The following is a 52,304-nucleotide window of genomic DNA, read 5'->3' as shown; positions in this document are numbered from 1 at the left end:
ATCATGGAAAGGATCCCTACAGAGAGAGACCTGGAAGATCCTTTTGGTTTAACCACAAACAGCACACACACCAGACTACATTCACTAAAACAGGGATTTTAGAACATAAGAGTTGGTGGTTAGGTTAGTTATCGGTTAGTTTGAATGTGTGCAGGGTCTTAAATATAGTCACTTACTGACTATAACTACATGGTAGTTTTGAAATGTAATCTAATTTGAATACTTTTTACCTCAAAATCGACAATATTGCATCTTGTACTAAAAGAAAAAAGCCACAAGTATTCCTACAAAGTTTGACGACTGCACCACCTCTAAAATCAGGAAATTCACTTTTTACACAAACCAAACCATTTTAATTCAAAGTCCAGATGTGTAAAACGTTTGTAAATCAGTGTCCGTGTCTTTTGGTCGTTATCTGCTTTGAAACATGCATAAGGAGGCCAAAACCAGGCTGCGTGGAAACGGTCACCAGCATGGACACCAAACTCTTCTAAATGATAAATAATAACGTACAGGACGCCACCCAAACCCTGCAACATGAATTCAGTCACAGAAAACAAACCTGGAGATCGAGACCTACAAAAAAAACTCCAAATTGAGTAGATAAAAGGACTTTTTTATTCCTCCAGTGCAGGTTTTATTGTATTTATTTGACTTTATTCTCTCGTTATTCTGTCTCGCTGTGATCTAACGTGTCTTATTAGGATTATGTTGTTTTTACTGTGGCTTTTAAGGTGTTTTATGATTAATTTATCCCTGTGTGTTAAAAGAGTCCATCTGAATGTTTAGGTTTAAAGTTTTTACATTTTCAACAGCACGCTGACATTTAGCACGGGGAGGTCTGCTGGAGGAAGCCGGGAGTGAGGTTTCAAACAAAAGAGCTGACGCTGTGAGGAGAGAAAACTGGAGAGAGAGCAAATCAGTGTATAATGGTCAATGAGTGCGTCTTCTCCATTTATTATTTAGAGGGCAGGAAGTATTGCATTACACCAACAGTCGCTCCCCATCTGCTGCCAGAGGAGGAAATGCTGTTCAGGAGGAAGCTCATAAAAAAAAGAGAAAATATCAAAATAAAAGTACAATATCAAAAACTTAAATCATTTAAATTCTCGCTGCTGATGTTCAGAGCGTGTTTCTGTCCACATAGTAAGAGGGAGAAAATGTCCCAGAACAATCTGTTTTCTGTTGTTTGGGACTGTCGCCCACTCACACATACAGTAGACTTCATTCATGACATTCCTGCTGAGTGGACACCACATCAGACTGACCAGCATTATTCTGACAATCCTAAAAACTACACACACATATCACTTATGAACCTTATTTAGAGGGATTACCACTGAAGTTCACCTTATTCTTCCTCCTTCTTTTCAAGCTTGAACTCTTCCACACACTTGCTGGCGCATGAAATATTCCCAGTAATCAGAATATCAGAATATTCCCACACTAATTTTGCGCAAAAGCCGAACTCCGTTAAGTTAACCTACTAATTAAGAGGTCTCCTGAGAGGATCGTGCACCTGCAGCCTCCGGATGCCTCGTCCTTCCTCTAAAAGGAGTGATGATGACTCCGGGTGCGGTTCGGCGCAGGTTTCTGGACTCACCTGATGTCTCCTCACGGCCCGGAAGACGATTTAGGAGGAGAAGTGATGTGTTGGCACATCCGAGCATCCGCAGAGAAACCGTCCATCCGCAGCAGTGTCTGGTAACATCATCTCTCCTATTCCTCTCCTCACTCTCTCTCTCTCCCTCCCTCACTCACTCACTCGCGCTCTCTGTCCTCCTCTCCTCGGCTGTGCGCGTGCTCGCGTGCGCGGTCACCGGTCTGATTGGCAGGTCAGGTGTGATTTAATGATGCGTTTACTGCAAATGATCTTGAGTAAATGTACTTCTCCAGGGATTACTTTCACTTACTACAATATTGAGATACTTCTTAAATATTTCCTTTTCATGCCATTTCTACTGTGAGAGAAATATTTTTACTTTTTAATTTCATTATATGTATTTGACACTTTTTACTTTTTACATTAAAAAAGAAAAGGTTGTCTATCATATGATGCAGTATCAGCCTAAAGTTACTGATCCAGTTAGACTTTTAACATTTTTACAATCAGTTGGAAATAAAATCCAAACTTTTTTTAATGTTGTTTCAATTTGTTTAGTCAGTAGTAGTAAGTCGGTATCAGTCTATAAAGAAGCGTCCTCTGATTGGTCGGTATCAGTCTGTATAAAGAAGCGTCCTCTGATTGGTCGGTATCAGTCTGTAAAGAAGCGTCCTCTGATTGGTCGGTATCAGTCTGTAAAGAAGCGTCCTCTGATTGGTCGGTATCAGTCTGTATAAAGAAGCGTCCTCTGATTGGTCGGTATCAGTCTGTAAAGAAGCGTCCTCTGATTGGTCGGTATCAGTCCGTATAAAGAAGCGTCCTCTGATTGGTCGGTATCAGTCTGTATAAAGAAGCGTCCTCTGATTGGTCGGTATCAGTCTGTATAAAGAAGCGTCCTCTGATTGGTCGGTATCAGTCCGTATAAAGAAGCGTCCTCTGATTGGTCAGTATCAGTCTGTATAAAGAAGCGTCCTCTGATTGGTCGGTATCAGTCTGTAAAGAAGCGTCCTCTGATTGGTCGGTATCAGTCTAAGCTCCTCCCACATGACCACGGGCGTTTACATGTTTCATACGTGTGCAGGACTGTGATCTTGATGCTGTTATTTCACAATCATCGTCTGGTTTTCTTTGCTAACCTGTGAAGCCCTTTGACATGATAAACTGTGACTGAGGCGCTAACGTTAGCTAACGTTAGCTAACATTAGCTAACATTAGCTACATAAAACATGAATCTTTGGCTACAGTTAGCAGGAGGCTAAACTATTAGCACCATCCAACATGGCCGCTCCTCTCCTTCTTTAATGTTAAGTCTTCGTGTCACAAGCGAACAAACTGCTGCAGCACATTTAGATGTTACAGCAGCTTCATTATGATTATGATCCTGATGTTACATAACGTTACATAAACAGTAACCTGAATCAGCTGCAGCCTTTAGCTAACGTTAGCAGGAGGCTAAACTGTTAGCACCATCCAACATGGCCGCTTCCAACACGCTGGAACAGAAACTTTTCCTGCAGGACTTTCCTCCAGTGAATCAGACGTTTGTAGAGCAGCCAATAGGAAGTTTGTCTTTATTATTATTTTATGTTATTTTAGTGAGTTTCATATTGAAGCTGCTTCAGATTAATGCCACTGATGGTCTTAAATCGCTCGTATGTGCCCTTAAAGAACGAATCTGTTGGTGCGAGTGGTTCTTCATGAGGCTCTTTGCTGGTAATATTTGTTTTAAAGAGCCGTTCCACGTGTCCGTTAACGAGCTGTTTCTGGATCTGCTGAAGTCTCGCCATCTTTCACGTCCACAGATGATTAATTGGATTTCCCGTGTGTGTGTGTGTGTGTGTGTGTGATGGCGGCCTGGCCTGAGCAGCCACAGCCTGCAGCAAATTTCATCGACAGGCGCAGAGCACTGATGGTGGCGGTGGGCCAGAGCTGGTTCAACCGCCGCACTGCGACCACGATGAAATAATCAGGTCATCCTGACCTGAACCTGAGGGGGGGTGGGGGGGGCTGAGAGGTCAGCAGAGGGTCTGAGGACGTCCCTCCATGTTCACACTGACTGTATTTGGCTGCCCTCCCCCAGAGGCTGAGGGGGGCCTCAGCGACTCGCTCGAGGGCACTCGGTCAGAATCGACTGTTTTGGCAGCTCAGTTTCTAACCTGTGACCCCCCCAGCCAGACGGTTGACGGGCTGAAAAAGGCTTCCAGTCTGCATGTTTCACCTTTTACATCAGCCATCATGGAAAGGATCCCTACAGAGAGAGACCTGGAAGATCCTTTTGGTTTAACCACAAACAGCACACACACCAGACTACATTCACTAAAACAGGGATTTTAGAGAACAGGACACAGGAGCTGCTGCTCTGCTGCTGCCTCCATCAGTCAGTGTGTCTGTGTTATTATGTGACTTTGGTGTTTTTAAGGGTCAGTTTTGTTCCAACACAATATTTGTGTAACACACAACAAGCCAAACAAACTTGTTGAACTCCTGTGTTCTGTGAGGTAAAATTACTATTTTTGTCAATGGAGTCTGGTAGCTTTGAATTGAGCGATATAACGGCTGTTTGTAGTTAAACCAAAAGGATCTTCCAGGTCTCTCTCTGTAGGGATCCTTTCCATGATGCTGTCACACACTTAGAATAACACTCTGAGCCTGTCAGTGGATCAAACAAGCTCTTTTAAAACAGTATTGAGCAGTATTCTGCTGCTGCCTCGGTTCGTTTCTTTGTGCTAAATGTTGCTTTAATGGTAACCATACATGCTTTTATGTCTTATGTTTTTTCTGTCATTATGATTTAATGGTCTAGTTGGACAAAATTGTAAATGTGCTTTTCTTTTTGTGGCTTTTTTTTCTTTAAGTTTAATTTTTAATTCTAATAGCTCTTTATTTCTCTCCATCAGTTAGTTAGTTTGTGATATTATGGCATTAATAACATGATATCATGCAACAATGGCAGGAAATACATCACCTTTTTTTAGTATTCAGTTTATTTTGAATTCTTTATTTGCAGAATTATTTTTTCAGTGCTAAACAGTAATATTCTGTCTTTTTAAAGACTTTTTGATTCATCTTGAGCGTGAGGGGAAATGTTCAATATAGATTTATAATAAAATAAATTACTTCAAGTAAACTTTACTTACAGTTGAAGTCGTCTCTATTTAAAGTTCTCAGGTAAAATTTACCAACAGTTTTATTCACTATTCTGTAATGAATTTTACTGAAACTGTCTTTGAATCTCACCTACAAAGCTCCTTTTCGCTTTTTACTGTATTTTTTTTTTTTTACCTCCTTTTCTTTATTAAATACTAAAGTAATTACACAGGATTGGATTTGTGGTATTTTGGGCTTCTTTTTATTCAGTAAAACTGCCCAAACATGAAGCTTTTACAAAATAAAACCTTTCATGCACGAGTTATGATCCTTACCTCAGTCAGAAGTGTTTTTATTCATCTTTATTCATGAAAAACAAGATTTGAACCTTTTTTTTTCCACACATATCTTATAAAGATATATTTACATGTCTAGTAGTTGAACTCTAGCTACTGAAGCATGATGTACACTTCAGTGGACATGTGATTAATCATAATTTCCTCCCAATATAAAATCAATACTTGGAAAATTTAGCAATTGCATGACTCCTTAGATGTTTTTTTTTTTCACTGTTTGTTTTTATCTGTGTCTTGTACGGTGTCCTTGGGTGTTCTGAAAGGCGCCTATAAATAAAATGTATTATTATTATTATTATTATGTTACTTGATGTCCCCATGTGTTTCTTACCTGCAAGAGTCTCTTTTTCTAGAAGGTTTGAACAGAAAAAAAAGAGCACCTTGGTGTTTCTGGCTGTCTGTCGGCCATCTTGGCTTCACTCTGACTGGATGAGATGATGCAGCAGCTTCCACTGACTTTAGACTTTAGACTTTGTCTTTATTGATCCCCCACAGGGGGAAATTCACATGTTACAGCAGCAACAATAGAAAAAAAAGAGTAAAGAAAACAACAGTAGAAAGTAAATATATGTTGTAATGATAAATAAATATTTACACTAGTGGTGTAGTAGTTTCTGATGACAGCCTGTTTGCCATCAAAACTTATGTAGATACAGGAAAACAGCTTTTGAACACACTGCAGAGACCTCTGTGCCTGAAAGGGTTAATCTGTGGCTCCAAAAAGCCAGTTTGAAAATGATCATCTGATCCTTTTTGTCTCAGAGTTGAAACCATTACTACTAAAAACTATTCACCTCCTTTTTTAAAGGACCTTTAGTCTGAGTGTGACCCACGCTGTCGGCTGTATTAACTTGATTTGACCCCTTGGTGGAGCCAAATGTGTGTTTTTATTCAGCCTGCATGCAGAAATTGATCAGAAAGGTTTCAGTCTTTTGCAGCTTTTTCATGATGTCGGCCTCCTTAGTGGTCTGATTCACCTGCAGGAGAAGTGTTCTTGTCATCGTCTCCTGGTTCTTGCTCATGTGGAGACTTTTAAAATCCTTTTTAAGATTAGTTAAAGAGTTTGGTCTGAGCTGCTCTTCATGGGAAGTGTCTTAAGATAACGTTTGTTATTAATTAGCTATATAAATTGATTGATAGACAAAAGATTTTTCTCCATTAGACAGAACTTTGTTGTCTGTTTGTTTCCTCCAGTCTTTTATTCTTGATTCTTGGGGATTCTTGAATCCTTAATGTTGAATTCCTGAATCGTTTGGTCTCTGAATGAAAGAGTTTGGTCTGAGCTGCTCTTCATGTAAAGTGTGTTGAGATAACGCTGTTATGAATTGGTGCTATATAAATAAAGATTGATCGACTGAATGTTTTATCCTCCCCTCCTGTTTCTCTTCATGCAGGTTGATCCTGGGGGATTAACACTTCAGGACCAGTCCAGCCGCTCTGTGACGCTTCATACCAAAGGGATCATTCACTGCTGCCTCAACAGGTCTGTAACTTTTTCATACATTACAGGATAACTTTTTAAACTGGGACTAAGTTTACATATTTTGGGTTCAGAATGATACAAAAAGTGCTGAAATTGGTCCAGTTGATCACCTGATCACAGCAGGTCCACTAAAAGTGCTTGTTTTAGCCACTGGCAGGCTCAGACCACACACCAGACTCCATTCACAAAAACAGGGATTTTAGCTCACAGGACACAGGAGCCGTTGCTCTGCTGCTGCCTCCATCAGTTAAGTTTGTTCTCTATTAATGTGTGATTTTGGTGTTTTTAAAGTTAAAACTTGAAACTTTTTTTGATCCAAACTTGTTCTTTAAAACACCAGAGTCACACAAAGTACCGTGTTCTGCAAAGAAAAATGATTGTTTTTGTCAATGGAGTCTGGTGGTTTTGTCAGACACCAAAATATTTTACCTCACAGAACAGAGGAGTTGTTGGTCTGCTGCTGCTGCTGCCTCCATCACTTAGTGTGATTTTAACTTCATAATATAACATAATAACACATCAGAACAGGCAACTACAAAGCTCCTAAATTAATAAGGTGAAAACCATGAAACCTCCCCAGCTGATTGTTTAAATTATAATATAAGAGTTATTTCTATTACGTCTTCAAAACTTTACACTTACAAATGAGAGATTATCTAATTAAAGTAGCACCAATTTCCAGAACAGAAATCTGATCATTAGATAATCCAGAATCAAAATTCTTAGTTCGTGTTGTTGATACATTACAGCCAAAAGTTTCACAGAGGAAATGTTTAATATATTTTAATATATTATTATTTATTAAGATCAATAAATCAGGAAATCTTGTCAGCAGCCATAAAAAAAACCCCCAATTTTCACCATGTTTTTATTTTTCTGAGCTGCGTTCGTGTCCGTCCACCCTGAAAAACCCTAAATATAAGTGTTTTTTTTCTATCTTTGTGATAAATATTTGTATAGATAATATTTAACAATTAGATTTTGTCATATTTCACCCTTTTTGTGCAGTTTATAGTCCTCAGCCACACTTGTAATGAATTTAAAATGTAGGAAAACAGGAGATTTGACTGAAAAATTAGTATAAATATCACATTTATTGAGTTATTTACATGTTGGTGTGATATTCCTTTAAATCCTTTAATTACCAGCTCCACTGTTGGAGGAAATCCATGAGCTGCAGTAGAAAGCTGGTCATAATAAGGCTCAGCTCAGGGAAACACTCAACAAACCCACAGAGTCGCTCAGTAACTTTAAACATTCTTTTATTAACTCTCTTTTAAACACCACTAATTCATTTAGAAACGGTTCCTCTGCTCCATCGTAACAGTCCAAATACAAACGGATGAACACGGGAAAAAAGAAACACGGTTTGTACACAATGAACCACAACAGCACTCGTTCAGACGTCAGTCAAAAACATTTAACTTCATCCTCTGAGCCGGCGCCTCGGAAATACGCCTCATACAAACTTGTATAAAAAATAATAGTTAATATCTGCAGACTACTTAAGCATGTTATGTACCTCGTACAAAATTAAATAACAATAAAATAATAGTAAATATTGGCGAGAGGACATAATGTGACTACACACAGACTCATAAATAAAGCAAATATGGAAGAAACTTTACTTTAAATGTGAAAAATAAAAGGTAAAAAGGACATTTAGCGTGTTTTTAAACAGGAATCAGTTCACATTATTCACACACACCACAGTCATTCACTCTTCTGAGCAGCAGGGGGCAGCACAGCCACACAGAGCGAGGAGAGAGCGTCGGCCGAACGCCGATCATTCAGAGGAAACACGCCGCTCGCTCGCCGCCAAAGGCCTCCGTGTGCTTCCGGCTAAGTGCTCGTCAGGAGCTGCTGACCGGCTAAAGTCTCACTGGTCGATTAATCGCAGGCGTTTTATTCACGAGGAGAAACAAACTAACAAAAAAAGGCCTTTTTAATCCACGACACCGTGTCCTAACAGCAAAGCGTGCGTCCGACCGTCTGTCAGTCTGCACTGATGCTGCCGTCACCATGGAAACAAACCCTGTAGTGATGAAACCGCTCCAGTAAAAGATGTTCAGACCCTCGTTTGTCCTTTTTTAAACTGAAAACTGTGAACTGTGACCTCCCTGCAGCCACAGCAGCAGCTTCTTCAGGTTTCTGTGCTGAGACGAGGAGCTATCGGACAGAAAACTCTCTCATCTCAGCTCCACTGAGAAGCTTTAAGGCCTCAGAAACAGAAACCAGACGTCAGACTAAAGTTGAGCTCAGAGCGGCGCCCAGTTAGGACGGACCGGCCCGTTTTGTCGCCTGCTGTTGGGACACGATGTTTCACCGCCTGCTTCAGGAGCACGTTCTCCTTTAGCCGACTACAACCCCACTCGCCCGACGGCGTCTCAAACCACAGTTCCCAGGTGAAGGTGTCTGAGGAGGAGGGTTTCAGATGCTGCTCGGCCTCATGGGAAACGCTTTGAACGGACGCGTTCACCTGAAACCCCAGCGGGCTCGTCTGTGAGCTCCCGCTGGGATTCGGCCTTCTAACTCGCTTGAAGCACACGGAGGCCGTGAGGAGGAATAAGCGACGGGGAAGTGTTGCTTCCTGCTGAGGAAAGTCACCAAACTTTATACAACACAAACAAACAAAACGTCTTTAATCTGCAGCCAGTGCATCTTTGTGTTCTTCTCACGTCACAAGTCACTAAATCTGCAGAAACATGAAGTGAGACAGACGAAACCAAACTACAGACGAAGGGCCGGTTCATGGTTTCTGTCCCGTTAGCCGACCAGCAGCTAACTCTGTAGCATCAGTGGGAGAAACCAGCAGGGTGGGGGGGCCGGCGGGGTCAGGTGGGGTGGGGGGGGCAAACAACCCCATTAACGCTCACAGAAAAAGCCCCTCAGCTAACTGAAGGTGTCATTTCTTGTTTCTTTATAAAAAGACTACAAAGTCATACAAAGATGGAGAGAAAACGGCCGTCCTGAAATATTCAGCACGAAGAGCAGGAGGAGCAGAGCTTCATACAGAGCTGGAGGGGGGGGGCACAGAGCTGGAGGGGGGGGGGGGGGCACAAAAGATCCTCGCCAGCCGAAGTAGAGATTGTCGTTTCCCTTCCAACATGGGGATACTTCGTTTGGACGGCGGCGCCGTCGTCGGGTTCGTCTTCGCTCTGGAGGGTTAGACCCTGCTTAGCAGAGTGGATCTGTGGGGGGGGGGGGACAGGAATGTTTAAATACAACCTGCTGATTTAACGACCAATAACAAGACATGTTCGATGAGAAAACTACAACTGTGTGATTTATTAGTTCATCTGATGGAGATCTAATTCAGGAGCTTTGTAGTTTGAACTTTTTAATCTCTGAATTTCTAAAATTAAATTAGAAAACTTGAGAAAAAAAACAAAAAATTGAGAAAAAAAATTCAAATCTTCAGAGACTTTCCTCAGAATATTAGTGTTGTTCTACAGCTGCGTGTTAAAGATATTATATTAACTCTTAAACTCTTTCAGTGTTCAGACAGAATCTAACAACAAAGAATCTTTAGGTGGGAAAAAAAAAAGTTAACTCATTAAAGCAAACAAATGATTGATTATGATTTAAACTGTAAGTGTTTTATTAAATCAGGTTTATCATGAAGTTCTGTTTGTTTAAAAGCTCTTAAGACAAGAAGTTTGGTCTGAACTCACATTTAGAGTTTAACATCACAGTAAACGTCTGTAGTAATAATAATAATAATAATAATTATTGTTATTGTCATCATCATCATCATCATCAATATTATTAATAATATTATTATTATTATTTGGCCCCTTTCTTGTCATTTCGAAGGTTTTCCATCACATCCTCATTCACACATCATTCATTCAGGAGGAATCTAAGCTGTGTTTCAGTGTGTTATGTCCTGACTCATAACCGGGAATCGAACCACCGACTGAGGGACGACCTGCTGTGGCTCAGAGGCAGTGTTTCAGTCTCTCACTCTAATTATCTTTACTGGGACTAAAATCATTCAGGTTTGTAAGATTTGTCTTTCTTAAAATATTACTTCTAATTTTATTTATTATGTGGTGAATTAGTTTTTTATGTATCTGCTTTAAGGGGCTTTAAACCTTTAAGATGTTGGACTCTAATCGTTTTGACTTTTAAATGGAAGCGCTGCAGCTGACGGACAGACGAGGCGTTCGGTCGCTGTGGGAAAAACCAAACGCCCCTCAGTCAGTTTGTGTCAATGAAACTTCAGCGTGTGATGCTGAAGCAGAAGGAAAGATCCCTCCGTCAGCTCTCTGGGGCTTTCTGCTGCGAGTCAGAGCCGCCTGAACAAAGACCGCTTTCTCCCATCCATCTTCACACACACACACACACACACACACACACACACACACACACACACACACACACACACACACACACACACACACACACACACACACACACACACACACACACACACACACACACTCTCTGGACGTGTGTGTGTTTAATGCGTTTATTACATAGCGTGCAGGTCAGCATCAGTGTGTGACCTACATCCCTCTGCCTGGTCAGCGGAGCGCCAGCAGGGGACGAGAGGTGACAGCCGTGATTGAAAGACTCCAAACCCCCCGAGGGAAGGAGAGTGTGTGTGAGTGTGTGTGTGTGTGTGTGTGTGTGTGTGTGTGTGTCAGAGTGTGTGTGTGTGTGTGTGTGTTCATCATACACACCTCAGAGACTTCCATCTGTCCTTCTCCATGTTGTTCTCAGGCCCTTCGCTCTCGTATGACGCCAGGTAGAGCGCTGCAATCACAGCATTAAAGGAACATTACACACTTTTCTTTCTTTTTCTTTCTGTGCAGAAGTTCTGATCTGACTTCCAGTTAAGTCTCATTATTCAGGACTCTTTTTGGTTTTTTTCTTCCCACTTTCTATAACTGGAAACTGTTTTTGCTACAGGAAGTACATTTTTAACGGGCAGGGATTAGAATAAAAGATCAGAGCAGGTTAAAGTGGTTTCCAGCTGACAGCTCTGACTGAAATCTCTCCAGATGACTTCTACATTTTATTGATTTGAAAGTATTGTGGAAGACGGAGGAGCTGAAACTGAAAACATGCTATTTTTACACATTTATTACAGAGAATCTGGTCTGTGAGGTGAAGTTTTAGTGAAGAAGAAGAAGAAGAAGAAGAAGAAGCTCTAACCACATTCCTACTGTTTTTACTTTCTTATTTTTATCATCAGCCCGTCTGTCTGCTGCAGAGACCTGACTAGTAACTGAGTCAGAGCCATAAAAAGAAGAGCAACAATCATGATAAAAGATTTTAAAATTCAGACTCGCTCCATTTCAGCATAGTAACATTTACATTTTTACTTCTCCTGATCTAAAATCAGCCTTCAGTCAGCAGAAGAGAGAGAGTTTGCCCCCCCCCTGAGCGTCCTGCACCAACACTCAGTAATAATAATACTTATTATAGGTTTTATTTCTAAAGGCCTTTCAGGACACCTTACAAATCCAGATAAGAAGTCAGAACATGATAGAAGAAGCCAGTGGAGACCACAGAGGAAGAAGAAAAGGCCTCCAGTAGATTCTCTGATGTTACGGCTTCATACTCTGATAATCAGAGCGCCGACTGTTCGCTTTAAAGTCTGTTTAGGCAGGAGGATGTTCACTGGGGGTGGTGGGGGGGTCGGCTCACAGCTGATTGGTCAGTTCGGATGGAGCACTTCAATGTCTGGAGGACTTTACAGACCTCCGATAACACGGAGATAAGAAGTGGAGACGGTGACACACGACTGATGTGGATTAAAGGAGACGGTGATAACAAGGAGTGTGTGTGTGTGTGTGCTATAATAATTAGGTTAATAATGTTAGGATCTACTGCCTTGTAAATAAAAACATGTGATCCAGGTTGGAAAAGTGAAATAAAAGCTGATTTTAGACCGAAGCTCAGTGTGTCATCAATAAATATTTAAATATTATTACTGTGTAACTTTAAAGGGTTCGAAACATCCCACAACCTGAACGGGTCACATTTTAAACAGATATACGGTGAATTAGAGGAGCTGATCATGCTAACGTCAATGCTAATTAGCATAGAGAGGTTAGCGTGGTACCAATCTGAGGCCTGGAATTTCTGGAAAGTCTTGGAATTAGGAAAAGTCTCTAATAAAGTCTAAGAAATCATCAAAGAATTTTATGCTTATAACACCAAACCCATATTCTCTGTAATGTTTGTAACTTTTTGGTTGTTGACGTGAAACTTTAGTGCCCATTTCTCCTCCTCAGCCAGAAGGTTGCTAACGTTAGCGTTAGCTGAGCCAAAGTCAGTAGACGTGTCAGGAAAGTGGGAACTTCAGGAGCGTTTGTCACAGAATGAGAATCAAAAGGACGAGAAGACGACAGAAGTCTGAGATCTCTGATCTGAACTGGGTTTTAGTTCTGGAAAAGTCAGGGAATTTTACACTTAACTTAAAGAAGGAACTCTGGAATAAGCTTATTTTCCAAAATGTCCCCCTGTAACAGTCTCGGATCGTAGTTTTGTCCCCGATCACTCGCTGATGAACTCACTGATGAACTTACCGTCCTCGGTGAACGCCGGAGCCGTCAGCAGGTACTGCAGGATCTTGCGGTCCTTCTCAAACGGACACTCCACTTTCTTCCAGGTCATGAACTCGCTCACTTGTTTGGCGAGTTCCCAGAATTTCTGTAATAAAACCAAAAGCAGGAACAGGTTCATGTTTGAGGACGGACGGACTGTGTGTGTAATGTTCCTGCCTTTTGTGTCTTCATATCTTAAACCAAACCAACCTGCCTCTGCAAAATGAAACTGAAATACATAAGTTTCTTCGGTTTACTAATAAAAGTGTGACACAGTGAATTTGAGCCCTGTGGGAAAGTCCTGCAGCTAAACCAACACCAGCCGTCTGGTTATTTGCACCTGATTGCAAACAGACACTCAGATTAAAACATCACTGTCACGCAGCCTTTGGTCCGAGTGACCTGTGACCTAAACCAGCGTCATGACAGGACAGAGGGAATCCTTAAAATAGAGGCTGAGTCAGCGCGAGTGTGACCAAAGTGCAGTGGAAACACGTCTGAGTCTCTGGTCAGCGTTTGGAAACTCGCTCCAGGCCGACTTCTGCATCTCCGAGGGAGAGGAAGAGGAAGTGAGCGGCACCAGATCTGTCGCCGTGTGTCAGAAATACAGTAAGGTGTTTATGTAACTGTGGTGTCATCTGTTGCCGGGGAAACTCCCTGCGAGGGGATCTAAAATCCGGTTTACCTCAAAGTTGACGTGTCCGTTCTGGAGCCGGTTGGCGCAGCCCTCGTTCAGGAAGTAGATGTCTTTTATGAGCAGGCTGAAGAAAGGGATGACGATCTGCAAGACAACAGAAAGAGAAAGGGATTTAATATCAGAAGGGGGGGGGGGAGAAGTGACGGGGATTTCCAGGTGTGTGATCTGTTTGTACAGACTTATTACAACTGACAAAGAGGATCTCTTCTAGATTTGGTATCAGGGAAAGAACAGGACCCTTTTCTGGGTAAACCCACTGACTTCCCCTCCTCTCAGGCAGCACGAAGCCTATAAATACAATCTGTAACAACCTAAAAAGAAAATTCACACAGGACAAACTTCTCCGACCACAAATGGAGAAGTGAGACACGACCAGAGGGGACGCTTTCCACAGAGGAAGAATTCCCCTTTAAAGTCCCCTTAAATAATTCATCGCCACCCGTGTACGGTGATTCAGGTCACTGCACGTCTGGGCGCCGACACAACACATAGACGCTGATGGAGAGCGATGTGGAGGAGCCCCGGCACCAGACTCCATTCAAATAATGCTACATTTTAAACTGGCTGGACTTTTTTCTTTCTTCTCTGGCACAGAATCAACCATCAAAACATCTGACTGGCTGCTCCGTTAAACCCGGCGTTCATCGGTTGCTATGGCTGATGCATAAACACCAAACTGTTTTGTTCCCGAGCATCAAGAGATGCTGCAATCTGGGACAGTGACCTATAAAAACACACACCTCTTTCCTGACACGCCCCAGATTATCAAACATTCATGGAGGCGGAGGCAGCAGCAGCAGCAGACTGGGCACTCTGTCAACGTTTTACATTTTAGCTGCTTCGTCTCTCATAGACACAATAACATAAAGCCATCAGAGCCTTAAAGAGAAAAGCAATAATCAGGATAAAATATTTTAAAGTTCTGTGCTGTTCTTGTCTCCATTTGTTGGAGATGATTGAACTCGTCTGCTCGTGGATTTAATTTTGTGTGACATCGCTCCATGTCAGCGTAGAAACATTTACATTATTACCCCCCCTTAAAGTTGCTTTTTCATTTATTTCCCTGCAATAAAACACTAAAATTGGTCTTTGAGTTTCTTTTGCTGGTGTTTTTTTGCTCACACACCTTTTCTTTATTAGCTGTTTTTCTCTTTAACGTGCCGGTTAAATCGCTGAACTCTGAGGGGGCGTCGTTAACGAGGGAGGGGGGGGCAGGCGGCAGCTTATGTGCACGAGCTGCAGACTGTTTGTTATGTCATGCATGCACACGCATGTTGGGTGGCTGCAGGAGCAGAGAGGATGTGGGGGGGGGGGCACCAGGCACCAGACTCCATCCACCAACCAAACCAAAGAGATGCTGCAATCATGGCAGCTGCCTGCGAGCGTGTCGTCCTTTGGAAGATCAGCGGTTCGATCCCTGATCATCATGTGATGTTTGAAAAACAGGAAACAGGGACCACCTGAGTCCTGATGAGTCCTGATGAGTCCTGATGAGTCCTGATGAGTCCTGATGAGTCCTGATGTGTCCTGATGTGTCCTGATACGCCTCAGATCAGCTGTTTTGTTTTGAATCTTCCTCCTCCATCATCATCCCGCTGCTAAATGTTGGCTGAGTTGCTCCTCTGACAGAGTCAACAGCTCTGTGGACGCCTCGAGGAGACCATAAACAACCCCCCCCCCTCCCTGAGAGGAGAGGTCACAAGGGCGAGAACATACCAGACTCCTTGGGAACTTTCCGTTTCATGACCTCGGCTTCTTGTCTGGCTAAAAAAGAAGAAACATCCCTCCCAGAGCTCAGGGAGGGGGGACACATATCGACGGTACACTGAGTCTCCATGGAGAACACACTTGTCCATCATGGGATGCACGAGGGGGGGGGGGGGGGCATGACGCCGGGCTGAGCGCTGGTTCAGCTTCGGTCAGCTCCAGAGAACACTATGTGATCTGGCAGGCGGCCATGTTTTCTCTTCCCTCCCTCCTTGAAGGAGAACAGCATGTTTGATGAAGAGGAAACCAAAGTCCTTCCTCGTATCCTCTGCGTCCCCCCCCCCCCCCCGCCCCCCCCCCCCGTTACGTAACCTCCGTCCCACTGCCCCGTGCTCATGTTTACAGCTCAGCTCGACGGGAACACAACACGCTCCGAGACGACAACAAGCGCGGCGGCTGATTGCTCTTATGTAAAACTCTGAGATGGTTATCACTTCTGTGGTGTGGCAGAGCCGAACGGGTGAAACCTAAACCACAGACGTCTGGAGAGCAGATGTTCAGACTTCAGGGTTTATATAAGCGGCTACTGGACGTGTCGGCACTGGCAAACATAGCTGCTGTTGTTTAATTTAATCTAAAGAGGAGGGGGGGGGGGCATGCACTGATAGGTGATGTCAATGTGCCAGATTCAGCCATGTAGGCTGAGGGAATAAACTGATGTGAGAACATTAAAAAGCTCTAATTTCAGCTCTGCTAAAGGCACCTGCTGCCCCCTGCCCCCCCCCACAGACAGCAGGTCTTAAAGCTGTGGGCATAGTTCCTGAAGTACTGAAGTCAAGCTACAGACGGAGGCCTCACCTTCTCCCTGCTGCTGTTGGCGGTGATGGATCTCTGCGTGGCTCCTCTCAGAGCCGTCCTGTAGTTGTAGAAGTTGCTGGAAGGATCCATCTGGTGCTGCGGAGAGAAAACGTCCAGCGTCAGTCTGAGCTCAAGACAAACCGCAGCGAAACACAGACGGAGAAGCACCTGAAGCAAATCTCAAACTTTTGACTGATGGATCAGATCTGTCCTGATCTCTGAGAAGCTTCGTCATCGCTTCAGATTCTTTACTTGAATCATTATTACAGGAAATGTAAAACAAAAAAAAGCAGTAATCCCTGTTTGCATAATAAAAAGTAAAGTTTGTCGCAGGCTGACTTCAGCCCCGCTGGAGAATCACAGCTCAGTCGGGCTCTCAGGGACCCAACGGGGATAAAAGGAAATCCTCAAACGAGCGCCGAGGCGAGGAGCTGCTCTGTCAGTCAAACAGGAGGAAGACGTGAGGGGAACCTGAGGAACCGACGGAGGCTCCCAACCCGACCGCCTCCGCCTCAGATCTCCGCTCTGACTGACGGCCCGCCGGGCGTCTCGGCGCCTCCCTGCAGTAAATCTGGGGTTTCCTTCGCCGCTTCAGCGCTTTGTGTGTTTGTTAGATCTCCGTGTTTGTTGCTTCACTCTGGACTCAGAGCAGCAATAATCCAACACTGTTTAGTTCACTTGTTCCATTATTTAACTACATTTTACTGAGGAAAACAACATGTTGTGCAAGAATGACACGTCTTCTTGTCTAATCCTCACTTTTCCTTTACGTATGCACAGAGGAAGGAGGGAGGAGAAGGAATATCTTTGGCTTTTTTGGTCCCTTTTTTAAAATTGTCTTTGGAAAAACTGAAAACTCAGTAAAACTAATCCTCACAAACACTGAGACGACGTCTGTTTGGGCTGAAAGTAAACCTGCTTGTCATAAGTTTTCTGTAAAGTAAAATAAAATGCTTGGGTACATCCTTGTTTCTTGTTTCCTGATCATGTGTAGTTACCAGCCGGAGGACACAACGCTGATTTGAGTTGTTTCTCTGTGTTACACTTCATCTCTGCTCTCCCACTCAGATAAACACAGTCGTGCTGAACATGGATCTGTCTTTGTGCACTTAACCAAACATCTCAGTGACAAAAGCAGCAGCTCCCCCACACACACACCCACGGCGCAGTTAGTCATCGGTGTCGAACTCAACACAACAGAGCTGCTGACGTGTGTGGGCACACGGGAAAACAAACTGTCAGCGCTGGAGTTAAAACTACAGAGGAAAACACAGGAAATGTTCAATACTGCAGATTTGAAGTCTCTTTTTTTCCCTTTAGCAGAGGGATTTAACATGTCCATAAATATTTAAAGGGAAACTCCAAATTCACACAGTAGCACAAACTAACTAACTGTGTTCTGGGAGCTTAAAATCATTGTTTTAGTGAATGTAGTCTGGTGTGTGTGCAGAAAGCGATATAACGGCTGTTTGTGGTTAAACCAAAAGGATCTTCCAGGTCTCTCTCTGTAGGGATCCTTTCCATGATGCTGTCACACACTTAGAATAACACTCTGAGCCTGTCAGTGGATCAAACATACAAAAAAACCCTCTTTTAAAAGTCACCAGACTCCATTGACAAAAACAGTAATTTTAACTCACGGAACACAGGAGCTGCTGGTCTGCTGCTGCCTCCATCAGTTAGTTTGTTTGTGTTATTGTGTGACTTTGGTAATTTAAAGGGTTAGTTTGGATCCAACATAATATTTGTGTAACACTCAGTAACACAAACACACTAACTGATGGAGGCAGCAGCAGACCAGCAGCTCCTGTGTCCTGTTCTCTAAAATCCCTGTTTTAGTGAATGGAGTCTGGTGTGTGTGCAGAGAGCGAACAAAACTCTGCATCCAGCTTCACGACAGCATGAGAGTCCAGTTATTTCCAGACAAACTTACTTCTAAGATGTCGAACTTGGCCGTTTTGACTTTACTCCAGGTCTTCTTGAGCCGGGACACGGGACTCATGTTCATCCCAGCTGCAAGACGGACACAACGACAAGAAAGGAGACAATGAGAGAGAGATATCACACCTCCAGGAAAACACCCAAACGTGATCGCATTAACACATGGCATTTTCCCCATTCATCCAGACAGACCCACCCCCTCCCCCCCGACAAACTCCCCTTTTCTTTCTGCTTCTTCTGAAGCAGCGAAGCAAAAGGCCACAGGAACAATGGAGTTAACACACGCCTCGTTTCCCCTCCCAGCGCTCTGCTTCCCATATGGTAATCTGTGTGTGTGTGTGTATGTGTGTGTGTGTGTGTGTGTGTTTGGGCAGCGAGGGTCACCGTCAGAGCTGAACAACAACACAAAACAACCTTCCTGGTAAACAAAAGAGCTTCTTCACAGACAGAAACTCATAATTTCCCTCCTGGACTCGCTGCGTGTCCCTGGAGACGGTTTCACTTCAACACAACACCCAACGGCGACCACGGCGGTGTGTGACAGTAGTGTGTGTCTCCGCCCACTCATAAAGACACCTGTGTGTGTGTGTGTGTGTGTGTGTGTGTGTGTGTGTGTGAGGACAGGTGCTGGCTGTGGAGGTCGCCCCGCTGGGACACACTCTCCCCTTTATGAGGGCATTAAGACATTGTTCAGGTCTTCAGGAGAAAACACAGAAAACCGCAGATTTTAAGTGTTTTTTCTTTAGCAGAGGGATTTAATCTGTTCATGAGTCTTTAAAGAGCAACTCCAAATTCACAGAGTAACACAAACTAACTGATGGAGGCAGCAGCAGCTTAAATCCCTGTTTTTCTGAATGGAGTCTGGTGTGTGTGCAGAGAGCGATAGAACGGCTGTTTGTGGTTTCAACCAAAAAGAGGAATTTACATGAATTTGGTGTTTTAAAATGTTGGTAATAACAGAAACAAGCTGATTGTTGACCAGCAGCTCCCCAGAAAACAAGGAGGAGACGCCGACATGTTTTAAAGGGTCAGTGCACCCAAATTTCACCAACACATTAAAAAAAACTCCCCGTTCTAAAAGGGCTCCAGAACCATCAGCTCAGGTTTGAGAGGCTTCATCATTTCAACTTCAACACGTTCTGAGTTTGTTCGATCTGTTTGTTTTAGGTCATTTTCAAAAACAATAAAGGTGTTCCCTTGTTCCCCGTCTGGTTCTTCAGACTGGTGTCACTACTGCAGGGCGTCTTCACGTAGCAGCAATTTGAATTTAATTCTTTTTGACGGCACCATTTAATCACATTTAAGGCCGATAAAATGAACCTCAAATGTGAAAATAAAGTACGTCACAATGACAACTGGTTCAGTTAAAGAACATTTTGTCCAAATACGTTTTTTAATGTGAAGACAAATCACAGACAATCTAAATGTCCTTAATAATTAATCAATGATTAATCAGTGTCCTGAGTCGCTGATGTTCAACGTAGCTGAACTTTAACAGGATGACGGACGGCTGAGGTCGACTCTGAGCTACATGAATCAAACACTGGATGTTCAGACCAAATATTTGAGTCGTTCCAAAACAGAATTCAGACTGTTTCAGACTTGTCATGCCTCTGTGTCCCCCCCCCCGCCGCTGGCTGTAGACGCAGAAAGGTGAATAAGGAAATTAGCTCTTTCTAATTTGGGTAAACTAATGAGTGACTCGCTGTGAGCCCCCCCAGAGGCTCCCTGGAGACGGGGCTGGTGGATGAGGGGGGGGTTGCCTGTGGCGTTGTGTCTTTCTCAGGGGAGAACGACAGAGAACAGCTGGCACTCCAATATCCTCTCTATCCTCCGCTCAGCCCGACCCCCTCGTCCTCCCATCATCCTCCTCCCCCTCCTCCCTCGTGTGCTCTCACTCTCTCTGGTCAGAGCTGACCATCTGCCTGGATGTGCCCCCCCCCCCCCCCCACCCTGCTCCACCCCCTCAGGCCTGTGAGGATGACCAGATGCCCTCTCCTCTTAACACAGGGACGTCTCTGGGGCCTCTGCGGCTGGACGGCCAGCGAGGTCTCTAAAGTGTCGGAGGGGGGGTTTGGGGGCTCTAAGAGCATCTCCGACTCATTTCTCCTCATTTTAAGAACGTTTTCACCTCCAACATGCTTCAGACGACCTACTGAGCAGCTCCACCGGAGCCCTCTGGGGTCAAGTGGCTCGAGGTTAAAGGTGAAATGAGAAGGAAGAAAGATTCTTTCAGGTTTTGAATCAGCGAACTTCCTCCCAGAAGTCTACGGCTGTAATCTTCAGACCCCCCCTGCTGCACCGCTGGCGCCAGAATAAGTCCAACATAGTCAAAAGAAAGGCTCCGCACACTTTAGTCCAAGTAGTTAAAGGGGAACTTCAGTGGTTTTACACTTTTAGCAGCATGAAACTCTCACTGATCTGATTCACTGATGACCAAAGAAGACACTCTGTGCAGGAGGGCAGATCGGAGGTGAGAAACAGAGTCCAGGTGAGAAAATCTAATAAAATCAGACACCAGTCGGTGCGAAACATGTCGTGGTTGAGTCTCATCTTAAAACCACCTACTTATAAACCAATTCCACTTTAATAAAGTCCCATAAAACAACAGAACAAGAGCAGAAATCACTTGTTATCTCAGAGGGACAGAAGAAGAAACTCACATATGATGGCCATGAGGGAGTTAAAGTTCCCGATGTTGAAGCATTCGCGCGCGACGTCGATGAAGAACTCGATGACTCGAGCTCGGTGCTTCTTCTTCACGGGCTGTTTGAAAAAACAGAGAGGATTAGAGGAGCCGTCGTTAAAGCAGAGCGACTCTCTTCTCTTCACCTGATGGATGATGGAGACTTTAAACTTAACCAACCACATTTTATTTACTTCCCACTGCAGGACTCAGACGCTTCACCTGCTCAAACATTCATTAAGTCATTTAACAAGCAGCATCCATCAGCTCCATGTAGCTGGTAGTGACGCTGAATTTGTTTCTCCATCTTGAATTGAACATGTTTGTGTCTCAGAGTTTCTAATCAAACAGAACCTTGAGCTCTGGGAACTTATCGTGGACATTTCCTGATGTTTTCTAGACTCAAAAATCATTTTAGATGATGAAAGTATTCAGCGGCTGCAGCCTGACCTCCTTTGCCCCCCCCCCCCCATCCTGCTAAGCACCACGGGCTCTTCTCCGATGGCCGTTACTCACCATGCAGATTTCTGTTGCCACCAGATAACTGAGTCTGTTGAACCATTCGACGTAAGCCTCCAGGTTGGTGGCCTTCTTGTGATCACTGAAGCAGCTCTGCAACAACGACAACAACGACACCACACTCTCAATTAGCATCGGAGCTAATGGCAAAGCAAAAATAGTGCTGAACTGGAAAAATAAAGCTGATATGTTGGGTTTTTTTTCCTTCTTCCTCCAGTTAAATGCACCACTGAGCAGAAAAGATAAACTGTTGGCTGAGCAGCCAATCAGCTTCTCTCTGCTCCTATAAGCTCAATAGAGTCAATGTTATTCACAATATGCACACTGCTGCTTTGTGTGGATCCCTCTTGATCTGATTCCACACATTCCTTTGGCCTTACGCCACTCGGCCCCCCCTGTAGGATTTCCCGCCGGTGGACACGTCGCTTTTTAGCATGCAAACACACACACACACACACACACACACACACACACATACACACACTCACTCAGAGAGTTGGCTCGTTGGGGTACGAGGCGGGCAGGCCTGAGGCACAAAGGCAGCCTTAACCCCCCCATCACCTCGCTTCTATAAAAGGGGCTGTTGCCTAGCAGCAGAACGCCACACAAGAGAGCCTACCGACACACACACACACACACTCAGACACACACACACACATTCCCTAAACAAACCCCTGGCAGCAGCGGTTGCTAGGAGATGAGGTGCGTGCATGTCCATCTCATCCAGACACTGGGATGATTTGAGGAAATTGTCGGTGAGGTGTGTCTGAGTGTGTGTGTGTGTGTGTGTGTGTGTTGCTGCTACCGTCACCTGCCCTCCCTCTGACCTCCGTGTTGTGTAAACTGAACATCCGTCTGGAGCAGAAACTACACCGTCTGACTTCTGACCCACAACAGACTGAGACGAATCAGCCGAATAATAATAATAATAAAAAAAAACACACAGATTGCAGAACTGACTGAGTTTCTCTTTTCTGGATGTTTATTCTCACGCAGGAATGCAGACGTTACCTTATCGTTGTCCAGAGGGTCTTTCTGGACGAAGGCCTGGACGAATTCTTCAGGTCCGATGTAACTCAGTCTCTCCTGAGGGGGGGGGGGACAAGAGGGAAATCAGCTGCCTGTAACCACCTCAGCAGCACGACAACGACAACAGCAGCACTTTAAAATACTGTTTGAGGAGCCAACAGGGGTCTTATGGTCTTATGGTCGTGATGGGAGTTTAGACGGATTCCCCTCAGAGTGACACCAAGTTTTACAAGAAAATAAGACAGACAGTCTCTCTCTTTGAAATTAAATCACAACTTTACTCATTTCAGTCCAGTCAGCCACGTTAGCATTAGCATTAGCATCAGCTACAGTTACTGAAGTACAGAAGTTAATGTGAGCTGATGCTACTTCATGGATCCTTTTCTGTGGTTGAACCAGTGATTAAAATGCTGCAAAACTGTTTCTGCAAAATAAAACGTAAAGTCATTTGTTTAAATACGTTCAACTGGATGGGAGGAGATTTTTATAATTAATTAAATGTCGTTCCTGCGTCATGTGACTGGACAGATTTCATGCTGTGGTTCAACAGACTTTATTTTCAGCTGCAGCAGGACATGAATCCTTCGACTATATTAGAGGAAGCAGAATATTTTAACTTTTCACTGTATGAACGAAGTAAAAATGTACATTAAAACATGTTAATGGGACTTTAGCTTCTGGATCTGGACAGAAACCCCAGATTAACCTCTGCTTTTTTCCCGATTGACTGATTTTTTTGTTTTTTCCAAACAGCAACCTGACATGTAATGAATATAAAGCTGCGCTCGAACGACGCCGTGTGGAATCGATGCTGTGGTAGGTCGGACGTGGGAGGAGCCGCGGCACCTCCACCACCGGACGGACTTCTAATCCATCATACGTGTCAGCTCGCCCCCCCCCCTCACACCGCTCTCTACTCTGACATCGATTCGGTCGTGTCCCCTTTGGCTCACGAGTGGAGCTCATAGGCAGGATTTCTGATTGTTCTTTGGAAGGAAACATTTACATCTTAATTGGAATCGACACGTCTGAATGAATGATTGATACAGTGGGGTGATTTAAGGTTTTTTTTCTTAAGAGGAGACATGAAAATTAGCCCTCTGCTCAAGTCTGGCTGGATTTCAGGCGTCTGTAGAGCGACAGAATGAGAATAAAAAGTCTCTCTCACCAGTTCTATGTGCGTGAGCTGCTGGGCCACGGTGAACGGGTCGTTGCAGATGGACAGCATGTCTCTCTGGATGGCCGCCTGGGGCTTCACCTTCAGGGTGGACAGTCGCTCGGCCGCCGTGGCGTTGATCTTCACCAGCGCCTCCTCGTACTGGCTGAGCACCGTCAGCCTCCTGATGAGGCCCTGGCTCATCTGGCCGACCGCCTTCCTGTAAACCTGATGGAAGAAGAGAATCAGTTAGTTCAGGAGCTTAAAAAGGGTTTCATCACCTCCACAGAGGAGGTCATGCTGTTTTGTTTGTCAGCAGGATTATTAAAAACCACCGGCCCCACTATCATAAAACTTGTTTGAAAGGTGGAGCGAGGACTCAAGGAAGAACATTCACGGTGTTTCACATCTGGATCCGACTCGCGTAGATGCAGTTTTTAGCCTCGGAGCCGATCTGTGCTCTCTGAACATCCTGCTAAGTTTTATACTGCAGTGGAGAGGAGAGATCCTTTACTGTCGCTGCCTTAAACTTTCCAAACACACACACACCGAAATTCAGGAGCACTGCCTGAAGCAACACTCAAAAAATACTTCACACACACTTGCAGCTCACACACATGTCATCATATGCATGAAAACACATGAGAAAACAGTTATTTATTTAAGAAAAGGACGTTCTCCACTTATTTTTCGCTTCGACACCAAAACGTCCTCCATCATCTTGTCGATCTGACACCTGACGTCTGTGCTGCTGCTTCACCGACTTTCAGCTTATAATTGTAGCGTCCATCATCAAAACTATTGATGATGATGATGCTTGGTGGTGATGGTGCTGATTGGTTTTATTCCTATGGGAGTCAGCAGGGCTCTGGCTGGGAGTCCAGACCTTCAGAGAGAGGTGATGATATTTCCACAAAAGGTTCTGACTCCACATATTGACCACGAACTGTGACTTTGTTTTCTCGTCCTCTCTCTGAGCTCTGAACAGGTTTGAAACACTGGGATTAGACACAGCTGCATCACTTTTCCATTAAGTTTGTTGACTGAGAGCAGAAGAAAAGCGACAGCAGGAACAGGAGCGCTGAGCACGACGTAAACGTGACCAAAATCTGCAGTAGTATGCGTGCAGCCACTTTGTTTAGCGCAGCTGTGGGCATTTTAGGTTAATCCCCAACCACTCATCTGTGGCAGAGAGTGATAACAACCTCAGAGGAATTTACAGCACACATGTTGACTCCATGTCAGCAGAACTGACGCCAGCGCTCAGCCCAAACCGCACAGCGACCCTCAAAACTCCACGCCTGCAGTGCTTCTTCTTGCTCGTGCACTGGGGTGGGTCACTCGCTAGGTTATGCAAGCCTCTTCCTGCCAGGCTCATTAAGGCCTCTCAGCTCAACTGGGGGCAGCGGGGGGAGGGGAGGGAGACTCTTGGCCCCCCGGCCTCAGGAGGTGGAGAGGTCGTCCTGTTTTGAACCTTCGCTGGACTCAAAACAGGCCACGGTTAGATAATTGTTCCCTCGCTGACACAGTTTAGCACAGAGGTTGCATAAGAGCGTCTATGGCGAGGAGGACATGTGTGTTTAATCTTGTGTGTGTTATTGCATGAACATGGAGGATCCCGTCTGAGGCCTCTTCCCGTACCGCCGGTATGAGCTGCCCAAAGAATCTGGGGTGACGAGGCCTCTTTTCTCACGACCGCATCCCTCCACCCTCAACTTTCTGCCAAGTCAGCCTCCAGAATCTGGGTTCTGCAAACAAGACTCCGGTTCAACAGGGTGGGAGGAGACACAGCTCGCCTCAGAATGGATGTGGAGGCCCGGTGCCTGGACGGCAATCAAGAGTGGGGAGTTGTAGCGGCGATCAGGCAGTGGGGAAAAATGAGCTGGCTTTCATCGCTCAACTGGAAAGAGCCAGGACGGGACCTTTTCTGAAATCCCCTTCCCGGGGTGTGACTAATGCCTCTGTGTGACGGCGAAGCGGCTGTGATAGGTGTGATGGCACATGAACAGACACCCTCACATGTCGGCCAGTCAACTGTGGCTCTGTGGATATTACAGTTTTGGCAGGGAGTGATTGTAAGAGCGCAGAGAGAAGAAGAAAAATGACATGATAGAAAATAGAAATGAGTATAAGACGCTAGCGGGAGTCGAAACTTCTTTATAGATGATCTCTGCTTCTCACTAAAGGCTGTAAATGTCATGATTAGATCATTTTTTCAGTTCAGTGTTTAAAATCTTGTATAAACCTTTAATTTGCTGGTTTTTGTTTGAAATCCAATTAATTTAATTGATTTTACAATTGCATATAACAGAGGAGACGTCAACGGTCTGATTTTTGTTTAATAAATCTTCTGTCAGACCGCCAATTATTTTGGCATCAAACCCTCCTTCTGAACCACCAGTCAACTAATAGCATAAAAATCACTGTTATAAACTCGTGTATTTTCTGTTTTGATAATCAGCTCACATGATTAATTCATTCATCAGGCAAAAAGGCCAAACGTTCTCTGGTTCCTGCTTCTCAAACGTGAGGATTTCCTTTGTTTTCTAATCTTTGTAAATTGAATATCTTTGTTTTTTGGGAGTGTTGGTTGGACAAAATGTGTAAAAAGGTCAATCACATGTCCTGGGAGACGGATGTGATGCCTTCAAACGGCTCAGAGAGAAAAATAATCAACCCCAAATTAAATAAACTAAAAAAAAGACTTTGCGTTGTTGGTCGTATCTGCAAATGAACGATGCTCTCAGTGTCGACACCTTCTTGCTCTGCAGCCGATGTTTGACTGAATCAACGGTGAATTAATTCAGTTATTTAAATCGAACAACAGCCACAAAATGTCTGATGGGTGGAAAGTTCAACAGTGTCCATTTGCACACAGTATTCCTGTCATTCAGACACAGTAACATCAGTGTAAACACTCGGCAAATGCTCGACCACACTCCTGCACAGTTGGACAACACAAACACGCCACCAGTGAAAATCCCTCCAGTCTCCACTTCAAAGTCGGCCATCTGCCGTAGCTTCTGTCCCCACTACAAACAGAGGACGGCCAGGGTCGGATAAATATAGCCCCTCATCCCGGAGACAACAGCACGCCTGGCATTTGGAAGCAGAGGGAGCCACGCTCGCTCATCAGAAGTACTGCCGTTACGACAGAGGGGGCCTAGCGGGGGCACGCCGTTCCCTACGCTATCGACCCTGGCAGTGATCCTGAGGTGGCAGACGGCCGCTCAGTACAAGTCACCACGACTGAGCGCGCGGTTGGTTCGTGCCATCACATCACCGGAGGTCCTGTTTTTCTTGGCCGAGCGGTGGTGCTTCCTGCGGAGAACCACCTGACCCACACAAACGGCCTGGCTGTTTTTAGCAGGTGAGCCGAGCAGCACTAATGAACAGACAGCAGAAAGATGCACCGCGTAGGATTCTTTTATCTACAAACACGCCCGTGTTGCCAAGTCACGACGGCACAGGGATGCCTTCCAAACGCCCGACTAGGACGAACTAACGTTTACCGGCAATGTGAAGTCCAGGTCAAGCCTCCAAGTATTAGGAGGCAACGTGCACGTCAACAGCAAGTCTTTAGAGTCATCGATCCAAAGTCTTAACTCTTCAGACCCTCCGCCAAGGCCAAGAATACCCTTCGTCTAGAATACGCAAATCTGCAAGTGGTACTGAGGCAGATCTGGACACCCTCACACCAGGTTTTTCTGTAATCCTGCCGACAAACATCAACATCAACACTGAAACCAGGGAAACCAGACAAACGAAAGGTGTTTAAGTTTCTTCTCTCAGTGACCTCAGGATTAAACATTCAGTACAACAGCAGCCGTCATAAAGGGACGCTGAGCATGTCCTCAGTCTGCCTACTGACCGCCAAACTATGAGAAACGACCACCCTCTCTTTTTCTCCTGCTCCATCTTATAATAATCATCACATTTGAGCAGGCCGACTGAAAACCTCCTTAAACCACCTCCTCGCTGTCCGCCCTTGTTTTTACGTCGCTAACAACCAGCTACCATGAAGATGTTCAGAACGAGGCTGAAAACAGCAGCAGCAGCAGCAGCAGTCGTGTGATGAGGTGGGACCTCCAAAAACACAAGCATGAGCTTTAAATCAGCACAATTTGGGACCTTTTAAGACAGAAGTGTTTGACCCAGCGTCTGTTTTACATCACATGTGCCCAGCGTCCAAACTGGATATATAATATAAGATCTGATCAGCCAAACTTATCATAATAACACAAAAAGGACTTGGGGCCAAATAAAAACTGCACATTTTGAGGGAACCAGCACCATGAGGTCGGATCAAGAGATCACAGCACTTCTCTATATATCCAACCACATCCATAATGACAGTCTTACTGCGGAGATCAAGGTCCTGGACTGTTCAGACTGTGGTCTGGACTCGACCTTGCCCAGATGTTTGGGACGTCTATTCTGGACTCAAACCCTTTTCCCAGAGCGCTGCGGTCGCCGCTCTGAGGAATCTGCACCCAACTCTGAATTCAAAAAGACCTGCATGTGGTTCGCTTTCAAAACACATTTTGGAGAATCTGTGAGAAACACGAGTGCAAATTAGTCCTGATCAAACCGGAGGAAGAGATCACGTTTCATCATCACGGGTTCATCAGCCATGAATAAACAGCATCACAACTTTACTTCCTCGACGTTTGCTCGTGGCGGTTTTGTTAACCTGAGGCACCAAAGGGCCTTTTCAGCTGGAAAAGACGTTCCCGGTCACGCTGCGCTAATCGTGAGTGCTCGTGCACGTGGATTACATGATATCACAGCACATCCACGGGGCGTTCAAGTACAGTAAAAGGTTGCTTTGTCAACACAGAAGTTAGTGTTTGTGCCCTTTGTCTTTTCACTGAGAGAGCGTTTCTCTGTGTGCTCATGAAAAGGGTCACTCAAAGGCAGCATCCTCTCTGTTTCCAACACAAATCATAAAACATGATTTTAAGTAAAACTGTTTTTAAGAATTCCCTTCAGTAAAGATGCCAATAAATCTGGTTAGTTTAACGCTGAGGTGGCTCTGACATTGTTAGAATAAAGTCCAACAGCAGAGGACAAGTGGACGAGTTTATATTTTCAAAAAGAGAAACTGAAAGTTAAAGTTATTACACAAGACTTTGTGGTTATAATATTGCTGCATGTACCTCCTAATAACAAGGTGACGCAACAAACAACCAGAAGACAAATTAAATCACTAAACCTGAAACTTGACAGACCAGAAGAGTTTCATTTCCTACATGTTTGATCATTTGTACCCAAACTGAGCCGCTCGTCTTCACACTCATTTATACTGACGACCACAGACGTCCAACAGAAATAAAGGCTCAAATCAAATAAAATCACAACAGTTTGTAAAAACAAATAATGAAAAAGTAGAGCAAAGCTTCACTATTACCTGACAGTGGAGCCATTGATAAGGAGGGCTGATTATTTTCTCGATTAATTGATCAGTTGTCTGGTCCGTAACATGTAAAAAAAAACCAAAAAACTTCTTGGTTTTGTCCACAACCCAAAAGATGTTCAGTTTACCGTCATAGAGGTGTGAAGAAACCAGAAAAAGTCCCATTTAAGAAGCTAAAATCAGAGAATTTTTACTTTTTTTTTGCTTAGAAATTAGTCAAAGTGATCAAACCAGCTGCTGATTGATAAGTGAGCACTGATTGATTCACTCCTGCAGCTCTCTGAATTATTTAGATACACTTTTAAAAAATCAAACTGTTTCTGTGGCCATCAAACGACGGAGAGTCACTGGGGGGTCAGTCAGGATGTCCTGTGTGTCCGGGGGGGGGGGGGGTTGTACAAGGACAGCAGATATGGGAGCTGTAAATGTGTCATCTGAGAAACGTATTGATTCGTAGATTAAATCAGAATCAATACTCACACTTGTACTATTGATGAGTCATGTGAAACACTGAGGGGGGGGGGGGGGGATGTTAGCGTGTCCTCCCATCACCGTCTGGTCTCCAACTTAACTCAGACACGCAACTCATTCCTCAGCTGAACACGAGTGAAACCATCAGGACAACTAACCAAATTATTTGTCCAGACTGAAGGAAACTGTAGTGGGAACGTTACCGGAGGGGGGGGGGCATTTGATATGTAGCCATGCTCAACCAATTGGAGCAAAACACTTCCAAACCTTGCTGCATCTTTTCCATTAATGTTTCCCAGATCATTTCTTCGCTCCACTTGGCGGATGATTGGTCCACCAAGCTTTGCCGGAGCCCCTTTAGCCATCGTGTTTCCAGGCCTTAGTAGTTACCGTATCGGCTTGGTTGTCTCGTGACTTGGACGAGGGGTTGGAGTTGGAGAAACCAGGGTAGGACTCCTACCATACACCTTACAACCACCAACATCATCACCGTCAGTGGCGTCACGCTGTGCCACAATGTGGAGTTTACCATACGGTCATTACCGTGAGCCGTCAGCCATCAGCACTAGACGAAGGCCAAACCCTAAGACAGCCAATAAACACATTTCTACCATGGTGTCATAAAGATGTGTTTCCTTACATCGCCAACAGAGTGGAAAGAGGTAGAATCATGTTTTCAGAGAATCCCTTTTTCTTTTGTGATGCTGTGAGATAATACAGTCACTGCAACAACACATCATAAAATTAACTGATATCAAAAGCTCTTATCTCCCGACCCTATTAGCTCTAGTAACAAAGGCAGCAAAGAACTAGCTTGTCTGCACAAAAACAACGCAGAGAACATCAATTTGAAGAAATTGACATTCGATGCCTCAGACTTGTGCATTAAATATAAGGACAGAGCCGTGAGGAAGTTAGCTTAGCTTAGCATAAAGCCTGGTGGCAGAGCTAACCAGCTAGCACGAGAGCTCCTGTCATTCCTACACTTCTGTCTGATTAAACAGACATGATATAGCCTGGTAATTAATATTCTTGTCCAACAGTGGAGGGTCTGCATGTGCGACAAAGATAACAGAGGCTACAGGACAAAATCAGTTCCACCACGCTGAAATACAAACTTCTGAAAACGGCGCGCTAAGCTGGTGACATTCAGCTCTGCAGCAGCCGAACAATTCAAACGCTGCCTGGGAGGGAGCGACACACAGACGACAAAAAAGCCACCTAGCCGGCGAACAAAGGGGCTTTTCTCTCCCCTCAGCCAGCCCCAAAAACCTGCTTTGTTGCCAGAGACGCCCCCCTCCTCCCCCCTCCACCCCCCTCCACCTCCCTCCACCTCCCTCCACCGCTATCAGCTAAAATCTGCCTGCGCCTGCTGCTTGTGCGCTCCGGCACTCCGCTGCTCGTGATAACACCTAAACTAAACAGATTATTTCATCAGTCTTTGTTTCTTAACTCGCTTAGTATGAACGACTCCTTTTGTTGCACGACCAGAGGAACTCTTTCACACTTCTAACAGCCCAAACTATGAGCAAATGATTGGGAATGATCTTAAAATGAGGGACTTGTTTGGCTCCCAGTCCAACAGGTGCTCTGAGTGATGACAGTCAAACACACGAGACAGACATGAGCACTGGACGGCCAGCCGGCTTCAGCCTTCCTTTAGGCGCTGCTGATGCAAACAGAAGAAGGTTTGGAGAAAAGAAAAGAGCGAGGACTGACCTCGTCTCCGTTGGCCAGCCGGTGGGTCAGCTCCTTCAGGCTCCGCATCATCCTGTCGTCCCTGAAGTCGTACGGGAACGTCTCCGTCCACTCCGTCAGCAGCTGGAGGATCTTGGGAGCAATCTTCCTGACTCTCATCTGACAACGCAGCAAAAACACACATAAGAGCCCAGTTGGAACTAAATATTCCACTAAAGGAGACAGTTTCATCTATTTTCTCCATTAATTGGTTTATCAGTTAGTCGATAAAACATTAAAAACTGAGAGGCACAACATCAGATGTCTTGGTTTGTCAAATAAAATAATCCAAAACACAAAAATATTACATTTATTAGCATGAAAAACCAAGAAAAGCAGCAAATATTCACATTTTTTAAGTTTTCATCTGACAAAAAGACTGAAAATAGCTGCTGATAAGTTCTCTGAGGTTTGACTCATTGACTAATCGCTGCAGCTCTATTCCACTGATCCCCAAAATTGACGAAGAGGAAGTAGAAGTGAGAAGATGAAGAGCAGACCTTGTCAGCTTGGGGGTCGCTGAGCCGCTGTTGCTCCATGCAGAGGTGACACACCTTCGACATGAGCTCGTACGGGCGAATGAAGAGACGAGAGCTGAGCAGGAAGGTGAAGATGTACGTCCTCTGTGGAGAGAAGAAGAAGAAGAAGAAGAAGAAGAAGAAGAAGAATGAAATGAAATCAGACTCACTGGGGGGAATTATATCTAAACAACAAAACATATAAACAGTCAGTGAGGGAAGCTAAAACTTTAAATCCCCGGTGCAGTGAAACAAAAGAAAGGTAAAGAGACTTCGGCGAGTCTCAACGCAGCAGAGCTTCTCAGAGAAGAAGAAAGGTTTCTTACTTTGATGAAGCTGCAAAAGAAAAGAAGCACCAGGGATTTAAAAAAAAGGTAAAATGTAAAAGCAGCAACACTCACATCTGGATAATAGTCGGCAGTCGGGACCAGGTGGTGAACGAGGGACTCCAGGGACCCGGACACCAGGTTGTTGTCATGGTAGAAGAGGGCGGGGTAGCCGTCCTCCTTGGTCTGGTACAGGTTCTTGTTGTAGCCGCTGGTGTTCAGCTGCCCGGTGAACGGAGGAGTCTGAGGCATGTTGTCCTGCAGAGACAGAGACGGAGACAGAGACAGGAGTCACACTCCTTCTTGCTTCCCTGCAGACGCTGATGCAGAACCTAAAATAGTCCTCAGACACAAACACAGATTGTTTGGGAAACGGTTCGGTCGCCACCCTTCCTCCTGCTGTCCATTTTAAGCTCTCTGGGTTACGGTTTAGTTTATTTGGACGCACAAATGCAAACTGTGGTCGAGAGAACAGAGTGACATGAGTCATCGGCGTCACAGAGAACAGACGCTTTAACCCCCGACAGCGTTAGCGCCTCCCTACCTGCACACCTCACACACCTGCAGGTGGGAGTGGAAATCATCCCACGAGCAGCAGCTTTTCACTGCTGGGGAAATGGGTCGATTCCCAGAAATGAAGACGAAGGTTTCAGATTCTCTAACGCAGCTCATAGGGAAAGTTCTGCATACGTGCTCACACACGCAAACAGAAAGCACATCAGAAACATGTAAGAGCTTGTGAGAGACTCACAAATGTCAAGACGCTGCCTCAACCCTGATCACGTTATTCACTGTGTGTGTGTGTGTGTGTGTGTGTGTGTGTGTGTGTGTGTGTGACCACGTGTGCAGTCCTGTGCTGCTAGAGTCACGCTGAGATCGATCAAAACAGTGAACTCTCATCGCTCCACGTGTTCAAACAGTAGCGGCTCTGTCGCCACGCAGGACGCTCGGGGCTGCGAGGAGGTGATGGCACGACAAGAAAGGTCGACCGAAAGAAGAATCTGTTGTAGAGAAGCACCGTCAGGACGTCCAGAGAGCTTCTACACATCTGTAACAGATATTTAATATCTAATACTGGTCCCACCAGACCGGTTATGGTCTGGTGACAGTCGGTGCGTCACACCTACAGGTTGGAGAGAGGACGGAGGGATGAGAACAAAGATATTCAGGTGATCAATGCGCTCCATCGTCTGCATACTTTAAAACGCAGACCGGTTCACCAGGAAGCTCCAAACTGAAGAACCAGAGCAGATTTTGGTGAAGAAGCATCACGACTGAACTGAACTATGTTGATTTCACTGCGTCTCATTTGTAAACAGGAGGAGTTTCTTCTTTCCTCACAAAGAGAACAAGCAGCCGCTCCTCTGCCGGCCTGCTGACCCCTGAACCTGCCGCTCCGTGCCACGCCGGGCAGACTTATGGCTGGGGGGGGGACACAAAAGGCCTTTTCACATGGGGGAGGTGGGCAACAACCCTGCTACCCGCCCCCCTCCACCCTCCACACCCACACCTCCTCGTCAGTATGCTGCCTGCAGAGTCGGACGCCTTTAAGGCCGAAACGCTGCGGCGCTACCGGGGATGATGCAGGAGGGAGGAGCACACACACACACACACACACACACACACACACACACACACACACACACACACACGTCCATCCTCACGTCCACTTTCACACACACACACACACACACACCACACACACACACACACACACACACGTCCACTTTCACACACACACACCAAAACTATTATTCAGCCAGTCAGCAGCAGGAATTTCCATGAGAAAGGAGCGGGTGAGGAGTCAGAGCACAGCGGCCCCAGCATCTGCTGCACCATGTGGCCTCCCCGACACTGGGGGAGGGACAGGGGGGAGGCAGAGGGAGGGACGGGGAGACCAGCGGTCTGATGCTGGGACGTCCTGTTTAGAGTTTCCTCCACTGTGAGTGTGTTTCCTGAGCAGCTCTGGTCCTCAGATCAGCTCTGAGGATCACGTCAGCAGCAGGTGATCCAGGGCTGAGAACTCGGCTCTTCACTTTTCCCAGCTGGGATCCAAACCAGCGGCTCCCTGATCCTGATCCTGATCCTGATCCCACGCCTTCTTCTCCCCCCACAAAAGGAGGGAGGGGGGGTGTTTAGGTTAGACGTAGAGCTCAAGTTAATCTGTGACTATTTGAATGCTCCATCATTGTTTCAGGTTATTTCACTAATTCATGTATTTGCTGTTTCCAGACTCCAGAGTTCTGTCAGACTGACATGGAAACGATGTGGCAGGAAAAGACAGTCGATGTATAGATAGAGATGCAGAGATCCACTGGATCTGTATCGGAGCAGATACGACAGATTTACTTTAAATAGTTTCTATGCCGCCGTCATTTCCACTCAGCTAAAAGTGACGTTTACCTGTTTTAAGTATCAGAAAAAGGAGAGCAGAGGTTTTAAATCAGGACTCTGGATCCACTGAGGTCCTGTTTGCTCCTTTCAGTCACTTAGTGGGACTGAGATCAACCTCTCTGAGTTTTAAATGCTGCTACAGATCCAGTGACCCTGTCAGATCCACTGAGCTGGAGATCATTCACTAACCTCTCCGTGTCTCCTGTCAGTGTTCTCACCCTCATCTTCATCGTTTTAAGACTCTACTGATGAAGCTAATGTTTAATCTTGATTATTTTTCAATAAGTCAAGACATCACATCAGATGTCTCATATTTAATTCATTAGAATAAAAAAATATTCACACCAGAGAACCTGAACAATGAAAAAATGACTTTTCAAACTTAAACTAGTTGCTGATTCGTTTTCTGCCAAACGACCAATTAATTAATTAACTGACTGAATGTCTGCAGCTCGACTTGTCTTGTTCTCGGGCTGTAAATTCGTCCAAAGCGACAAAAGAAACACAAAAAAGAGCAAATTAAGAAATAAAGGAAGAAGTTTTACTTATTTATAAAGATTGGGGCGATAACAGAGGCTATGTGTACTCTTCCTCCTCCTCCTCCTCCTCCTCCTCCTCCTCCTCCTCCTCCACCAGCTGCAGCTTCGCCGTAACCCCAAAAACAAAGAGCAGGACACCGACAAGCAGCGACAACTGAGGCTCCCTGATTTACATTTGGCTCCCAGGTGTTGTGTGTGTGTGTGTGTGTGTGTGTGTGTGTGCTGCTGCTGGTGCTGAATGGGGGGGTGGGGGGGTTTGGGTGAGGGGGGGTGGAGGCACATGTCAAGTCCTCCGGTCCGACAAAAACAAACTCTTAGCATGTAGCTGCTGGCAGCTGAAGGTAAACAAACAAAATGCCACAGCTCGCCTCCCCTCAGGAGGGGGGGGGGTTTGTTTAGGTTGGATGGATGGATTTAATTATAGCCTCAGTGTGTGTGTGTGTGTGTGTGTGTGTGTGTGGCCATCTGCCTCAGTGTGTAAACAGGAGTCTGGTTTGGACTTTAATTGGATTTAAAAACAGAAGATATTCTAATCAAACCTGTGTTTCTGGTGGTTCAGGAGTTAAATCATGTTTCTAAAAAATAAGGAACGAAGGAATTTTCCACTTTACCAGAATCAAGTGGGACAGAAACTCAAACTGTGTTTCCACTTTTTCCCGGCTGATCACTGCTGATCATCACATGGCCGTGAGTCTGTCAGACTGGCAGAGAGCTGACTGGGGGGGGGGGGTCTGAAGGTCTGTAACTTCCCTCATGATATTAACGGAGGGACAGAAACACTGATGATGTGGAGGTGAGGAGGAAGATCTTTAGTTTCAGGCCATCGTTCAGTGAAAGGTCACAGAAATGTCAAAATATTTATTAGTCCTGGGGGGGTGTTTGGAAATAGAGAAGGGCAGCAGCTTAAAAATCCCCGAACCTCCCCAGGCAAACGTCACATTAGGAGTAAAACACCCCCGTTTACGTGAAACCAAGCTTGCAGGTAATTTTCTGTCCAAGCGTTTGGGCGGGGCTGCAAATACGAGCCATCAAAGAGCAGACGGGGGCTCTTCCCGCCCCCCCGGGCAGAGTTAACGGCGGCTCGTGATGAGCTCCTGTCAGCACTTCAGAGGCTGTAAAAGACCTGAACGCAGGGAAACATTCTCGAGCTCCACGAGACCGACGCAGAGCTGCAGCCTCCCCGATGATGAAACATCTGAACCCCCCCCGAGACCTGCGACGAGTCACAGAAATGCAGAGAAACAGTGGACACAGGCTTTGTTTGTGCTTTGTCGGGGCAGGAGGGGGCTCTTTGAGGGGCCGGCACTAAATCAACAGCCCCCCCCCACACTGGGTAAACACTGAGAGGCATGAGGAATCTCACTCATCCACGGCTGGAGGAAGCGAGGGTGACAGAGAGCTGAGAGCTGCAGAGGAGCAGAGGAGCAGTGGAGGGGGTCTGAATACAGTCTGGAGCTTAGACTAGAGTTTAAAACTAAACCAGGCTCAAGAGTCTCATAACCCACTTCAAACCAACCTGCCCAACTAGTCCTGGTTCACTGAACTAGTCCTGGTTCTCTGAACTAGTCCTGGTTCTGTGAACTAGTCCTGGTTCACCGAACTAGTCCTGGTTCTGTAAACTAGTCCTGGTTCACCGAACTAGTCCTGGTTCTGGGCTGCTGGTTGGTTCATAGTGAACTTTCCAAGATCTCAGGACACCGTTTGATTGATAAAAGCTCTAAAGTTACTGATAGGAGACGGATTTCTGTGTCTTTGTTGTCACACGTTCAAGAAGGAAGGGAACAAGCCGACACACCTAGAAACTAAAACCAAACACTGCTCATGATGAATCCTCCCAGAGACTCCTGGTGGAAGAGGGTGAACATCAACAACAGTGAGAAGTCAGAGCAGAGGAATCTCCATCACGCTCCACCTTTTAACCCCCCCGACCCCCCGCTGGGTCAGCTACAGTGTGTTCAGACTGAGGAGTGAGGAGCAGTTCACTCACTGAGCTTCACGAGGCTCCAACGAAGAGCTGAAACATGAAACGTAAAGATGCTGCAGCCGATAGTCGACACACTTCAGTACAAAACACAGCTAAGTCAGAAGGACGACTCCTCCATAAAGGACTCTGTCAGGCCCCGACAGGGACGCCGACCCCCCCACACAGAGGGCCGCTGCAGCAGGAGCCACTTTTCTCCATCACGTCTTCCCCCTGAACGTTTAGGACGCTGAACAAACAGGCTGGAGTTTAAAAGCATCTTCCTGATCTCCATGGACGGATCGTGATGGGACGGGGCCCTGGGCACAGACATGTAAAGGCCTCCCCATCTCAACACACACCTTGCTCTCTTGTCTTTTACCTCTTTGTGGTTGTTTCACATCACTTTTTGGTCAATTTATGCCTCTTAAGTTGTTTAATAACACTTTACTGTGTCTCTCTGTCTCTCTGTGCTCAGATTTGTGTCTCTGTTTCTTGGTTGTTGCTTCCTCTACTGGCTCCCTGGTAAGAAACGTTATCAGTCACTTCAAGCGGAGGCTCCCCGCTCACCGATCCTTCTGTGCCGACTTTAACGGCTCCTATCTGACCGTTTACAAATCAAAGACCGTCTGGGAGTCTGTGTTTAAACACAGTGGTCCAGACTGAATCCCAGCTTGTGGTCGTCCTCACTGCTGCAGCTCCGTCCTCACATTTATTACACATCCTTTAAGAAATCAGAGCTGAAGAGATGGACGTGAACACCAAACACACATTCTCATCTACATTTACATCCCAGCAGCCTCCACACACACTCAGAGCATCACACACACACACACACTGCAGCCTGTAATCCACTGCAACAATAAGTCATTCAAGTGTTTCCAGAGGAGGCAGCCTCTGTCTCACTGTCCGCCGGCCAAACCACCAATAAACGGATTTAACTTGTCAGCACATTAAGGAAAGCCTGATGCATGTGTGTAACACAGGGGAGAGCAGAGGGGAGTTATTCAGGAGAGATGAGGGATTAACTTAGCTGATCCCTCACTGTCTTGCAGGGGGGGGGGAATCCTCTTAGCCAGAAGGTAGTGGGGTTAAAAATAGTCCGCCATTGACACCGACTTCAGAAACCCCATTATTATTATTCATCAGGGGACACCACAGACTCAACCTGCAGCCCGAACACTCACGGACAAGCCGCGGAAGGAGCCTCAGAGCTGGGGGAGCCTCGGAGCTGGGGGAGCCTCCAGCCGGAGGAGCAGCAGCAGCAGCGCGCTCTTCACACCACCTGCGCGCAATTTGGCCAAACTCCGGCGCGTCTCCAAACCACACAGCGACCAACACCAACACCAAACGTGCCCCCACATGAGATCCTCCCAGCTCACCTCAACAGGCAGCGCTCCAGGTAACAACTCCCCTCGTATCCTTTTCCCAAAACAACGTGCGGAACAGTTCCTCTCCTGCTCAACATGTGAAGAAAGCAGCAGCTCCTCCGGCTCACTGCGGCATTATTCAGGCGGAGGAGTGGGGAGGTCCGGCGGGTGTCCTGGGCTCCAGCAGCTCCAGCAGCTCCAGCAGCGGGGGTGTTCAGAGGAGAAGCCGTCACAGGGGGGTCACAGCTCCGGTACTGTCGCTGCTCCGCCGCCTTCTCCAGTCTGACTGTGTGCGCTCCGGAGCCGCCTCACAGCTTTCTGATGAAGGGGGGGGGGCAGCAGCCAATCAGAGGAGAGAACGAGCCCCCACCACACCCCCTCATCCCTCATCCCTCCCACTCTCTCTCTCTCATCCTCCCCCTCTTTTCTTTTCTAGTTTTCAATTTCATTTCCCCTCCATCTCTTTCGCTTCCTCTAATAATTATAATAAACTCTATTTATAAGGAACTTTTCTTATTAGTCTTAGTCATTATTCTTATTAAGTACTGAGCAGCTAAAATAAGAATAAAAACCCCAAATTACAAAATACTAAAAGATGAAATAAGATGTTTTATTTCTCTGTCACCTTTAGGCTGAATGTTTGACTCTTTCTTGGTTGTTTTGTCTCTTTTAGGTTATTTTGCGTCTTTTTCTGGTTATTTTGCTTTGCTTTGTCATAGTTTTATGTCTCTTTCAGGTCATTTTGTTTCTCTTTCAGGTCATTTTGTTTCTCTTTCAGGTCTTTCTACGTCTCTTTCTGGCTGTTCAGCGCCCGCTGAAGGGCTGGTCACATGATCGACAGATCCCCTTATGACATCATAGAGGGAGGCAAATCTAAACAGCGTGTTTTCACACTCAGAGACAGACAGCGGACGGTCTGTGGACACACCAGACACACGTGTTTACGTCGAACAGACATTAAAAAGTGAGTTTTGCGTTAATATGCGTCCTTTAAACGTGACCTGCCGTGAAACTGCAGAGGAAAAGTAAGATAACAAGCTTCACAGTCAGTGCGTCTGTTTTCGTACTTTATATTGTATATTTCTATTGTATGCTGAAATAAACTCTGGCATGTTAACATCTTCTATTTTCATCCTGATGTCTCTCAAATAAACAAATGAATAGATCAAATGCACATTAATATTTCCAGTTTATTGCGGTCAGCCTCGTTCTAAGTTCAGGTCGTGTGAATTAAAGCTTCCCGACCACCAAAAAAATGCTAATTATAATTGCTGTGAATTCTATCAGCTGTGATGAGCTCAGTCAGACGGTTTTGTCTGTCTGCTGTTTTCATTAGTTCACCGTTTCTACGTGAGCGACACATCAAGAGGAAAAAAAACGCAGCTTCACATCAAATAAAAGTCCAGGATTTAAAAAAGAAAAAGAATAAATATGTACAGATTTAAACATTTCTATTTATTTAGCTCTTATTTTAAAAAGGCAGGTCGGTTATGAAGGAGAAATTGAGGTTACAAAACAAACAAATGCTGAAAATTGTTCTTTTACTCTTTTTGAATGTGCAGAAAACAAGTAATTCCAGCACAAAGGCCTCTTTTCGTTTGTTTGCCGCCTCCCCGACTGTCCTGCTTATCTTTAAACACCAGAAAATAGAAGAGGACCATCGATGTTTTTGAACATGACTTCTATTCACATGTCTGTTCAGGGTGGTTCGTGCTCGGCTGACTGTCCCCACGCAGTAATAAGCCACGGTACAATAACAGCAAATCATCCCGAATCTCATCAACATCCAGAGGTATTACGTAATCTGGTATTAGCGCAGATGCACTAATCCAGCTTTCCTCTCGCTTAAATGACCGCACAGAGTTTGACCACAAAAGATCAGGACTGCAGTCACTGTGTTGGACATCAAACACAACACACACAGCACAAACAATGAACCAGGTTTTTATCTAAGTGCACATTCTGCTTATTCCACTTTGTTTTCATTTACTGCAAACAAATATTGGAAAAAAACATTTAAATTTATGATTAGAGCTGACAAAGTGTGTGACAGCATTATGGAAAGGATCCCTACAGAGAGAGACCTGGAAGATCCTTTTGGTTTAACCACAAACAGCACACACACCAGACTACATTCACTAAAACAGGGATTTTAGAGAACAGGACACAGGAGCTGCTGCTCTGCTGCTGCCTCCATCAGTCAGTGTGTTTGTGTTATTGTGTGTTACACAGATATTTTGTTGGATCTGAATGAGCCCTTTAAACACAGAAGTCACACAATAACACAAACAAATTAACTGATGGATGCTTCTGTAGGTCAGCAGCTCCTGTGTTCTGAGAGGTTAAATTACTGCTTTTGTTAATGGAGTCTGGTGTGTTTGAAGGGAGCGATAGAACGGCTGGAGTAGCTGCTTTTTGCACCTATCAGTCATTTCAAATATGTCAAGTAGGGCCCAGGTTTAAAAATACCAAAGTTATCCTTGACGAATCTCTGTGTGGTTTAAAACATACCTGTGTAAGAGAACACCAGTCTGACCAGTGTGTATTACAGTCTGGTTTCAGCATTTCAGCGTTCCTGCAGGGCGGCCTGTGCTGAACGCTCCAGTGAAGGATTGGAGCCTGGCGCAGCTACAGCCTGGAGGTCTGTGTAAAGCAGGGTGAAGCTAACTGCCACGAGCCTGAGCAGCAGAGGTACATCACAAATCAGAGCAGTGTGGGTGCAGGACTGCAGACTGATCAGATGTTTACTCTGACTGGGGAGGCAGAACTGTGCTAAAGGTCTCTTATGCAAGTGCTGATGTGCTGGACTTGAAATGTCCCTGCAGGGCAACAAATAAATAAACACTGACTTTATGTTTGTGCTTCAACACGGAGCACTGAAGATCATCAGGAACGCACAGCACCACGTTTCCCTTTTTTATGCTTCAATACATTAATTTTATATTGAATGCAAAATGGTTAAAGTTACAAAAAAAACAGCTTTTTAGTAAAGATCAGCAACTCCTGTGTTCTGAGAGGCAAAATTAGTGGTTTTGTGAATGGAGCCTGGTGTTTTAGAGGAGAGCCCTACAGAGAGAGACCTGGAAGATCCTTTTGGTTTAACCACAAACAGCCGTTATATCGCTCTCTGCACACACACCAGACTACATTCACTAAAACAGGGATTTTAGAGAACAGGACACAGGAGCTGCTGGTCTGCTGCTGCCTCCATCAGTCAGTTTGTTTGTGTTGTTGTGTGACTTTGGTGTTTTAAAATATTAATTCAGATCCAACAAAATATTTGTGTAACAAACAATAACACAAACACACTGACTGATGGAGGCAGCAGTAGACCAGCAGCTCCTGTGTCCTGTTCTCTAAAATCCCTGTTTTAGTGAATGTAGTCTGGTGTGTGTGCTGTTTGTGGTTAAACCAAAAGGATCTTCCAGGTCTCTCTCTGTAGGGATCCTTTCCATGATGCTGTCACACACTTAGAATAACACTCTGAGCCTGTCAGTGGATCAAACAAGCTCTTTTAGTGGACCTACTGTGATCAGGTGCAGTTGTCCCAAAGGATCACGTTGCAGCCATTGCAGCCCGTTTGGTGTCTGCTGGCTGAGGTGATCTACTGGACCAGTTCCAACACTTTTACTACCTACCAGTCACTCACACACCTGGGTATGAGCAGATAGAACCCTTGTTTAAAAATACCAAAGTTAGTCGGTCAAAATCACCAAGCTTTAGACTGTTCAATGGATGCAGACTGTTGCGGCAGTTGGTGGTAATTATTATTATTTTAATAATTAAAGTTTATCAGTGGGAGCTGTTAAATTTATAGCTTGCATATCACCGTCATCCCAAACAGCTCGCAGGCTCGGCTGCAGTGACACTGAAGTGATGAAGTCATCACTTGGGGTTTTTGAGACTTTAGCAGCGTGTTAAAACTGTCAGCTGTCAGCAGGGACCAACACTTTCCTTCCATTAGTACCTCAGAGCTCTACTGACGACAAACAGTCCAAACAGATGGTTCAAAATATCTATTTTTAATTTATATAAAAGAGCATCAAACAGTTTGGTACAATCTCCTTCCACAGACAGAAGAACTAATTCTCCTTCACACTCAAACTGTTCTTTAAATCTTCCTGAGCTCGACTGACCGCCGGCCGTCAGTCCTCACAAAACCTGCTTCCTGTATTTGGTTCGTTTCAAAGTTCACTCAGCATCACACAGACCTAAACAAAGCTGCCCTGAATGTGAGTGTGGCTGTTTGCATTACCAGTGTCGTTACTTGGGTCCACAGCGGGCTGCCCCCCCCCCAAAAAAAACGACAGTCGATGAGGCTTTCATTGGTTTTCTGTTTGCAGGAAAAACAAAAAACTAAAAACTAAATTTAAAACTCTATTCGGGAGCTGTGATTTGCCAAAATCAGCTCCAAACCAGCGTATAAAACACTGGAGGGCTTTTAATTTGGAATGACTGACACAGGAAGTGTCAACACTCAGTCACTGACAGACCATATCATATATTATTATATATTATTTATCAAAAACGACACGTCCTGTTTACAGACAGTTTGTGTGTCCAGAAAGTGAAGGACGAGCTTCCTGCTCCGTGAACTCTGCTCCTGTTAGCATCGTCGCTAACAGGCGGGTTAGGGTTACCTAACTAGGTAACCTAACTAGGTAACCCTAGTTACTGAACAGTGTTCACATTTAAATACTTAAATTAGCATCATAAGTCGACTAGCGGCTTGAACTAACGACTAATCGACTGGTAATGTCTTTGATCGGGGGCAGCCCTAGTCCCACCTGAGCTTCACCACCACTCTACAGTTTGCGTCCCCCCCTCCCCCACCGTGAGTGCGTCCTAACTCCCCCCTTTGTCCGCGGGGTGATGTGGAGCCTCTGCCCCGGCCTGGCCGCCTCCACATCCACACCTGCGTTCTCGTGCCAGACCGGTGAGCAGCTCCAGGACTCTGATCTCGTGCTCCATGCGAGCTTTCTCCCTCCTCTCCTCCCTCTCGGCCGTCTCCCTCTGCCGGCGCTCCTCCCTCTGCAGCCACTGGGCCAGGAGCTCCTGATGGCAGCGCGCCTGCTCCTGCCGCTGGCTCTCCAGCTGCACCAGCAGGCCCCGGGACTCCGACACCAGCCGCTGGAAGCAGTCCGACAGGTGTCTGAGGACGGGCTCCAGGCAGGTGGAGTCGGGGCAGTGGTGGCCGGGGGTGGGGAGGGCGCCGGGGCTCGGATCTGGGGGCGCAGGGGGAGGCGAGGCGGCGGACTGGGTGAGGGGGGGAGGAGGTGCTGCATGTGGGGAAGGGGCGTTCAGGCTGTTCTCCACTTGAGCACCTGAGACATAAAACAGCCACAGTTACTAAAGACAGGAAGGAGCTCCAACCGCCAGCTAATGATTTAAAGGCCATAATCTACTGATTATCCAATCAGTTAATCGATTAATCTATGAAACATCAGAGACCAAGGAGACTCAAAAATATTAAATTCATTATGATGCAAAACCAAGAAATCAGTGAATTTTTACATTCAAGAACCTGAAACAATCAAATGTTTGAGCGTCTTCGGTATATTCTGCTTGTTTTTGTCACCAGTTTGTTTCCTTCAATTCAAAACTACTGCGATTATCTTTAGTTCACAGTTAACATCCACATCTACACTATGTAGCATCTAAAGTCAAGTAAATTCTACATTTGAGCTCAGAAATAAGGCAAAGCTAACTGGACAAACCAGTTTAGTCACTTTTAAAAATAATAATAATAAGTTTGTAATTCATCATAAGCTGAACAAAGCTACATTGGAGACCATAAGAAACTAAAGATAACGTGTCACATGCAGGTTTTGCTGTTATTCTTAGTCTGGGGTGATTTAGAGAATAATCCCGGTACCTACCGGTCATTTCACGATGGACAGACGTTTCCAGATAAACTTCGTGGCGTCGGTCTCTCGGCGGGAATCCAGGACTGCTGAACTCAAACTCATCCGTTGAAACTTCCCCGTCCTCCAGTTTGACTTCGGAGCCTCCTCTCTGCTCCACGGAGCCCAGGCGTCCTCTCCCCGTCCTCCCCAGAGACACAAACTGGTGTCCACCGATCTCTGTGCCAGGATTTAAATCTAGCGGGATGCTTCCCGTCCTGTCCACGGAGTCGAGGTGACGCTCGGCCATCCGCTCTGGAGAAACAAAGTAGGGTTGTGCTTCCCCTCCCGCTGACCTGCGGCCCAACACAGCATCCATCTCTGCAAAGTATTTGAAGGAGCAGGGCTGCGAGCTGTCCACGCTCCGCTGTAGTTTGGCTCTGACATAGTTCGCCTTCAGGGTTTTGACCCGAAGCCGGCACTGGTGCGGACTCCGGGAGAAGCCCGTCTCACTCAGGCGGGCTGAGAGGTGTTTGAAGACGTGGCGGTTGCGAAGGTTTTCTGCCAAACTCTTCTGGACGCGCTCGTCGCTCCAGGCGCACAGCAGCACCTCGGTCTCCTCCACCGTCCAGTTAACGGAGCGCTCGGCTTCTCGTTTCCCTGCACGCACGGAAACACAGCTGAGTACAGCGAACATGCTGCTGGTCTGGGTTATGGTTCAGTGGCATGTTTAACCCTCAGCTCCTCTCTGTCCACATCCTGGTGTCTGAGTGACTGGTAGGTAGGAAAAGTGTTTTTTTTCGTGCGGGGGACATTCTGCAGCCATAAAACAGTCTAAAGCTGGTATTTTTAAACAAGGGTTCTATCTGCTCATACCCTGGTGTGTGAGTGACTGGTAGGTAGTAAAAGTGTTGGAAATGGTCCAGTAGATCACCTCAGCCAGCAGCCACCAAACGGGCTGCAATGGCTGCAACGTGATCCTTTGGGACTGCACCTGATCACAGTAGGTCCACTAAAAGAGCTTGTTTGATCCACTGACAGGATCAGAGTGTTATTCTGAGTGTGTGACAGCATCATGGAAAGGATCCCTACAGAGAGAGACCTGGAAGATCCTTTTGGTTTAACCACAAACAGCACACACACCAGACTACATTCACTAAAACAGGGATTTTAGAGAACAGGACACAGGAGCTGCTGGTCTGCTGCCTTAATATTATTGTGTTACACAAATATTTTGTTGGATCTGAATTAATCTTTTAAAACACCAAAGCCACACAACAACACAAACAAACTGACTGATGGAGGCAGCAGCAGACCAGCAGCTCCTGTGTCCTGTGAGCTAAAATTCCTGTTTTTATGAATGTAGTCTGGGGGCTCTGAAGAGAACGATATAGCGGCCAGATATATTCCTTAATAATTATGTGTTATCTGGTGTAAACAAGAGTTAAATTCTTGACCCTCTGATTTAAGGGAAGAAGAAGAAAACTGTGTCAAACTAAGAGGAAACAACCTGCTAACCAGCTTGGTTTAAAGAGTCAAACATGGCTCCAGTCTGTGCAGTGAAATAAGAGCCAACTAAGATATTTAACTTCTATTAAAAACCAAAATCAGGATCTAAACTCTGAGCAACAGCCTGATAAACTGGCTTCAGTTGATGACAGAGCCCTGGGCTGCCCTTTAATCTCAGTCAGAGATGAAAATGCACCTTCAGCACAAATCTGATCCTCTCACACCGGATGTGACATAACAACTGTCAGGTGAGAAGTTGAGGGTTAGCATGCATGCTAATTCAGACACACACACACACACACAGAGCAAAGCTGCCCTCTATTCAAAAGGCTCCGGGTGTCTCTGTGCTGGCAGGCGGCTCAGCAGCTTAACACTAACTGGGTGAAACTACACTGTGAACTAGTTCTGTTCACTCTGGGACAAACACAGGTGTGTTAGCGGCTAACAGTTAGCTCAGCTAGCTACACGCCTCTCTGTCCGCTGCCGCCTCTGAAACCACAAAGTCAACATGTCGGCCGCTCACGGGGAGCTCTTACTTCTGGTGGTGGACACGGAGTTGGTGGAGTTGATGACCGGAGGATTCATTTTGACGGGCTGCAGGAATGTAAACAATCCTCCTCACGCACACAGCGACGCTCCGCTCTTCCGGGTCCGGCGCGTGACGTCACGGTACGTGTTACGGCGTCGAGCCACAAAATGTTAAATTAATTAATGATTTTTCGAAATGTTTTGGATCGATATCTTATCTAGAAAACCAACTCTGGTGTTCATACTTTATAGTTCTGATATTTCTATTTATTTTAAAAATACCACGAAGGACGGAAAAGTTTGTTTTTTAAATAATAAGCGGGGGTTCGGGGGTTCAGGTGTGTGTGTGTGTGTGTGTGTGTGTGTGTGTGTGTGTGTGTGTGTGTGTGTGTGTGTGTGTGTGTGTGTGTGTGTGTGTGTGTGTGTGTGTGTGTGTGTTACACTGCAGAGGCCGAGTCCAGACACACAGCAGCTCTGCAGGAATTAATGCAGCCACCTCATTCTCTTCAATGAGGCAGCACAGCCGGGGGAGGAAATGGGAAAAACACAGAGTAGAGAGTTAAAAAGCAAAAAATCCTTGACACAGAGTGTGTTCATGAGAAAAAACTTTGAATCGGATTTTTTTTCTAAGATTATAAAGAAATAAATTTGCAAGATAAATGGTAAATATTCTGAGATTAAAGAAAAAACTATTTTTCTTCTGTTTGTTTTGTCAGTAATCAGGCTGTCAGGTGTTCGATCGACCTCATGACGCCGATGCCGCCATTAATGTCACCATTAGAACCAAAAACACTATTTTTAAGTAGTTTGAAGTGTTTTTAGTTTTCTCTCCCCTGAACCGACTCCATGACTCTTTTTTCCGTGGTCACACCTGCATTTACTGCTCAGATTACCCAAGATGCATCTTAACCAGTAACTGTGACCCCCCCTCTGGACGACTCGCTCTTCTTATTCAAAGTGTGTGTGGGGGGGGCTCGGAGGTGCTAACGTCTGCTGATGGTGTTTAGATCTCTGGCTTCCTCACTCAGGTTCACATCCTCGGTCCTTCAGCCACAAACAGTGAAACAAACAGGGCTGCTGGGGGGGTCGGGGGGGTGGGGGGTCCTCTACAGAGCTGCTAATGCAGATTCAGTCTGCCCTCCTGCAGGCACATTTACATTTTGACCTTTCAGCCTTTGTTGTGTCACACAGTGACATGGAAGAAGTTTAACAGTAATCTTCAACCCATTTACACTCCCTGTTAAAGCTGCTCTTCTTCTTCTTCTTCTTCTTCTTCTTCTTCTTCTCCCCGTCAGGCCGCATGGACTCGTTTGATTCTGATCTCTGCTCTCTAAACGCTGGTGTTTCTTCTTCTGGTGACGTCGTTTCTTGGAGGACCTTCTTCTTCTTCATGTCCCTAAAATGTGTCCAACCTCAGCTAGAAGCTTCCAGAAGTCACTAAAGCAGAATGAGTGTGAAGTTAAGTTTGCCAGTAGCACCTGGGAAATGTGGTTTTAGGTCAAAGAGTGTTTGAGGTGAGTTCACGGTTTGTTTTTCTTCTGTAATAGATAGACGGTACATTGGTCATTGCTATCTACAGTGTTTAGCTTAGCTTAGCAAAGACTAGAAGAAGGGGGAAGCTGGGGGCCTTTATCTCTGTAAATGTGTGTTGAGACGTGCGGTTTAATGATCAGTTATCTGTCTACAGACTCTTCTGATGTCCTGATGAAGATGAAGATGATTTTGTGTGGTGATTATCTCCAAACGTCCAGGAGAACCAAACATGATCGAGAGGAAGCAGCTCTTAGGGCCCAGGATCTATCGGGGTGGGGGTGTTTGGGAAATGAACTACTGTCAGTGTTGATGTCATTTAAATCAGCAGCTTCCCAACAAGACGAGCGAGACAGAAGAGAAACTGGTGAAACCACCAAAGTGTCCAGCGACACTGTTCTTCTCTGCTGGAGTTTTTATCTCTTCGTGTTTCACTTCCAGTAAATTATAAATGCTGCTGTCTCGTCACATCAGTTCAAACAAAGCTCAGTAATTAATCAGTGGTCTGATCCACCTCATCCTCACAGAGAGAGGTCGCTCTGAAAACAGTGATTTTCTCTGTTTCTAAAGCAGTGAGCTTCATTATTTAGTGGCTTCACACCTTCTTTTACTCTTTGAACATCACATGTAATATTACTTCTTCTGTCGTTCTGTGAGGCTCTGGTGTTTTTACTCTTATTTTGTAACCTTTAGTCCCTTTTCCACTGCAGGAACTTTTCTCAATTACCTGAGATTTAGAAAAACCTTTCACATTTCCACCAAAATTACCCAGGGAAAAAAAAAAACTTTCCCTCAACCCCAAACTTTCCCTGAAAAAGTACCTAGTAGGGAGGAGGAACTTTTCAGATTCCCTGGAACTCTTGAGGGCTGTGTGCTGCAGAACGCCGGTTGGTCGAACACACTTGCAGCGTTTTGCACTTCGGTGTTTAAGCCGATGTGGCTGCAAACTGGTTTATTTCATCTCCACAAGCTTCACTTCGTTTGGGTTTTGATCATTTGGAAAATGGAGCAAAAGAAGAGAAGCTTTGAGAAGCAGACGGACGACGAGGTCCAGGCTCTTTGTTTGCAGAGGAAGAAGTTCAGCGGGACGACCGAGTCTGTGGAGGAACAGCCGACAGGCTGGTGGAGCTGAATGTAGGACACACACCGAAACAAAGAAGAAGAAAGAAACTTATGCAAGATTATAAGAAGCTGAAGGACCAGAACAGACGCTCCACCAAACGTCATCAGCCTGATTTGAATAAATGTTCCTGAACTTTGAGGTGCAGTAGAAACACACACCACAGATAACCAGGAAGTCTTTTACCAGGTAAATAAATTCTTGGTAATAAAAGTAATGTTGGTGGAAAAGGGGCTTTTGAGTGTCCTGTGGCTCAAGAATCCACTGCAGCATTTAAAAATATCTCATCTTATCCTCTCTTATCTCTGTTCTTCACTCTCCAACGTGTCGGGGGTGTTTTGCACAACAAGCCTGTAAAAGGCAGAGTTTGTGTTTTCAGTGTTGCAGGCTGACATGAAGGTTGTTCTTCAGAGCGCAGCGGACAGAGCTGCCTGCCTGGGAGCGCACACACACACACACACACACACACACACACACACACACACACACACACACACACACAACACAAACAACACACACACACACACACACAGAAACAACACAAACAACACACACAACACACACACACCAAATCATGAGCCCACCACAGCGTAGGTAATTAGAGAGGAAGAGGGGGAGCCGAGACAGCCGACTGGTAACTCGTCTCATTACTCATGCATGCCTCCAGGCTCTTCCCCACTGGCCTGCTGAGGAACATCACACACTCTCTCACACACACACACACACACACACACAGGCTGGGAAATCCTCTCCAAAATCCACACACACACACCTGGACAGTCGGGGTCGAGAGCAGGATCCATCTTTCCTAATCACATCAGCACCAAGACTAACTGGCTTATTATTATTATTCATGCTCGCTGTTTGGGGACGGCGGGTGGGGTAGGGGAGGTGGGGGGGTGCAGCCTGGCTGTGATCTGCATGTCGGATTTCTTGCATATTTTTACAGCTTTGGATCGTTAGCTGACCCCTGAGGAACCCACTAAGTGTCCAGAGTGAGCAGGAGGAGCACACAGGGAGGGGTCCTGGTGGGCGCGTCCATTCTGCAGGAAGCATTTGGTGCCACGAGTTTGAAACCTGTGATCTTTGTGGTGTGGGAGAAGCTCTAATTACTAGTCTATCTTGTGTTGGACTTCAGGGGATGGACAATTTTCCAAAGAGAGCGTGTGCATGCGAAAGAAAGAGCCAGAGGTTTGATATATGAGGGCAGTAAATAAATAAGTGCAGTCTGCACCGTCTCCTCCTCTGGATCGGCTTCCTTCCCGTCCTCGGCGGACAGAGACGGGCTGCACATCTCCTCCCGGTGCGATCTGTAGTGCGGGAAAGCAGGTCAGCAAGCACACAGCAGACGGCTCACACACTGGAGACGGTTACGTCAGCCAGGGCGTCCCGCTGAGGAGGCTCGGCATCCCCGCCTGCACGCCGCTCCCTGGCCTGGCTCCATTCTCCCCCCTTTCATGTCTCCTGACAACCAGCAGCAGTCGTGTTGTTTAGATCAGCGCTTCACAAACTTTCACACCAGACACAAACAAAGACTCAACATGGGAGCGGAGCAGCCATTCCTGGAATCTGAACTTCTTTTTTCTCTGTCTGTCCCATAAGAATCAGAGCGATGTCTACTGGAGGCCTTTCTGCAAACATTCCTGCAGAACTACCAGAGTTATGGCACCTTTCATCTTCTTCTTCAACTTCATTTAACTGAATGTATTAGTAAATCACTAATGTCCATCATTAACCATCCCTGAGCCACCTGAAATAAATAAAAGCAGTTACAGTTCAATCACCTGATATTAAAATAAAACCGTGTCCTGTTTGTTTTGCATGGCAGCGATGTGAGCAGTCTTTGAGCTGCTCCTGCCGATACAGAGAAGGTTTGTTCATCCTGACAATCAAGTGAAACCGAGGATCCACTGAGAGCTTTGAATGTGCTGTTTGTGGAGCAAATGTCTGCACATCAGGTGAAATGGACAAACATGAGAAACCTGCTCAATCCAGTGTCCAATAAGAAAAACCTTCCTGGTTTATTTCACGGTGCATCCTGTGCAAATTACTTATCTTATATCTGTTTATCTGTATATATGGAGGATGTATACAGTGAATTTATATCATTTATGTCTCTTCTCTCACACTTTTCCCTGATGTGGGATCAATAAAGTTTATCTTAGCTTGATATTATTTAATGTGAAGCCCTGCAGAGAGGAAAAGGACTCTTGTGTCCGTGTGCTCTCACTTGCAGTACAGAGGAGCCTCTCGTCTTTGGGTGGTGATCGTAAGCTCATCATGGCCTGTTGATATCACAGTAGCCCTCGCAGGGGGAAAACAGCTCCCCTGTAGCTGGGATGTGCAGCTGCAGAGCAGATGCTTCTGCACCAGGGTGGGAAGCTGCACCGCAGGATTTGAAAACACACGTGTAGGAACCACAGAAGGTCATTTATCAGCCATGAAAGACGGCTTCAGAGCTGTTGTGATGTGGAGCTGCGAGCCTCACTCCAGCCTCTCAGATGGATTACAGAACGCTCGCTGCCCCGTCTGGTCGCCCTCTAATTTGCCTGCATTTTTATAGTAGCCACCAATTTGCAGAGGCCGCTTTGACCAACAGCCGACTCACAGCAGAGCATCTGCGCTTCAAAACAGTTCCTACGAGCACCAGATGCCCGTATGAGAAAAACATCAGGCCCACTGTAATGTACTCGACACAGATCGATGTGAGACGAAGGGCAGAGGACGGCGTGTGGTGACGGTTTGGGCTCTGGGAGAAACTTCAGAGCTGAGATCCACTTCAGCCGCACGGAGGTCGCAGGCCTCAGTGACCCGTTTCTGTGTATCAGCACGTAGAAGCTAAAACTGTCCACAGTCACACTTCCTGTACGTCTGATGTGAGTCACAGTCACCTGCAGATCCGAGTGACTCCGCGGGCATTTCCATCTTGGATTCCTTCTCCCTTTGTTTGCACGAGCAGCAGCTTCAAACAGGAACTGAGGAGCTAAAAGTGGAACAAAGAGCTGAAAGACTCCAAAAATACCTCCTGCTGCTGCTGCTGCTTTGCTGCTGCACACATCTGAACTGCAAAAGACCAGAAGTCACATTCCTCAGCGCTGTTTTTCTGACCAAAAAAGGTAAGAAGGTTCTCATGAGAGTGCTGCTTCACAGACGTGGTGAATGTCGGTCAGCGCTCGGAGGAACCGTCCACGGCCGGTTACATCACAGGGTCGGCGTGACGCTGCGGCTCAAGGAATGAACACACAAACAGCCGAAAGAACGACTGAATGACTTCCTTGTCGTGCCTCCACACCGTCCTGTGGTTAATGATATCTGAAGGGAATCCAGAACACCGTGGCCTCCATTTCACACCCAGCGGCCC

The 52,304-nt window shown here is 45.7% G+C and overlaps 2 protein-coding genes across 2 annotated transcripts; both read right to left on the bottom strand.

Moving 5' to 3' along the window:
* Positions 1-9,431: 9,431 nt before the first annotated feature.
* rasgef1ba (RasGEF domain family, member 1Ba) lies at positions 9,432-38,516 on the bottom strand. Its single transcript, XM_070833677.1, has 14 exons — positions 38,426-38,516; positions 32,226-32,408; positions 31,807-31,929; positions 31,289-31,426; positions 23,695-23,910; positions 22,509-22,583; positions 21,495-21,590; positions 20,956-21,058; positions 18,285-18,364; positions 16,352-16,447; positions 13,775-13,870; positions 13,072-13,195; positions 11,218-11,290; positions 9,432-9,720 (listed from the first exon to the last, which is right to left on the bottom strand). The coding sequence occupies exons 2-14, from the start codon at positions 32,400-32,402 to the stop codon at positions 9,696-9,698; spliced, it is 1,422 nt and encodes a 473-aa protein (XP_070689778.1). The 5' UTR covers positions 32,403-32,408; positions 38,426-38,516; the 3' UTR covers positions 9,432-9,695.
* Positions 38,517-43,258: 4,742 nt separating this feature from the next.
* On the bottom strand, positions 43,259-46,401 carry LOC139203524 (uncharacterized). Its single transcript, XM_070833318.1, has 3 exons — positions 46,302-46,401; positions 44,293-44,916; positions 43,259-43,737 (listed from the first exon to the last, which is right to left on the bottom strand). The coding sequence occupies exons 1-3, from the start codon at positions 46,348-46,350 to the stop codon at positions 43,259-43,261; spliced, it is 1,152 nt and encodes a 383-aa protein (XP_070689419.1). The 5' UTR covers positions 46,351-46,401.
* Between the last annotated feature and the right edge of the window lie 5,903 nt (positions 46,402-52,304).

This window comes from Pempheris klunzingeri, chromosome 7 (genome assembly GCF_042242105.1).
Source record: "Pempheris klunzingeri isolate RE-2024b chromosome 7, fPemKlu1.hap1, whole genome shotgun sequence".
NCBI lineage: Eukaryota > Metazoa > Chordata > Actinopteri > Acropomatiformes > Pempheridae > Pempheris > Pempheris klunzingeri.
Note: the sequence above shows the minus strand (reverse complement) of the source record. Positions and strands in the feature narration are given on the sequence as shown.

What these genes read in the sequence shown, in the direction of transcription:
- rasgef1ba (XM_070833677.1), bottom strand. Translation starts at nt 32,402, where the DNA reads ATGCCTCAGACTCCTCCGTTCACCGGGCAGCTGAACACCAGCGGCTAC. An exon ending in CCAACAGCAGCAGGGAGAAG is followed by an intron (nt 13,871 to 16,351) that starts GTGAGGCCTCCG and finishes GTTGTCTTGCAG; the next exon opens with ATCGTCATCCCTTTCTTCAG. An exon ending in ACGGACACGTCAACTTTGAG is followed by an intron (nt 13,196 to 13,774) that starts GTAAACCGGATT and finishes GTTTTATTACAG; the next exon opens with AAATTCTGGGAACTCGCCAA.
- LOC139203524 (XM_070833318.1), bottom strand. Translation starts at nt 46,350, where the DNA reads ATGAATCCTCCGGTCATCAACTCCACCAACTCCGTGTCCACCACCAGA. An exon ending in CTCCGTGTCCACCACCAGAA is followed by an intron (nt 44,917 to 46,301) that starts GTAAGAGCTCCC and finishes CCGTGCGTGCAG; the next exon opens with GGAAACGAGAAGCCGAGCGC. An exon ending in TGTCCATCGTGAAATGACCG is followed by an intron (nt 43,738 to 44,292) that starts GTAGGTACCGGG and finishes TTTATGTCTCAG; the next exon opens with GTGCTCAAGTGGAGAACAGC.